The sequence below is a fragment of the Felis catus genome, chromosome A2 (genome assembly GCF_018350175.1).
Source record: "Felis catus isolate Fca126 chromosome A2, F.catus_Fca126_mat1.0, whole genome shotgun sequence".
Lineage (NCBI taxonomy): Eukaryota > Metazoa > Chordata > Mammalia > Carnivora > Felidae > Felis > Felis catus.
In genome coordinates, this window is record NC_058369.1 from 38,826,525 (window position 1) to 38,898,613 (window position 72,089).

General features: G+C 44.6%; 1 protein-coding gene and 1 long non-coding RNA gene across 2 annotated transcripts; one reads left to right on the forward strand and one right to left on the reverse strand.

Annotated features, from left to right (window-relative positions):
* Nucleotides 1-4,499: 4,499 nt before the first annotated feature.
* Nucleotides 4,500-6,914, forward strand: LOC123384125. The gene is made up of 3 exons (XR_006594803.1): nt 4,500-4,697; nt 5,505-5,576; nt 6,166-6,914. It is a non-coding gene; the product is annotated as an uncharacterized LOC123384125 (long non-coding RNA).
* Nucleotides 6,915-17,259: 10,345 nt separating this feature from the next.
* Nucleotides 17,260-57,320, reverse strand: EIF4E3 (eukaryotic translation initiation factor 4E family member 3). Its single transcript, XM_023249958.2, has 7 exons — nt 57,091-57,320; nt 42,425-42,497; nt 31,555-31,649; nt 29,857-29,917; nt 27,228-27,294; nt 23,661-23,816; nt 17,260-19,286 (listed from the first exon to the last, which is right to left on the reverse strand). Exons 1-7 carry the CDS (start codon nt 57,264-57,266, stop codon nt 19,240-19,242), a joined length of 675 nt encoding a protein of 224 aa, XP_023105726.2. The 5' UTR covers nt 57,267-57,320; the 3' UTR covers nt 17,260-19,239.
* Nucleotides 57,321-72,089: the final 14,769 nt, after the last annotated feature.

Here is a 72,089-nt window from a genome sequence, read left to right on the forward strand (position 1 = left end):
TGAAGCCATTTTTTTCTGTCTGTACGTCTGTTTTCCATTCCTTCGGGCGGGGGAGGGGGGGGAAGAAAAAAAAATCAATGAAAAAGTTCTTGTCGCAGGTAGGACAAGAATAAAGATGGCTTCATTTCCGGTGGTGCCAGCACCCTGGATACGCCGCCCGCTGCTATAAAAGCAAACACACCATCCTTCCACCCACCCGGGAGACACAAAGTAACTGCATTTCTCTTTGCCGAGTTCCTGTGGGTACTTCAAAGCCTGGAGACTTTGCAGATGTCTTGGTGGTGATTTCCCTTTAGCAAACACATGGGAAATACTTCAGTAAGAGACAGACTGGCTCCACAAAAGAAAATTGGGGGTCAGAAAGAGAGGGAAGACGGCTTGCAGGCTGAGCCTGATGAACACAGTTGCTGGATGTTCCTTACTCAGACGGATGGCACGCACTTGCACCTGGGCTCTATCCCTTCAGTTTCACCTTAACACTTACGGCGAGGAGGCATTTCTTAGGTACTAATCCATGAAACATCAAAACCGAACTTGACTAGAAGGAATTCTAGCAAATGCCTCACTAGTGCCAATACCCTCCCCGCACCCCCCACCCCGAGCGGAAGGTGGGAACAGGAGGCCCTCCTACTTTGGAGGGGCAGGGGCAACAGGCAGAGGATGGGTCTAATGGCTCCTTGTGTGATTTCCAAGTTTGTGTTTCGTTTGCATTTTTGAGTCTCCCAAAGCAAGTTTCCCTTACCATGCAGTCAGGGGCATTTTGACTTAGAGGAGCTCTAAAGCTCTAAGCCACAAAGTACATCTTTACATAGAGCAAAGTTCTTTGGGGGATTAAAATAGGCGTTTTGATTCGAGAAGCAGTTCATTCTTTAAAAGTAAGAATTAGGGGCGCCTGGGTGGCGCAGTCGGTTAAGCGTCCGACTTCAGCCAGGTCACCGATCTCGCGGTCCGTGAGTTCGAGCCCCGCGTCAGGCTCTGGGCTGATGGCTCAGAGCCTGGAGCCTGTTTCTGATTCTGTGTCTCCCTCTCTCTCTGCCCCTCCCCCGTTCATGCTCTGTCTCTCTCTGTCCCAAAAATAAATAAACGTTGAAAAAAAAAAATTAAAAAAAAAATAAAAAAAAATAAAAGTAAGAATTAGTTACAAACCTATTATGTTGTCTACGATCTAGATAAGGGGTGTGAAGAGTCTGCACAGCCAGGGGCACCTGGTTCAGTTGGTTAAGTGTCTGACTTTGGCTCAGGTCATGATCTCACGTTCGAGCCCCGTGTCAGGCTCTGTGCGGACAGCTCAGAGCCTGGAGCCTGCTTCAAATTCTGTATCTCCCACTCTCTCTCTGCCCCTCCCCTCCCCCCGCCCTTTCTCTCTCTCTCAAAAGGAAATAAACATTAAAGTGACTGCTCCCACACTATCCAGTAGGGCCTGGACGGTTTTCCAGTCGGGGGGATGGTCCTGGGCTGTGTGTGCCCAGTGCACTAGGTAGGATGCTCTGCAAGGCAGTGGCCCAGATTTGGAGGCGATGACTAAAGCCACACGGTCAAAGTGAAGCGCCCTCATCCGCTGGGTCACCAGACACACATGGCCAACCAGGCCCTCACCTGGGAGACACCCTGCCCGCCCACCATTCCTCCCTGGTTGATTTATACACCAAAGAGCCTTTGCATGCTTGCTATCAGCCAGGCGTGTCACATGAAGTGCCAATCATGGTGTCTGTCCTCACCAGCTCTAGTGGGAAGGACAGACAGGCTGTCACAACCCAGTGTGTTACTGCCACACTCGGGCAGGTTCAGGCCCCAAGAGAGAACAGAGGAGGGCACTCTCAGGTGGGGAGAGGCAAGGACAGGTGGACTGCAATGGCACCCTGGGGAGATCACTCACCTCCAGGGAGGAGCAGGGAGGAGGGATAATGGCAGGGAATGGAGGAAAGACTGGAGACTTAGCTCCGAGAAGTCTAGTCAAGGCATTGGGGCATCATCCACGGGGGGAACCACAGTATGACTATTGGCTTCTTAGCGTTTTCCAAGGCAACACGTATAGAACCTGACTACATACAAAGCTTAGGACACTACACAAAATGACAACAGTGCCAATATCACCTTCAGTCTCCGGCTGAAAAAACCACACAACGGCAGTGAGGTACTTCGCCTTAGGTCATCCAGCTACTGGGACGTGACGCCATAGTGGAGGTTCCTGAGTTTGTCAGTCCGCGCCAACGTCCCCCTTTTCTGGGGCCCATCTCCATGGTTTCACTCAAACTGCAGGGATGGGTAGATGACTTAGGCCTGGCCTGGCAGGGCACTCGCATCCCCGGGCCACCATTACTGGCTCAGGAATAAGAATGAGAGCCAGTTAGACCCAATGGTGTACAATGTTGGGACTTCCTGGGAATTCTGAGAGGTGGAGGAAGAGAGAGGCCCAGTCTTCCTCCGAAAACTGGGCGGATACAGGTTGAGAGCTGGGGAGTGAAGACAGCACAGAGAGAACCACGAGATTAGGTCTGCTGGATCACACTCCGCTTGAAGCCACCATACTCCACGACTCTTCAGTCAGGTGAGTCACCACATTCTCACTTGGTTTTTCTGTCACATGCAGTGAAATAGCCCTAAGGCAAGAGCACCTGTGGGGCCCGTCTTACTGGACCCCTAATGTTATACGCTGCTGACATTGCTTTGGTGATTTTTCTAATCTCCTAAAACACATAAACAAAATTATCTCACTGACACCCTGGATCATGGAATAAACTGAGCTATGAAAATAAAGGCGGAGTGCAGTCCGGGGAAGCATTATTCAAACAACCGTAAAATTATTGTCGCACACGAAAAGGAAACTGGACGTAGAGTTAGGGAAACTGAGATCTTGCACCACGGCTCACCAGCTCCGTGACCTTGGGCGAGGAACCTTTGCCCTCTGAGCATCAAAGCCCTGAAATAAGGGAGCATCACCAGATGGGGGCCCAACTCAGGTTGGTGACTGCTTCTTAGGCTGCTTTTGAACCCTCAACAGATGACTCACGCAGATTTAGGGTGTCCGTTCATATCCAAACATAGATGGAGGTTTATCTTAAAGTTCACACCTGTTTGCTTCTGGCGGGTGCAGCTGAGAAAGACTCAGCATTGGGCCGTGTGTTCGGGAAAGTGGATTATGTAACTGACCCACCCCAGAGAATCTCACTTGTCCTGGGTCTTGGAAATCTCAAACGTCAGCCCTGGGAGAGGGTTTCCAGTCTGGCTGGAGTCTTGCGCTCAAGACACGGGAATATCTCACGACCTGGCCAAGTGAAAGAGAGGACTCTCCCACTTTGCTCTGGGCCGTCATGGAGCCTCAGTCTAGCAAACCCTTAACAACGAGTCCCCAAGGTGCAGCTGGTCTCACTGTTTGATGACCCCAGCCAGTGACCTGGAAGGTGGCCCACAAGGTTCAGTAAACACCACACTGGCTGCTTATAAAGGTTGACACTGGCAGGTGGCACATAGGTAGTGCAGTGGGTAGTGACGTCCAAAGAAACTGATGGGCCGGGTGCTTTATTTACCTACTCTGCCAAAAATAAACCTTAGAATTTTTACAACTTTGAAAGACACAGACACTTTTCACTTTTCTTCATACAATGAAGACAGCATCTACGAGAATTGGAGGTAAGAAGCCTGTCACTATAACAGACTTCTATTAGCTCTCCCTCTTAAAACCTCTATTACGTCACAGACAAACACACTTTGTTCTCCAACAATTCAATCTACGAACTAATTACGTGTTTTTGTCTGCACCACGTGAGATGCCCATTCTGTGTTGTAAAAAGAAAACATACAACCGGATGTGTGAACCGGCCTTGGAGATTGGTTAGAACAACGTAAGGTAGCAGCAGAAGTCACTGACCCCTCTTGCAAGGCAGAAATTATCTCCTCTGCCAGCTAACACCAGGGAACGGGCTCCCTTTAAGTCCTAACAAAACTCCGACCTCTCCTGCCTTAGGTCTTACTTGAGTGACATCCTAGGACTACCCTCTCAGAGAGTTCCACGTGAACCAAGAGCCATAACAGACGTTTTTAGCGGAACAAAAAAGAGCAAGGCAACTCCCATTTTTACGCTCCTGGAATTTGACACATAACTCAAATGCTAGCAAAACGTCCAGTAGAAAAATATTAACAGTGCCCAACTCTTGTCACGGAGGCGACAATTCAGCTACATAAACACAAGAGGCCTAAACCATTCTTGAGAACGAGATATAACACCGACAAGAAAAATCATTAGATTTAAAACCACAAACCTTCACGGAAGTTTCTCCAGGACCAACAATCTCTGTGTCTCGGTGTGAAAATAATACAAATGTGTTGATCGAGGTGAGTGCTACGTAGTTACCTAGCGGGGCATGTCCGAACTCTAGAAAGTCAGTGGGAGCTCCGGTGAGCTCAGACCTCAGCTCCAGGTGCGGAGTTAAAGCATCCTGGCTATGTTTCCTTTAAAGAATCTCCCAACGTGGGAGGGGACAGGTGATGCTGATAAGTGACTTAAGTAGCGCCCCCTGAGTAAGGCCAGGCTTCTTCACAAGGCTGACTCTTCCACAGTCTCCCCTTTTTCTTATTTAGTGTCTCCTCACTGGCTGGACATCTCTCGTGCGGCATCCCTCTCAGCCCTGCCCTGGCCCTGAGCAACCCCACTTTCTCGTCTATCTTCAGGCCTCCACGAACACCGTGATTTCCCACTGGTATCATTTCAGTATAAAAGAAGTTTTCAGTGACAGTGGTGGGAGGGGGTGGGAGGGGGTGGGAGGGAGTGGGGGGGTAGGGGGAAGGGAGATGATTTGGAGGGGATGGGCTGGCTATCAATGTTTGCATTTGTTAAAATAAGTATCACTTCTATCCTGAAAAAAGGAGTTTCAGAGACACAAAACGCTTCTGCACTCTACTTTAGAATGTGTGTGTTTTTGTTTTTTTAAAGTAAGCGTCATGCCCCGCGAAGGGCTTGAACTCACAACCCTGAGATCAAGATCTGAACTGAGATCAAGAGTCAGACACTTGACTGAGCCACCCAGGCGTCCCTAGAAAACTATTTTTTTTTGTTTATTTTTTGAGAGAGAAAGAGAGAGAGAGACAGAGAGAGAGAGCAGGGAGGGGCAGAGAGAGAAGGAGACACAGAATCCGAAGCAGGCTCCAGGCTCTGAGCTGTCAGCACAGAGTCCGACGCGGGACTCAGACCCACAAACCGCGAGATCATGACCCATGCTGAAGTTGGACACTTAACCGACTGAGCCACCCAGGTGCCCCCTCTTTTTTTAATGTATTCATTTTTGAGAGAGAGAGAGAGAGAGAGAGAGAGAGAGAGAGAGAGAATGTGATTTTAAAACAACCTGCTGTGTATCTAAGAAAAAAAAAAAAACAAACACAACACAACTAGGCTTACCTTGACCAGAATACTATGATATTAGTATGACTACCCAGACCTACACATGGACAGAACCTAGCGGCTACAAAGTACCTTAACACACATTCTCTCATTTCATCTTCCTACCCAGTGGCGGGAGCATTCACTCTGCCACCCAGATGAAGAAACTGGAGTTCAGAAAAGTCAGGCAGCCGCGTGCAAGGTCAGGAAAGCAGCGGGCTGGCATGGAGGGTGGTGGGAGCTAGGCTTATCACGCAAATGGCAGTGCTCTCTCCAACCACCAAAACAGCTCCCCAGCCCCCCTAAAAGGCTTCTATGATGGGCTTGTGGCAACGAGGCTCCTTATTCAACAAGCAGCAGAGCCTCTGTGTGAAAGACCCACGTGAGGTGGGTGTGTTAGGCCTGGGAGCTCCTGAGTTAGTGCCACACTCACAAGTGAACACGTAGGCCAATGTGCCAAGTGCCACAGAGGGGCTGAGAGAACATGTGAGGGCCTCCAATGTTGCAAGAAGGAGGGCTCCTCTCTGGCTGGAAAGCTCAGGACTGGCTTCCTGGAGGAGGGGGCCTTGGCACAGGCTCAGAGACTGGGGAGGGGTGAGCAGGCAGGGACGGAGGCGGGAGGCTGAGGACACGAGGGGCGTGGCTGGCCGCAGCTTGGTGCACACACATGTCAGAGAGCAGTGGGGTCAGCACTGGAGACCGCGCAAGGCGGGGGTGGGGGTGTGTGGGGGCAGAACCATGGTATACTTTGCTCATGGCTGGAATCTAAACTACAGCTTTAAATTATTAAGGGTCCTGGAATGCCACAAACTTCTGAAAACTGCCTGTCAGGATCACACAGATACTTGGAGGAAAGATCTTCAAACCAAGTGTCAGAAATGAGAGATGAGCTTGTGTGACCCCACTTCACCGCGCACATGTTATCAACCCTTAGTCACCGGATGGTGGTGGTGCGGCTGCGTGGAAGGAGATCCTACAAATAAAATAGGAAATATGTGGATGTGTGTGTTTTGACTCCATATTAAAGGAAAAAAAAAAAAAACCCTTTGGGTTCTTCTTTCCAAAATTGTGATATAAAGGTATGAACCTTTCATTTTTTGAAGTCTTTTTGGGAAAGGCGTAAAGCACGCCCAGGACAGTCAGGGGACCATATTTTGTGCAACAGCAATTCTTCTAAATATAGAACGCACAGCGATCACAAGAGGGATGCGAGCGGTGTCCTTGGATGCTCCGCAGAACAGGCGGATGACAAAGCTGCTAAGAAGGTTTACATCGAAATCCTGCGCTCCCCGATTTAGCAGAAGGCTTATTTCGCTCTCTCGCATGAGTGGGTTGCAGGAGCAGACCCACGGCAGTTGCATTTTGAATCCATTCTTTGCCTCGTCCCAGGCCTGCCTTAAAGGTACACACTTCCCACAGCGCCTCTGTGGCTCAGGTGGTGAAGCGTCCGACTTCAGCGCAGGTCATGATCTCCCGCTTCGTGGGTTCGAGCCCTGCGTCCGACTCTGGGCTGACAGCTCGGAGCCTGGAGCCTGCTTCGGATTCTGTGTCTCCCTCTCTCTCTGCCCCTCCCCCGCTCACGCTCTGTCTCTCCCTCTCAAAGATAAATAAACATTAAAAAAAAAAAAAAAAAAAGGGTATCCAATTCCCCCAGAACCGGGAATTTGCTTTTTAACCAGGGACAAGTAAATTTCCTCACCCAAACTCCACCTATCCCTAACGGTTGCCAGATATCACAGGCTGATTCCTTTCTTTTTTTTTTTTTTCCTTCTTTTTTTTTTTAAACCTTACCTTCCCAACAAAAACATAAAAGGGAGATCTATAAACATTTCAGACTGCTAATATACAACCTCTTCTTATTCTCCTAAGCGGAAACTTTGCTCTTGGGAAAAAGGTGAGCATCTACTAAAAAGTAATTTTCTCTGTCAGGAAGGCTCGCCGGGCACTTGGTCGCAGCTGAAATGTGTTTTAATAAGGCCTTTCTCCTTTACAAGCCGGCTGCTTTCAGCCCCGTCCCACAGCCCGAGCGGGGAGGAAGATGGCTCTCAGACATCCTTTTGTTGCTGTAATCAGAGCCAGAAGGGCCGTATTGACTTTCAGGCCTTGGGGAGTTGTAGTTCTTTTGTATCCATCTCATCCAAGAAATCAAGTTTGATTAATTTGTCATCAAGGAAAACGTGTGATCCACTCAGAGCCAGGCCTTTGAAGTGGAAAGGCTGAACTCGGCCTGCAAAGACCCGGGCCGTTGGGCGCAAGGGCAGCAAGTGCCCAACCGAACAAGTTCCTCTGTGCAGGGCTGCCTGCTCTCATTTAAAACACTCTGAAACAACAACAATAAAACCCTTTGCTGCCCAAGTGTTCCGAGCCGGACTGCTCCCCGTCCAGAGTCTCCCCTTGTTGACTTCAATTCTGAAAATAGAGCGATCCAAAGCAAGGAAGGCCCCGGCGACATTTAGCCGCGGCACAAAGCTTGGGGGTGGGAGACTCTGACCTCCCGCCAATCTTAAAAGACCACTTCGAGTGGGAGACTCGAGAGGGCTGAACTCAGTGTCAGCACGTGCTTCTGGAATGAATAATCGGAAGGGGTCTCCAACTGGGTCACGGGACAGATGCTCGTTTACGATGCTCTGGTCTTGTTAACCTGCACTTAGTGGAGTTGCCGAACTGCTGAAAATGCAGAAGGCAGTGGCCCCAAGATATTATTTAATCCAAGACTTAGTGTCATATTTCTTGTTCAGATGCTATATATGCTTTACAAGGAATTACAGGGCTTTTAAACATTACAGAGCAAGCAATCTTTAGACATTCCACAGTGTTAGAATCCCCATATTGAACATGTTGCTGCATAGGTCTTTTTTATGGTGGTTACCCCTCAGGTATATACATAAAGACACAGTGACTTAACCAAGCGAAAGTCCAGGGTTTGCTTGGCTTTTAAAGGTGTTTGAAAAGCACCAACAAATTATAAACAGTCTTTGTGGTTACTAAAGTTGGTGTCAAAACAATTATTAGAGAATTTTACAACAATAACGAGATTGGTAAAAACATGCAGCTTCAGAAATCTAAGGATATTTTAACTTAAGCACAAAAACCAACTCTGCTTGGGACGATACTTAAGCATTCCTTCACCCAGCCTGCATTGAGTTCATAGTGTTGTGTCAGTATGTGAAGCTCAAACATGTTTGAGATCTACTTCCTGCCTTTCTGAAGGTCTAGTACTTCCGAAGTTGTAATGATATTTACCAATCCACTCAACTATAAGCTCCACGAAGAACGGATGATGTCTTGTCTTGTTTACTTTTGTATCCTCAGTGCCTAGCAGCACATCATAGCTGTTCAATAAATACTTACTGAGTGAACGAGTCCATATCCCATACAATCCTTATCTCATCTCTACTGACGCCTATCAACTTTCTTAAGGCCTCCAGCATTAAAAGCATATGTGTGTAATACAAGGAACTCCAGGGACCCTCCTCTGGACCTCCTCCAATGAGAAGTCTGAGTGCCGACAATCCACAGAGCATAACACAGAGCTTATGTCTCAACAACAAGTTGTCCAGACTGGAAAACATTTTCATTAGCCGAATTTCCTTCTTAAGTATTCCTGAGGAACAACGGCAATAATGTCCTGAGAAAATAATCAACTGGGAGATTCATTCAGGTTTTTAATTGGTTCACGGCAAACGACCCAGAAGTCAGATCCGCAGAGCTCCAGTGAAGAAGGCGAATTTGTTTGTCCCACCGTGGCGTAAGGAGGTAGATCAGGAAACAAGCAGTTATGAGACTAGTAAGTTTAGGCTGGTGTGGCCACCAATTTGGAGGGCCTCAAACAACTCAAGCTGGGCCAATGTATCAAGAGGAGAGTGCAGAAGTTTCATCGGATCAGTTCAGTCTCTTTACCTCCCTTTACCGTGTGGACGTATGAATGTAGTCCACTAGTCAAAGTACCATTTAATAGCTCTCTCCATGAGCAAAGTGCTGAGCTGGGCGCTTAAATATGTAATTGGCTTTGGAGAAGCTCTGTCTTCTTCCCTTCTGTAGATGAGGAAACTGGGGCTCAGAGAGGAAGAGTAACTCGCTTGAGGCACAAGCTAAATGGGATTTCAACCCAATTCAACAAATTCCAAGCTAAGCTCCTTTGCATTGTGCCAGTTTGCTTCCCTTCTGATTGTTGCCATCCAAGGCTAAAGTCTGGGAATCCCAGGGTGCCTCAACCCAGGGAGAATCCCACGGTCTCCCGTGAAAACCCCTCAACTCTTTACCAGGACACCTAACACTGGTCAAGAAACCAAGTCCCATCTTCTCTGCTCTTCTCCTTTCCAATCCCTGGTGGAAGCATTTGCAAACACAAATAGTTAAAGGTCACCAGTAAGAAGCAGAAGAGGGATTTTGCAGGATCCATCTGTGCTGGGATAATCCAGAATTGGCCGTGAATACACGGAAGGGCCTACACTACACCAGTAATTCTTTTTCACCTGCCATCCACACCAGTCAAATGTGTTATTCTTGTACATTCTTTGGAGGAGAGTGTTAGGCATGTGCATCTACAGAAGAACAAACTTCAAATATAAATTTGTTAATTCCCAGCTAAAACCTCGAGCAAGTAAGCAAGGAGATGCTGTATCCTAGTTGTACGCTGGTTTTGAGTCAAATCTGCTCATGTGGAACTGATGCAAAGAAGCGGATTAGAAAATGTGTATTTTTTCCACATAAGGTATGGAATGAAGGAAAGATCATCGATTTTAACAGCCAGGAGATTTGGGGAGCTGGCTGCAAGTCTGCCACCAACTGCTTGTGTGACCTTAAGCAGATTCTTTATACTTTCTGGGTCATTTCTTCATCTGTAAAATGAAAAGGTTGAACTAGGCCAGCGAGTTTTCAATCTTTTTCTTAAAGCTGTAGATCCTTTCCTTGACAAGCTCGTATAAGCAGTCTCAAAATCCGCGTACACTGGAATCCTCCATCAAGCCTAGCATCGGGAGAACTGCCTAGAGCCACACTACCTTAGATGCCCCCCGGCTCTCTGACGCAGTACTTGTGTGACCTTGGGCAAGTTGCCTCACCTCTCTGAACCTTAGTTTCCACATACAGAAAATGGGGACGACACTAATGAGAGTACCTCCGAGCGTCTTGGGGAGAAATAAATTAATGTACGTGCTAAGATGACACGGGACTCGATACACACTAGTTATTATCACTATTGGTTTATAGCTATGAGCAGAGCCACAGAGCACAGCAGAAGCATGCCAAACTCCATCCCGTCACTGACTTAGTGGGGGTAGCAAGTGCTCACAGGGTCATTCTGCACCTATCGTTTAAAGAGCTTATAAACAACGTTTCTGAACTCAGCTTTATAAGCAGAGGAGCTTCTACAGAAAAAGATAACAGTGATGTTTATCACACGAGTGATAAAACCAGAGAGAAATACAAAGAATGGCTTCCTCTCACTCTAAGTCAGCATGAGGGTAATTTTAGTCGGGAAAACAGGGCGGACCTGGGGGAAACTAATGAGGGGGTCCCTGGGGCGGCTGGCAAAGTTCAATTTCTCAACCCGGGCGCTCTGTGGAAGTGTTCTCCAAACAACAAGTGATTACACGTCTGTTTTGGGTGGTTTTCTGTATCTTTGTTTTATTTTACAATAAAAAGTTTCTAAAAAGTGATGTTTCGTAAAACAAAATCAATGAGTATGTAAATTATGCCTACTGGCTTCCAAAATGTTAACAATTTGCCTTGCAACGCAAGTCAGTATGGATGTGTTATTGTGTTACTACACTTTTAAAAATACTTTTTAAAATATACTTTACAATAGGAGCTCTGTTTGCAGTATCTAAAAGTATTTCTCTAGAACCAACCACGTGGAGAACCTTTTTTTGAAAGCCAACAGGCTTCTGTTAAAATTGTATTTATGATTCCATGACGTTTGCTTGTTTGTTTGTTTTTTAAAGATACATTCTGAAAATCAAAGTCTTGTTCTTCGTACCTTGCCTATCATCATGAAACACCAATTATTTTTGTCTTAAAAAGGGAACCCTGCTTTAATATTTACCCTTTATTTCCACCGTTGTCCAGTCAGGGTGGGTCACAAAATCCAAAACTTTCCTAAGACCTGAAACCGTTCTCTAGGTCCCGTACTTTCTAGAATTCTGTATGTGCAAACAACAAATGATTTAAGCTCCCCGAGTGAAAGAGGAAATTGGGGAGTAAGAGCTTGTCCACATCTTTGAGGCTGGGAGGAGCACACACATTTAACCATAACATCTGTGCAAATGGCACCAGAGTTCAACATGCTTATGATTAGAAGGGCTTATGATTTATGCTTGCTAGTTAAATATGCTTATGATTTAAAATTATTTTCTTTGGCAAGAAAGAAGCTAGTCAGCACCACAGCTTAGCCAGATGATGGGAAATAGATACATATTTCAATGATACACCTTTTAACTTGCTGAGCCCCGTAAATGCTACTGTTTTCTTTTCTTCCTAGAACAAAAGACCTATCTTCCTGTAGGATTCCAGAGATTTTTAAATATCCATTCATTAGGGGAAGCAGTTAAAAGTTCTGGAACAGTGGGTGCCACAACCAAAAGAACCACTGAGGTTGGCCTCTAAAAACCTGTACCTTAAATTGGAAGGCAGAGCCTATAACCAAGAACAAGTTGCCCTAAAAGTGCATTATAACCACTAAATGATAAAGTACAGATAGAATACATGGCAGCAGTAATTAGACTCAAATATGAGAAGGAGATCTTAGGAAATCTTCACTCCTTCAGATTTCACTAAAATCTGCTGTGTTCAAGTTAACCGGGCACCACATAACATAATCTCGAATTGCTGGCTTCTGCAGTAAGAGAAAGGAAAATCTGCAGATAAATGGGAGAAATAAGAGTTTGCTGGTCACTTTTTGTCTTTAAAGGGGTGTTTCAGACAGCCCGAAAGGAAGAGCAAGTTCGCTTTACTTGGCTACACAGGGAACGGTTGAATCTTATGGGCGAATTGGAGGACAAGAGACAAACAAGAGGAGACGACTTATTCCTCCGTGAGAGCAGTCGTAGCAAAAAAGTAAAGACAAAGAATGACAATAAGTGAGATGTGGATTCGAAGAGCCGAAGATGAACCCTATCACCAAATGTGTTCGATAGGGGAGTGTAGAAAAAACAGCCGCTTCCTGTCAGAGTACCGAAGACCACCTACTATGCGTCATATACCATGCTAGGCGCTTCACACACATTGTGCTAGCTGGACGGGAAGTTCCAACACGTCCTGGAATAAACAGCGTTATGACCATCACCAGACACATACTTGGAACCCAGTGAAGATGAAGCAATGCAAATAATAAAATGGCAAGAAATTTTAAACCGGGGGGAGGAGAAGGACATTGCTATCCTATAGAATCCAAATACGGAGTGACAGTTACTGGCAACAGATGAGAAAAAAAAAAAAAAAAATCCCAGTCGAAAGTTCTACAAACGAATGGCCACTCAAACCCCACAAAGTTACAATTTGCAAAAAGGAGCACAAATTCATAGCAGCATAGTCCCAAATTAGAAAACAGCAAGAGCTTTTACACGAAAAGCCTAGGCATTCGCCCTAACACATAAATCACTACATTTTCAAGGAAGAAAAAGTACAGTCTAGTCTTACCTTATTGCTGCAAAAGGCTGGAATAAAAATTACTGACTCCTAGAAGCAACTTTCACATGTATCTGAACATCAAACACAACACACAATATAAAATCAAAAATAACTAGAACAGAAAAGTTTTCAGCCTGACCTTAAAAATACTGAGCAAATCACTAGATGAAGCCAGATCAAAAGGAAGGGCATTACACCAGCTTGTAGCCATATGTGGAAAGGCCCCAACTGCACAGGGCGCAGATGGTATACAATGGGGAAGAGGGGGGCACCGGCAGATCCAAAACAGAAGGCAAATAAACCTGCTTCAGCTTACACACAGGTAAGACAGTGTGAAAGGATGAATAATTGTGAATGCAACCGATAAGATTTTAAATTGGGGGATACCTTGTGTTAGATGTCCCAAGTTAAACTGTGCTCACCAGTTTAAGCTCCGAAATCCTTGGTGTCCTGATGTAAGTGAAACTAAAATCTCGAAAGCATACATGCAAAGGGATGGGGACTTGGTATGAGATGCTGAGTAGTCAAAACGTAAAAAACAAAAAACAAAACAAAAAAACCCCAACCATACAGCAGTTGTGAGCCATATTACCTGATTACGGTCTGAGAAATTTGGGGGGAACTTAATGCAGGCTCACAAAATTAATAGCTCTATTTGAAAACAGAAACCCTCCACGTTTTATTAAAAGGTCTAAGTCCCCATTCACCATATAAGGTAGCAATGCTAACATTTAAATTTTCATATGTGAAAAGACGGAAGGTACCATGGATTTTCTACAGGAAGCTAAGAAACACTATTTACTTCATGCTTGCTTCTCTAATACAAAGTTGACAGTTTTAGAAAGCTCAAACACTTGTTCCAAGATGAAAGCTTAAGAAAAATTCTCTCACGGCAACATGAGAAGTTGAAATTTTCACAAAGGACTCGTGCACTTCATTAAATGAGTTGATGGCTTTTTTTAAGGGAGCAACTCAAACAAACATTTAACACTGATGTCTCCAACCTCATGATTTCTGAAGGACACAAAAAGCATAGAATATCCAAACGGCTCTTTTATTGGATATTCTGGTTGGTACGTTCAACACACACATATACAATGGGAGTCTCAATTTTAGCAACGATGAACAAAAAAATATTGACTTCACAATGACTTTTGCTTGTCATTCACATGGCTTAGGGAATACTTACTTGATTTTTTGGACACGTCTTTGTATGAAAGAACCCCTCCACTTCAGTAACAGCTACTAAGCTACGTCTAAGACTGACAATTTTAGTGGAAATTCATTCCCAGGCTACTCTGATAGTCATTTGAACAGTTTTGCGTTATTTTACATGCAATTTTATAGCTCTATAACGTTCATTTAATCTTGTTCAATGATGCTGAACCCCAGATGCCATAAGATATTATAGAAAAGTAGTTACTGCACATATGGAGTAACTACTTTTTCTGAACATTAATTTCTTTTCTCTTAACACGCTGAAGTGGTATTTAGAAAAGAGAAAAGCCACCACTCTGTATTAAAGGTTTTATATCATGGACTTCCCGAGATGGGCTACTTATTACTGCTGTGGTCCTAGCCATAAAGTTTTTATTTACGAGCAACATCTTCTCAAGTCTTCCTGATAATGGCTTTCTCCAACCTTCCTAGGGTTGTTGGTATTATGCATTCCAGTCAGGTCACCTGAGAGCGTGGGGGAGCGGGAGGCTTTCCTCATTTGTCACTGGGGGGTTGGATATGAAACAGGGGTTCTCAGAGTGAGGTCTGGGAGCCACCCACATTAGAATTACTGGGGCTTTTGCTGAAAAGGCAGATATCTAGGCCTCTCACACCTACTGAATCAGAACCTCTAGGGTTGGGGCCGAGAAATGTGTGTATCGAGTAAGCGCCCTGAGGTTCTTCTGCACACCAAGGGGCGAGAAGGGCTGGTAGATGATCTCGAAGGTCCCTTCCACTCTAAAATTCAAAAACTGTGAATTTTCTTTCAAAAATGGAGTCATGTCAGCAAGATGAGAGTATCTCTACAACACAAGATGGTGACTTTCGGCTTGAATGAGCTAACCTAAGTAAGAAGCGCTCACAGATTTGGATGCATATGTAAAAATAGAAAGCAGAAACAGAACAGCATCATCGGTTGTGTAAGGACCAATGTGAGCTCTCTTCTTTGTGAGAGTACAAGTGTGAGAACACACACACTCTCGACGCTACGCAGGAACATAGGCTCAAAGGGCTCTTCACTGCACCTCTGTTCCCGTCTCTTTCCTCTCCACCTTCCGACCCCTCTCAGCTGTAAAGGCAATGATCCAGGTTCTTACAATCCCGAGGCGCCAAACTCTAAAGTAATTTTTAATTGGTCTGCACGTATTCTTTTCAAAAATAAACTACCTACAGGCAGTCCTCTACTTTCATTTGTAATGAGTGAAATCTTACAGAAACATACATTACAGGGAAGGTGAACAGCAGACATACGTTTTTAAAGAGGAGTTCCATATTTAGAAAGCCCTAAAAAAATAAAAACAAAAATCAAACCCTGATTTTACTTCTCCCTTGCGGCACAATATTTGATGAAATATTTCTGGTATTTCCTATATGTTTATTTCGTTCTTTCTCTTCGTGACTACTTAGAGGCTCATGGAGAGCCTAAGATTTGAGCTTTTTAAAGCAGGTCCAGAGAGTTGGATCTTGTACACATTTTTATGAGGTACAGGAGAGCTAAAGTTCTATCGGTAATATCTAGTCAAATTTTTATAAACCCAGACGAACAAAATGCACTCAAATCTTAAAATAATTACACAAACCTAGCTGGATAAATTACACGGCTGAGCCAGAACTGTTGGCTGGAAGGCAGCGCCACCATGTGATCGCTCCAAATGTTGTCACTTTTGTTTAAGTACAAAAGATGGGACCCTCTATGAGCTGGGCTTCTCATGACAAGTACCCACCTCCTGTCACTGTAAGGCTATTTGCAAACATCAGCCTGCAGCATGACTTTAGTCACTGAGAGCCAGAGAGAGAAAATGAGAACTGTTTATAACGCGGACATCTGACCATGTCCAGGCATCTCAGTGGCCAGATTAGATGAGGTATGGCGTGCTTGATCGGGGTGAGCCGTTTTGGAGTTAGGTTGACAGGACTTTTGAGTTTTTTCAGGTCAAGGAAGCTTGGACTGCGTATGTAGCCTACAGACTTTAATGCCCAGCTCTGTCGCTTGTGACCCCACGTCCTTTCACAAGGGACAGGTTTGGTCAAGTCTCTGCTAGTAGCCTGTACACTGTGTCCACTACTCAGTGATACCCAAAGTTTCGTTCAGCTATAAAGTCTTGTAACTGTGTAGATGGTGCAGACATGAGCTAAAGTCGAGAAGAAAGTTGAGAAGGAGTCAAGTTAGACTATTTAAAGTTCACTAGAGGTGTGTTTGCTTTTGTGTCTTTCGCTCTGTCAATTTTACCACGAATTTAATAGCCACGTTATGTTAAATGTACGTGTTTGCGGTAAACCATCCCCTCATTTCAGAAATGTGGAGACGTCCAGCAGGGAATCTTTAAATGGGGTGAATCAACACTTCAGGAAGTGCTTACAGAAGAAAAGTGAAGATATAGACAAGTTCCTTTAAGTTGATATTATCCGTCCTTATTAAACGGGTATAACTTCCCCAGTGTAAGCAAGCACCTACAACCTAACAAACCTAGTATGGGATAATGGGAGAAGAAAACTGCATACTGGTTTCGATCAGAGACCCTGGCTCTGCATCCAGACCTAAGGAATGACAAAAGCGAGAAAGTCAGGGCTGTGACTTCCATCTGGCTCTCTGCAGAGAGCAGGCTGCACCTGCAAGGACCAGACGGAAACATCAGGATCCAACTGCAAGTTCCCACTTCCCCCAGCATGGGTACGCTGCCCTAAACAGAAGTCACATGCCCCACAAGATATTTCCTTGTATCTCAAAAGAGTATTAGCTTCTTTAATCCAAGAAGGTAATGAGAGGTTTTTAGGCTGATTAAATCAGCTTAGTTCATACAAAGTCTAATAGGAACTACATATTCAATTAAAACAATTTCTAAAGCAAAATCTGACAAAATCCACTCTTAAAGTAATTTAGATGATAGGTTCTTAACATCTGGCAAATTAAATCCTTCTCACAGTTGGTATTTTCCACAGGGTCAGAAACAGGTGCAGAAGTTCTCTGGGACAAAAATGTACTTTGTGTGTTAAGCCATGTGTCATGATCATAAACAACAGAAACTAGAAAACATTAATATGAGCCTAACATTCCTACTTATTTTATTTTTTTCTTCAAAGGCTACATACATGCAGAAGTTGAACATGTCACCACAACGCTTTAAATAAAGTTCAAAAAATAAAAATGCTTCAAAATCCATTTACTTATGGAAATATATATGACAATTATAATGAAGATAGGTCAATCATCCTTTTTTCTAATCTATCAGAAAAATACTTATATTATAAAAAAGAATTTAAATTCGTGTTCAGAATAATTTTTTTTTTAATCCTTGAATGAATAATTTAAAACCAAGTTGGATGTCAGTACAATGCTTAGAGAAGTGAGTTCCAGGCTCTAGAAAAATGGATCTGATATTCTTATGACTCATTCTGAAACCACTGAAGAAAGTCAGTTTAGAAACAAAGGGTTTTTTTAAAAACTATGGTCACTGTGATTATGGTTGATGTGGTTAGTAATGCAAGAAAAGGGCACAACTTTTGTAAACAGATATCACGGAAAGTTTCGTTTACATTTTTGAATGGAGAATTTTATTTACAAACACAGGTTGGAGGCTTGAAGTAGCCCCACCTCTCTCTGCTGGTCAATACTGCAAGAGGGATTAAAAACCCTGGGTACGAGTTCTGAGCCCTGGGCCCTTGTGTGAAATGTGTAAGCACGTGTCAGCTCCCCTGACTCCAGAAAAAGCCAGCAAGAGGAAGTGTCTTCCAACGCCCCTGCCTTTTTCAGGTAAGAGCAGTAGGAGGCTTGGCGGAGTCAAGAGAGGGAAATGGGTGCATTTGGAAAGAGGCTCAGTGCTCCAGAGCATGGCCATTTCCTTCTACTAAAACCATTATTTCTTTGGTAACATAGTACAATATATATCAACAATTCCAAAAATTAGTATCAACAGAATGCGCTCAGAGTTCCACTTTGTCAACGTTCACATTCATCCTGGAAATGAGATCGACCCAGCTGCTCCTAAATGAAAAAGGCAGGGGCGAGCTGCCCAGGCTGGAGGACGATTAATTATTGGAAACGACATACAATGTGAGCAGGAAAAAGGGATAATTTAACAAAGTGTGTTCAGATACATCTGGAAAGCCCTAAGTGGGTGGGTACACATACCCAAAATTCAGAAGCAGCTTTACCTCCAACAATTAAAAAAACATCACCTCCTCTTTAAATCAGAAATACAAGGTTTCCTACCAGGAGAAATTCCTTGCTACCATTCTGTGCCTATCCTTCGAAAAGGCCGAATTGAAATGGTGCTTAGAAATACGTCCACAGAGGGTCTGAAGACCTAGAGTTTGATTTATATCCTGATACTCAACTGTGATTACAAGTTTTCATGTTAGGCAACCCAACTATTATTTTCTTTTTATTGCTAAAAAAAAAAAAAAGTTTAAAAAGTAAAGAAAAATAAAAGATGTGTGTGCTGTCAGTGCAAAATCAGATTAAGTATGGTTTTTCTTTTTCCTGGGACAGAAAAAAAAAACAATGCCCAGTGCACAGTGTGTAGGAATGTGTCACAACAAATAATCAAGACAGGTTTCACCAAGCTAGTATTCCTCCAAGTACAGTGTGGTTTTCAAAAGCAGTATTGTCACGATTATGCATATTCTCATTAACTAGGTACAGCAGAGCTACTTAAAGGGAAACCGATTTCTTGTGCCTCAATAAAAGGGGAGTGTAGAAAACAATAATTAGACTGAATAAGGAAATTTAAAAGGACCCCAAAAAAAAAAAAAAAAAAGCCCAGAGTGAAAAGAACAGAGAATTTAAAAAGCCAAAAAAGAAAAATAAAAAAAAAACAAATAATGTGACGGTAGAAACCCACACAGTCTCCCCCAACCCCACCTGCCACTTTGAGCCCTAAGTGCCCAGTCTGCAAGGGCAGAAACCCACTCTAAATGGACCAGCATCGGGCTTCGGCAAGTCTTCTCTTCACTCTCCCTCCTGTTAAGACCGTTTCCAAAACCAATCAGCAAAGGACAAAGAATTCTTTAGAGTGCAATTAGTGTTTTCCACGTCCACCTTCAAAAGCATGATGCTCTTCATGGGCTAAAGGACAGAAAAAAACAAAAAAGAAAAAAAGGAAAGAAAACTTTAAGCAAAGGATGGGGCAACCCTTCTCTAAGGCATCTCATTCAGTTTCCCCAAATGTTGGCAAGAATGCAAATACCTTTTTGTGCCAGTAACTGTTAGCTAAGGCGTGCATTTCCTGAGAAACGTAATAATGAAAATTAAAACAAGGAATAAACAAGCAATGGGCATGCTGCCTGTTTCTTCTTGCTGTGCCGAGAGGATGAGTAATCCCCACGAGCTGATGAAGAGAAATATGCAAGTCTTCCCATGCTACAGGGGAAAATGTGCCCCACAGAATGCACGGGGTGGGAGACCCCATGTTACCCACGCCAGGGCCATTCATGGACCTATCTTTAGAAATAAAATAAAACAAAAATAAAGCAAAACAAAAGAACAACACAAGCGGGTAGCAATCGTATTACATCTCCCCACCTCTGAGCACCCCTGTGGGAAATGAAGTTTCAAAAAACTGATGGGTCTTTTATTTTTTCCAATCATATTTTCTTTTTTAATTAAAAAAAAAAATCTCCCCCCCAGTCCTATTGCCTGGCTTATGAAATTACTAATTACAATTAGGAACTCTAGAATAAAAAATGGTGCTATCAAAAGTATTTTTCAAAGACTTAACAATTTTGTAAAGTGGAAGTCGGAAATGAGACATTCATGAAATGCATAACATCTTGTCCAAGACAAAAAAAGCCAAGGGTGGAAATCCACTTCCTGAATCCGGCTAACCATCATCATAAAGCAAGGGTAGGTCCTCTTCTCTCAAGGGGACAAGCCACCGGGGCTTGGGTCTAATAAAGCCAAAGGCAAATCAGAATTCTCTGTGCTTTGTCTTCCGGTCCCCACCCCTCCCCCCACCTCCCATGGGCAGTGAATGGATGGGCTGGCCGGCTTCACCTGTTAAGCCCCTCCCAATTCTCTGTTTTTAGTATAGACTAAATTCTTCAGACCAGTGTCTAAAGGGATGAAGGGGTAGGCAAAGGGATCGTTTTCCCTTCAGGATCATCCTGGAGGTTCATCCCAACCTATTCTTTGGATAAAACCCTGTGGGGGAAGCACACTTAGAGCTCTCGGGATACTGTGAGTTGGCCAAATTCCTAAGGACAGCCTACAGAAATGATCTAACTGAACACTTCTCACATGTAAATCTTTACAAATATTTCACTTTTTATGATTTTGTTTTCTTTTTAAAACAGTTTTTCAGGCCGGTACTGAAGCAAACGGGGTCTGATCTGCACTAAAATATACAGTGATGCTGGGTCAAGTGGTGAAGCCAACAGACCTCTCAGGGTTGCTGGGCTCCAAGGGATAAATCAAGAGATACGGACTGTCCAGAGATTTTTATTGCTCTGAGTGTGAGGGACCATTCTGGGGTGGGCATAGCTGAGATACCAGAATAATGCAAGTGTGATGGGCCATGGAGATAGCAGAATGGAACATTCAGAACTGGGCGAGTTCTGAGAGACACAAGTTCTTTCAGCCTTAGGTTAGCCTTGGTGGCAAGAGAATAGAGAATTCTTGAAATCAGGAGTCAGAGGACTTGTTCTGGAAGGGGGCAGAGAATAAACATTTTATGCTCTGCGGGCCATCCGGTGTCTGTCCCAACAATTAACCGTGCCACTGCCAGCACTGGAAGAGCCACAGACCACGTGGGCACAAAGAGGCCCTGCTAGGTGCCAGTACACTTCGTCTATATACGGACACTGCAATTTGAATTTCATACAGTTTTCTTGTGTTACAGAATGTCGTTCTTCTTTTAATTTTTTCCAACCATGTAAAAATGTGAAAACCATTCTTAGCTGCAGCCCTTACAAAAAAGAAGGCAAGGAGGGGGCAGATTTGGCATAAGGTTCATGGTTTGCCAACCTCTGCTCTAAATAATTCTCACATCAAAAAGATGTCATTCAGCTGCCCTAAAGAAGGTGACAGAATTGCTGTGGGGGAGGGTAGAACTGGGGGGGGGGATTGGGCGGGGGAAGGGTCTCTGTACACTGTGAGTTTCTCAGTCAAATAATTACTCTGTATCCAAATCATGTATGACTTAACAACGGCCCAGTTCTCATCTCCCCTGCCGGAGGTCTTGACCAAATATGCTTGGGCTCTTTCCACATGGAAAACCTGCCATGTCACCTGGCTTTCGTACACTTGTGAATACTTACACCAGGATCCTATTAACAAGACAGAATAAAAGCAGAGAGTTGGCCATTTCTAACTTAGCTCACCCTACGACTGTTCTCCATCATGCTGTGAATAAGATTTCTGCACAAACCTCATTTTTCCAAATCAATTCTGCAGCACGTGGTATATAATAACCCTACTGAGTAAAGGACTGCCTGCTTTATATAAAATAAAGAGAATTGCTTGTTTTTTCCAATTCAAATTTTTATTTGAATAATCTTTGAGTCTTTAAATGTTAATTTATGCCATTAAAATATGGATTTCTACAGAGACCCTAGCCAGTTCTGCATTACTCACAAACTTCACAATGGCATCTATCTTTAGGGCATCTATTCAACTTGATTCAACTGGCCATGTTGCAACTTTCCCCCCAGATTTGGCTTCCCCTCCCCCCCCCAACCGCCCCTCAAGCCATCATAACAACTAAGCTGTGACTCATCCTTGTTCAGTCTTACCTGATTATTACCACTGCCCTAAAAACTAGCCTAACCACCCTGTGGCTTAATTTTCTAATGATATACTCCTATCATCTTGGACCTGCTGCTAACCATGTTCCTTGGAAATTTAATGAGAGAATTTTGAAGTAGAAGGAACCTTGGAGATCATTTAAGACGAACCTCCTCGATATTTTGGTGAGAAAGCGAACAGACGGGAAGATGTGACTTGCTCAAGGTCACACCGTTGAAGGGGGGACAAAAATTCAGAGTGCCTGACTTAATGATTCCAAACTGCTTCTCTCCTCTTCTGAGTCAAATGTGGAGTTGGTTCAAAGGTGGTAAAGAATGCTGTAGCCCCATTTATAAATGGCCATGAAACACACTTCTTCCAGACAGGCTTGTGAAGGAGAAAAACCAGAAAAGACCCCTGGTGACCTTTCAATTAATATCTGGATTGAAAATACAATTAATGTGCCCTAAGGAGGGAAAATTGCATCTGCAAATGTGCAATTTCCACACTGCACAGCCAAGAATCAACTTCGGCAGGGCCATCTTTCTATCTCTTTTATTTAAACTTTCATTTAAAATTCAGAAGCTGAGCACCTCCTGAATACCGACAGAAACAGGTCAGTCTTGTTGCTTAAAATCTAAATCATTTGGTCTGGGAACGTAGGATTCCTATGAGGGAGGTCTTTGTTTTAATAACCTCTATGATACTAAGACAATCTCCAAAGAGCATTTGATTTTTCCCCTCCTTTTTGGCAAGGGGCTGGGAAACAGCAATGGAGTGTATCTCAGCAAAACTGAGATGCACTCCCCACTCCCCACCCCACATCTCAAGACCCCTGGAATCAATACAATGTCATTGTTTAATTGGGAGCCTTTTATTTTTCCTTCTTACGAATAGTAAAATGACACCATAGTCAAGGGCATCTTAGAGTCCATGAAATATCAGAGTTTAAAAAATTGGGTCATCGGCTCTTGGGGTAGTTTGGGAAGTAGGAATTTATCCTATGTGTGTGTAGGGCTATCAGTACGTTTCTCTAACTCACTGTTAAAAGTGTAACCTGCAGTTTGATCTACCAAACATTGGTTTAATAAGCACAGGGGTGTTTTCATTATGAAAAAGATGACTTTTTCAAAAGAGCACACAAAAGCAATGAACATGAATCATGATGGAAACAATGGGTCCACACACCTATTCATACTGTTAACATTTCACCACTGTGCGTGAATTCTCTTTCGTTCTGTGTCACAGTCTTCCGTAATGAGGAAGTATTAGCATTTCAGTAGAACATTCAATCATCCCCGCGCTCAGAACAAGTTCCTCCACAAATACAGATGTTATACATTATAAATTCCTGTTTATGAAGGGATGATTGAATATCTACCTGCCAGCTCATATAATAACATTTTTGTTATTGTTGCTTCAAATAGAAGGTAATTTTTTTCCTGAGAATGACAAATTTAAGATCAGGCTTAAATTTCTGAAATAAATACAATATGTATCACCTTTTCTGATTCATGTGTTTAGATGATAATAAAATCTCATTTTAATTTCTGAGACTAAACTTTTTTTTTTAAACAAAACACGTGTATTTTATTGAATTATTTTCTGGATTATAGAATTTTGAGTGATTCTACCTCCATCTCATTTGCAACACAGTCTCTATCTTTAAAAGTATGACAGAATAAGCTAGAAAGTAATAACTGAAAATGAAGCACTTACGTTTATAAAATACTGCTTTAAAAGATATGTGGGGCAGAAGTTCATAGATCTTTTCTAAAACGGTTGCTTCGCCCACTAAAGACGCATTTACATTCCAGACTTGGACGACATCTTCCCGGTCCCGGACACTGACACTGACTCCTATTACTTCATCATCTGAGGGAAGGCAGGGAAAAAAGAAATGAGTGATAATGTCAAGTCTGTCTACATTGTTTTTTAAGCACTTATCATGTTAGCTGCAAATTATGGACTCGATAATAAAAAGGTGACACAAGAGAACTTGTAATAAATATTGTTTCTAAGGGGAAACGTTGGACAAAAAGCAAGTTAGTGGACAAAAGCTGAAACAGTCACATCACATTTATCCAGGAACTTAGATAAACATCATGTTCCAGCCAAACGAATTTTCCAGATAAGTAATTTATCCTTTTTAACATGTTACCAAAGCTTTTTGACTGATTTCTTAGTCTGTTTTGATGAGACTTTTTCTAAAATGGGTTGCATAACGCTCTATCCTATGAAAGCCAAGTGAACTCAAATGAACTTTTCCTCGATGCTTGACTGTCTTTGTTAAAAACAGCAAGTATTTCTCCTGACTGCCTGCCAAGCGTTCAGAGATCGTGGGGCGGTGAGCGCTATTTGCCCCAATACTAACTGGCCCCAAACTGTGTGTTCCGAGTGGCTCATTCTGTTTTTTTGTGGTTTGCTTGTCTGCTCCTTTCCTTTTCATTCTTTCTGCTCTCCAGCGCTTTTCCCTGGCCATCCCCCTTCGGGTTTTGAACTCTGGGCTACAGAACCAACGGCCATCTGTTAGCGTTGTATATAAAGTAAGAGTAAATATCTTCGGAGTTTGGCTGTGCTATTCTGGGGCTTCCGTAAGTGGACATTAAAGCACTCATCTACACTGATTAATGTAGGTCTTTAACTAAATTCTGGACTGGGGTCCACTTTGTGGATATTTGAAAATGGTGGCTGGGGAAGTAAGGCTTTGTCGTACCATAATATGCACCCCTGCAGCCACTTACTGTATGTTAATTTACAGGAAAATGACTTGAGTAAAGAGTTTTGACTCCTGGTTTGCATGCTCCTGGCATATTAATGAAACACGGTCAGCTCTCTCTACTTGCATGCTCAACATCTATAAGTAAAATGCGAAAGATGAGCATTATCAAAATTAGGAAATTTTGCCTTGAATAATATGCTTTGTCTAACTGGCCTAATTTGCTCTAAATCCATATATCTAAATATTTATACCGTCAATTTTTCCAGCTGTCTTCTGGGGGTTAAAACATTCTAGTATTTAATACAATTTAAGTGAGGGCATGTTCAATTTACTAAAGCAATTCGTCTTTAGTAAAATAATTCCTTTGTTTCCTCCTTCCTTTCCTTTCCTCCCTCCCTGCATTGATCCTGGCTAAATGTGTATAACTTGACGCTAAATGATGCCATTTATATAAATGTTTGAAAACAGGCAAAATCAGCCTATGGTATCAGAAGCCAGATCGGGTGGCCACCTTTGGGGGAAGGGAGGGCAAGGAAGGATTCTGGGGGGTAAGTGATGTTCTGCTTGCTCCCTGAGAATGCAGTTACAGGAACCTGTTTACTTCATGAATATTTTTCAAGCTGTACACATTACAATTTGTGTATTTTGCTGCATATATGTCACATTTAACCCAGAATTTCCAAAGAACAAATAGGACCTGATGGTGGCCATTCCTTGGCCAAGAGAAACTTATTATTGCATCAAAAATGTTGTTTTAGTTCAGGTTTCTCATTTTTTAAAAAAACTTACACCTCCAACGTATACTTGCTAAAACTCACTATTAAAACTTCTATGTGAACAGAAAATCACCAAGTAAAGAGAGAAACCCTACACGTAGTTGACTATTTCCAAGAAGGGCCACGGAGACACGAGGTCAGCTGTGTAGGAAACATCAACATTGTCTGGTCTTTGGGTAGGGCCTACTTCTACACTGTTGGCCGGAGGGTGCTGTGACTGATGGATGCTGACTCTGCTGAGGCGTCAGGATTTCGGTTTGGCTTGGCTGTCAGTAACTAGGTGGATCCTACTAGCATAGCACTTTCAGAAGCGGCGTGGTAAAAGGCTGCAACTCTTACGCAAAGGCAGATCCATCAGCGGACGTGTAATATTCATAAGTAGAATCGACCAGCAAAACCCTAATTATTTTAGGGTACTGGCACCATGACAGCTAGGAGGAGCCACTGTTTAAAGGTGGGGGAAGGGAGGCCCAGAGAAACTGGCCGACTTGCTTCAGGGGGCAGAGCCAGCTTAATAGAAGAGCTAATGCTTAACGGACAGTTAATAGTGGACTCGCTTCCTAAGTCAACCGCGGAACAACAGGCCTTCTTTACTCAATCCTGGCTGTTTATTATTACTTAGACTATTTTCCCTGGTTCTGGAAACAGGAATAATTTGCACAGGAAACTTCCTCTCCCAGGGATTTATGTGTTTATAATTATACCCAGGACGCATTTTTGGCTTCATATTGTGAAGCTGCTAATGACTCCCTGTTAAAACAGAAGGAACCTGTACTTTTAAGACAATTTCATCCTAACCCAGGTTTTGTCTTAAGGGAATGAAAACTGGTGTAATAAGGAAGCAAAACAAAAGGAGAATTATTGAGACTGCTAGTAGATGAATTTGAAACTAGCCATGACACTGGCGTGGCCTGGGGAGGGGGGACGGGCCTGAAGACAGTACCAACTAAGACATCTGAGGACTAATTAATCAGTACTAATTTACCTAAAAAAAGGTTTTTTTTTTTACCTGAAAGCTGAGCAGGTAAATTGTTATTCTAAATATTACCTCAGGAGCATTCTGCAGGAACTAGCCAGGAAGAAAACCAAACTTGAAACAAACAATTCAATTCTCCTCTTTCAGTGTTTTCATGATTTAAAAAAAAAAAAAAAAAAAAAAAAAAAAAAAAAAAGAGCAAAATAAAAATGGGCTTATGGAGGCTTGGAGAAATTCACTCAATATTTGAAAATGCCTCTAGACCTTATATTTCAGCTTCAATTGTAATAATGGTGGGCACATCCTTGCCTGGCCTTTGTTAAGTCTGTTCAGGTAGGGGACCACAAGAGGGACAGGAGGAAGGGAGAAAAAACTGAGGACAGAAAGGGCTGTGCCTGACTAACTGTAAACCCCGCTAGACCTCAAAGGCACTTCCCCCCCTGGAGGAACTGGAATAAGAATCCTCCCCCAAATTGTGTTAAGAGCCAAACGATACCAAATTTTCTTTTCTTTCTGCTATTTACTTTGGACAGATGTTTATGGATACTATTAAGATGAGCTATGTGGGAAAAAATATATGCATACACACATATGTATACATGTAACACACACGTCAATATGCACACATACACACACACACACACATCACGAAATGCCATGATCACATGAAAAAAACCTAAGTAACTTCACAGTTACACAGTAAACAACTTCGAAACATGTCAAAAGCCAAACACACAAAAACAAACCTCTCCGAGGGACAAGCACAAGCCAAGCACACATGAGCGGGGGAACGATGGTGCGGGCTTCTTTACCTGCAGCGGCACAGTCTGTGAACTGTTCCCCGATTGTCGCTAACAACAATTCTTTCCAAACTGTGGACTGGCATGGGAAAAGAATAAAAAACAACAAACAAAACCAAAAAAAAAAAAACCAAAAAAAAAAAAAAACCAAAAAAAAAGACCAATAACAACATAGATATTTTTAGACAAGTATCTCCAGGAGCTAAACAAGTCACATTTTCTTCAGCTTCATATGCACTTTTCATGCCCATATTTGGAGCCCACAGACATCCCCAGATCACAGGTGTCAACACTCCCATTATTGGCACATACTGTATTGTTTTACAGATAACCTTACACAGAGACATACGAGAGGTCCAGAGTTGTGTCCAAAGCCTTTGTGTCCAAAGCCACAAAGCCAATCTCTAGTAAAACCTGGTATGAAGTTCAAAAGAATGGGGGGTGGGGGAAGAATGTTTTCAAACGTATAATGTTCAATTCCTTTACCTTTCATTGATTCAAAATGGATCACCTGACTACAGCTGAATGCTATTAGTAAAATCCTTCTCTCCCAAACCCTTCCTTCCCTCTGTTTTTCTTGCAGCTTATAAGGTACTTAAAAAGCGACCCAAGTGATGAGCACTTAAGGAAATTTCCAGTTTAGGGAATACTAGAGACTTGCAGATTTCCATCCACTGGAGACCAACTGTTTATGCATATCCCTGGAAGGATCAGTACGTGGGCCCATCCACCTCCTACAAGTGACAGACCTGGAGCCCCTTCCACCCAAGATCTCCTAAGGCCATCCAGTCAGCACCCAGCGTGCACTCACAGGTAACTGGAGGCCTAGAAGTGCTTCCAGTTATTCCCCTTTGAAAAGTTCTTGGTCCTATTTATCGTCCTTGCCAGAGTTCACAGGCCCTGAGCTCTCTCAGAACTGGGTTTGAATCCTGACAGGTTGCAGAGTCTCTAACGGGGGAAGTGAGGAACCCCGGGGAGTCTCAGTTTCCTTAGGCGAAGGGGGGAATAACAACGGGCTGGCCTCCCAGGGCTGTTGTGACCATGAAATTAGTCAACAGATGCATTCAAAGGGCTTAGCACTGTGACTGCAGCAACAGAACCTAACAGTTAAGTTCCGTTCAGCAAATAGCTGCAGGCTTGCTCTATGCCAGGTGCTCGCTACATATTAACTATTAATAATAGTGTTTATTACTATGTTCTAAGAAGCTGAAAGCAGCCTCGCTGAATTTTTAACCAAGAGGATAGCAATTAAGCACTGTGACCTTTCACTGTCAAGGAGGATTTTATTTTCCCTTTCCTAGATGCTCCCTTCTCGAAATCATCTTCTCCATTCCCCACCTATCCCACGTGCAGTGTCTTACACTGTTGGTGATGAAGCTGAGGGTGTCGCAAGGAAGCCAGGGGCAAGGGGAAGTTCCCTGCCCTCGCTGGCGCGTCAGACAAGGCTGGCCCACCACACTCCCACTCCTCCACAATTCAAAGGGCGTGAGGTTCTTGGCATGAGGACACTTGGACAAATATGAACATGTTATTATCTGTGACTGCACATGGCCAGGGAGAGGAAGGGCCAAGGTGCACAACAGCTACCATTTAGCACACATTGACATCACGACTGTTTCTACCATAACTCAAAGCCTGGTGTGGGTAAATAAAGAACCTGAGAAGGAAAAGGCGTTCTCACCAAAATGAAAAACAACTTATATTCTCTCATTCTCTTCCATTCTCTGCGTTCCCTCCTTCGAAAGGGGGGCAAGAGGAGCTTCACAGGCCTGGCCTGGTTGTTCGCTCCGCTGACATTTTTTAGGAAAGCCAAACACCAGGCAAATCCTGGAGCTGCGCATCTTGGCGACAGCTTGCATCATTCACAAATAAATCCGGTCATATCTTTAGGTTTGTGCTTCTAGGGAAATGACTCAAACCTATGGGTCTCTGGAGACACTGCAGTTCTTTGAGCTTATCCACATAAAAGAAACCATGAAAAGGTGACTTGGGTAGCTTCTGCCCTTTCATCCATTTTCAAAGAAGTGTTTTGGTTTCCCAAAGCTTAAGAATAGGTTTGCGTGTTCATTTTCAGTCTGCATGATGAATGCGAGCCCATTCCTAGAAAATCTCGGTTTCTGAGGCTTGGCCGCTAGAAACAAGCATCCCACCAACCAGGCTTTCATCAGCCCCTCAGGGAGGCTAGGGACAGCCTCTCACAAAACCCCCAAGAATGGTAGGACGCTTGGCCTTCCAAGCATCTCCTGCCTCTGCACCAACATCAGGGGAGGAAGGACGAGTGAGCCCTTGGTGGGCGGGATCCTGCTTCTCACTATGTACACCAACTTCCACACGTTAGTTATGGCTGGTGAGGAAATGACCGCCACAGTCAGCCTTTCTGGGAGGTCTGTGGGTATGTGGCTCTTCAGACTTTACGATACAGTCACACTACCACATCATCCCTCTAGAGAAACACGATACTACATTTTCAAGGTGACACCGTGAGGCAGAAAATCGCCAAGGTCAGAACAGAATTTCTCACCCCCAGTCCTGTTCTGAGACTACCAGGTGGACTGTCTAAAAAGCCCAAGATGCTCACCATATGCAGTCAACAACAATCGCAACCATAGCCAGTTCTAGAAAAAGGTCAGAATTAACCTACCGTGCTGTCCTTGGGGACTTTCATCTTCCAGACGCCGCCCTTGGCATTACTCTCCTCTTCCCTGGATCAGAGACCAAGGTTTAAATTTATACTCAAGGATTAAGGAATTACATGCATTTAGTTCAACAACAGGTGACGTTAAAAACAACAAACAATAGAACATTCTTCAATAAACTCTCCCTCCATCCTTTCACCGGACAAGGAAGCAGATGAAAGAGAAAGGAACAGAGTGGAGACAGGGAGGGAAGAAAGTGGGATTCAGGGGCCACGAGGGCAGGGGTGGTGATGGGACACCTGTTTCTCACCCTGAAGGAGGCGGAGATGAGATGTTCCCTACACTATCTGGGGACAGACCAATTAATACAGGGCTTTCCATATGTAAACACCTTTATGTTTCAGAGCCACATTCATGATATTGTCTCCTCTGATTTTCGTATCAACCTTGTACTGTATGCCTAATAGGACACTTGGCCCCCATGGTGGGCATCTCCTATGTTTTCCTGTTTAGTATCTGCTTGCTCTTCTGGGAAAAGTACCCCAATTTCCCTTTAAGGAGCTACTTGTCCCCTACTTTGTATCAGACCCATTCCAACAGGGTTGATTCCACATCCTAGCCTCAAAAGAGGGCTTATGACCCAGGTCTGGTTAGGAGAATAACTGCCTCTTCCTAGTCCCAGTCACTGGTCAGTGATGTAAAAGAGGGCCCATGGTGAGCCAAGGAGAGCCAGCCTTGGCATGTTAATGGGTCTGGCGAAGGCTGACCGTGATTCAACACGTAAGGCGTAAGCCTGGAACTCAGGAAAGCCATTTTGCCACCACACATGGGAAAACCTGCCCGAAAAATTAAATCAACCCAGAGGAAAGCATAATAAATCTGATGGAGAACATCAGATTCCTAATAACATTTGAGCACTCAGATATGCCAGAAATCAGCCCTAACCAGTGGACAGCTCACTTACAGGGACAAAGACAAATTCTATCTATCTATCTATCTATCTATCTATCTATCTATCTATCTAGGCCCACGTTAGGCTTCTGTCATTGGCTACCAAATGAGCCAGGGCCTATTTCCATTTTATTAACGAGTAAATAACTCAGAACAGTGGAGGGACGTGATATAAGAACGGATTACTAATTGAGACTCCAGCCTAAGCAAACTGGCTTATTGTCTGCCAACCTCATCATGACACCAAGCTATTAAAGAAGGATACCTTCATCTAGACCCCGGGCCATGGCCTGGATCACGACGCTCTTTATGTGGTCCACGTGAGATAGGTCTCTGGGGAGCAACCATACAACAGACTTGGATACTCCATCTGTTCCTCTCATCTCCCGAAAGCCTCTAGGCTTTTTCACTCCACTGTCCAGGCCATTAATGAGCAAATGAAAGAACACACCCAAAAGAAGCAGCACTCCACACAAAGAGCTGCACCCTAACTTCTGCATGCTAACGATGACCTATTTTTGGTGAGACAACAATGGGGTGTGCAGTGGGGAACACGAATCATCCTGGAGCCCAAGGTGAAGGAGACCGTGAGCAGCAGCTTCCTTCATAATTAAGTAATAGCTAAAATTACTTTCCATCATTACCAGGAGAAAATTACTTTGGCATTCCAATTTGGCACGAGGTAAATATTTTATGAGGTTCACGACCACTTCCCTCCCACCTTAACCTCAAATTACAAGTTAGACACTTACCAAAGTGGTCGCCTCTCTCCTCTCATTAAATGATAACTACATCTCAAAGGCAGGCTAGTCACAGGAGGGATATTATTGTACACACTCCAGAATATCTTCAAAAGAAAAACACTTTGTTTAATATACCCAGTATTGATTTACAATGCCACTAGATTATAAAATTAATGCATTAAAGAAAAAAAAATCAGATTCTCATCAAGTCTTAACCATTCAAAATAGATTTTCTTTTCAGTATTCTTTCTAGTTCCCTACTAGAAAATGTAACATAGCATTAAAGAACGTTCCTTGCTGATGTCAGACCAAATTGTATGCTTCAGGAAGCTATGGTTATTAAACAAACATTCCTATGCAACATATCTCCACATATAACTGAGCAAGGACCTTGCTAATGACTTTTCTGGCAGGTCGATGGCATCTAACAAAGACCGTAGTGCTGAATCCATGTAATGAACCGTATTTCCTTATAACACAGACCCGCCTTCTTTCTAAGCCCCGAAGGAGACTGTTCCACTCTGGATTAGGCGATAGCTATAGAAGAGGAGGCAGAGAGGGATCACCTTAGGTACTGTCTCCTTTCCTTTCCCTCCTAGAATGAACAGGGAACAGCTCGGGTACTAAAGCAACAAGTTGCCCAAAACAGAACTCCATGTTCCTGTCCTCCCCAAATTCATATATGGAAACCCTAACCTCCAATGGGATGGGATCAGGAAGGGTGGTCTTTGGGAGGTAATTAGGTCAGAAGGATGGAGCTCCCACAACGAGATCAGTGTCCTGACAGGAAAAGCAAGCCCTCTGTCCGTGGTGTGAAGATAGAACAAGACGATGGCTGGCTGTAAACCAGAACTCAACCCCGCAGGCACCCTGAGCTTGGACTTCTAGCCTTCAGAACTGAGAGAAACCAGTGTCTACTCCTGTTTAAGCCAAACAGTCTGTAGTATTCTATTATAGTAGCTGGAACTAACTAAGACACAGGGCGGCTAGTAGACAAAACCAGATTATATAAAAATAACAGAATAATACTAACAGTAGTAAGAGTAGCAGCGAGAGCACCAGGCTTTGGCCCATGAACTTTTTTTTTTTTTAATTTTTTTTTTCAACGTTTTTTAATTTATTTTTGGGACAGAGAGAGACAGAGCATGAACGGGGGAGGGGCAGAGAGAGAGGGAGACACAGAATCGGAAACAGGCTCCAGGCTCCGAGCCATCAGCCCAGAGCCCGACGCGGGGCTCGAACTCACAGACCGCGAGATCGTGACCTGGCTGAAGTCGGACACTTAACCGACTGCGCCACCCAGGCGCCCCATTAACCATGAACTTTTATATACGCGTGGAATCTATCCTACTGAAAACCTCATTTAGGGGCCCAATTATCATTCTTGTTTTCCACATAAGGAAATGCAGGCATGGAGACTAATCTGTTCCAGAGTCGCTGTTTAGTACGGCCACTAGGATTGGGACGAGGATTAGGCTTAAAATAAGAAAACCCTTCTCAGACCGTTTGGAACAGGCCATAGTACCACTACATCATCTACTCCGTGTGTAGAATTACTACGCAAACAAGAGTTATCACTCTGTGTGGTGAGGTCAGTAAAGGGGGATTGGCTGGGTTTCCTAGTAGATGTGAGGAAAGCACAATTAGCAGAACAACTAGAAAAATAAATCCTGGGGCCTTTTCAATGGGGTAATATCAGTAAATGAAATTTTTATGTAGGCTGGATGGTACTCCTTATGAGGTGTTCAAGCCTGTCGGTGTAAAAGTTAAAGCCAAGTTAATGGCAAGAGCACCTGCAATGAAAGGTAAGACAAACTTTAAGTCAGAAAACCACCTGACAAAAAAAACAGAAGAGAAAACTACTTGGCAGTAGATTTATCAAGAATATCTTGATCCTTAGACAGAAGTGGTGCTACATGGGGAAGAGCTGAAAATAGGTCAGTGGTAACAACAGCAGGCCCCCAAACAGGTATCTGTCTTTATGGAGGTATTCGCCCTATAATGGTTTGCTACTGGTGGAGATGGTAACACTGCTCCAATATCTGTCTGGGGTGTGAGAGTGAATTTGAAACCCCACAGTTAGATTGCAAAACGTGTCTTTTTTTTCAAGAATATTTTAATATTTATTTTTGAGAGAGAGAGAGAGAGAGAGAGAGAGAGAGAGAGAACGAGCGAGAGCACGAGTGGGAAAGGGGCAGAGAGAGACACACACACAGAAACTGAAGCAGGCCCCGAGCTGTCAGCGCAGAGCCGGATGCGGGACTCAAAACTCAGGAACCCCGAGATGATGACCTGGCTTAACTGCCTGAGACACCCAGTGCCCCCCAAAATGTGTGCTCTTAAATACTATGCTATTTCCTTTGAAAACGTTACTATATGTTTTAGGCACATCCTTCTCCAATCCTGGAAGCCACAGACCAGTTCAAGGAGTCACAGAATGAGGGATGCCTGCTAGAGATATCTTCCTGCCAGGAAATGCCCTTAACCACATTGAGTATGCAGGTTAGCTCTAGTCTGGGACTTGTGCAATGATGTGGCAGTGACCTGTGTAGAGTTTATGGATCAAATTATGCTAGAATAAAAATCCCTCCTTTACTAAGAGGACTTTGGTGCTGTTAACCTTCACGCCTCCTAACGGGGCACCCAAAACAAAGCACCTGCCCTTGTCCCCCACCCCTTCCAAAGTTCTCGTATCCTGGCATTTCACTGAGTGTCTGAAGCACCTTGAAAAGAACAACACAATATTCTCCTCATCCAGAAAGAAAACACTCGAAGGATCGTGCTAAGGTTTGTAGCTGTCAAAGTTTCTCTTTTAAACCAGACAGCTGATTTTTTTTAGTCTTGGCACATCTGACAGGAGACTACAGCCCAAGAAGGTACAGCAATAGACTGAATTCTGACTTAAGGTACTTGTCAAGGCACATATTTACGAGTTTGTGTGTGAACACAAAACAGGAGCAAAACATCTGGTGATGCCATTGAAAAGAGCCCCGTTTAAAATGTGCGGCACTAAACTGGTCTGTTTCCTTGTTGCAAACCTTATCCAATGTGTGGAATATTTGTTACGTTATCCGTGGTAAACTGTGGTCCAGAAGTAGATGGTCTTCCTTCTGACATAAGAGCAGAAGGTCTCCATAGTAGCTTAGTGGCTATGTCACAGGCCTTTGTCATTCACCTCACCATGTGGGCATTTCATCATCTCACATCATCACAAGAAGGCTGACTACAGGACAATATTCTGAGAGACAGAGAAAGACCACATTCGTGTAACTTTTATTATAGTGTATAGTTATAATTGTTCTATTTTATCATCGCTGCTGTTAATCTCTTACTGTGCCTAATTATAAACTCATCTTTATCATAGGTATGTTTGCACAGGAAAAAAAAAAATCTTTGTATATGTAAGCTTCGGCACAAGGCAGTGTTTTAGGCATCCACAGGAGGCCTCGGAATGACTTCCTGTTGGACAAGAGGAGACGACTGTATGCATGATGGTGAAATAGCTTGAGGAAGGAATCCAGCACTGCCCAGCTCCTTACACCGCCCTACCCACAGAAGTAAAAGAGCTATTTCACTGGAAGCTTGAGAACTCATGATGATATTCTCTGTAACACATTTTTATTTTTGTTCAAGCACCTAAATTTTACTACAGATAGAAACCTGCAAATAGATTTCAAAAGCCAAATGGCTTTTAGGATTCTTATAACTCTCATCATTAATTCTAAGTGGCCTGCAAATAGTAGGTTGAAGCAGACGTAAGCACAGTGTTTCTGTACAGTGCTTAAGTGCTTCTTCCAAAAGCCTGAATGATCACTCAAGGATAAGGACAGGCAGAAGAGTCAGGTATCATTCGTTTGCTCAACATCTGCAGACACCAGTGAGGGGCAGGGCACTGTGATGAGTCCTTGGGGGAACAGAACTGCATATATGAGGGCCAGACTTGCCCTTGCAGTCTGCGCTTTGGTGGGTACGTTCTCAAGCATCATTCTGGCACCTTCCTTGAATGGAGGTAGGCTCATCAGTGGAGGTGAAAATCCAAGCAAGTCTACCTGGATTTAGGACCATGGTTCTCAGGATCACCTTCACAGTTCATGGGGCCCCTGAAACCCAACCTCGTTCTCCACATAATGAGCAGATAACAGCTATTTCATTGCATAATTTAATGATTCAAGGTGAAGTCAAAGTTTGTGATCTGCCTAAAGTAAGGAAGCAAGATGTGGTTAGACTCACTAGACAGTAGTGACCACTTGATGAATCCCTAATCCTCCAGTTCTGATTGGAGCCACCTGACCGTCGTCTGCCAAACAGATCATCATTCACTATCAGAAAAACTGACACATTTCCTCCTCGAGTTTCTACTGGAATGTTCTCAAGAATAGAAAAAGACAATATACTTGAAAATACTAGAGAAGAAAACAATGCCATGCTGTGACAGGCAACCGGGTGTAAGACAAAACAAAAACGCCCAGCAAATTATACCCCCTCCCCCCAAAAAAACAAAATTCAGAATTTCTCTTAAGGGCCATAGCATATGAAGCAGGAGAGCAGTTTTTTAAGTTCATTTAATTATTTTGAGAGGAGGCAGGGGCAGAAAGAGAGGGAGAGAGAGATTCCATGCTATTAGCAAAGGGTATGAAGTCAGGACCCTGATACCATGACCTGAGCCGAAATCAGGACCTGGATGCTTAACCAGCTGAGCCACCCAGGTACCCCAGAAGAGTATTTTTTTAAAAATAATATGCAAATATTTTCCTTTATTAGGAATGAATTTCTAGTTGTCTGGAGCTTGCTTCCCACCAACTGGATCCACGATATTTGTGAGGAAGGCAGAAAGAATCCAGAACAAAGAAGACAACTGAAGAACTTAGAGAACATTTTTAACTGACAGCAGACACAACAGGCTGAAAGCCAAGTGCTTCTGATTGGCAAGAGCTGGGCACTTGATAGAGAAAGGGGTTTTGCTCTGAATTCCAAAAAGGCCTGACTTACAGAGAGAACCAAAGTTCTCTCTGGTCTGGTCATCGCTTGATGATAAAATAAAGGATAGGGTGTTAGGGCAATCTCTCACCACACAGGAAGTCACTGAATAAAATGCAAAGTCTGGATTGGGGAGCTAAGTGGAATTCAAACTTTGAGAGGAGAGAGCCCCCAGAAAAGCCTGGGGAAAGACATCAGAGCTGCGTGCATCTGGCTTCCTGAATAAGGCCCTCAGGTATATGTGTCTTTGTCAATGTTGATACTTTTTTTTTTTTCAACGTTTATTTATTTTTGGGACAGAGAGAGACAGAGCATGAACGGGGGAGGGGCAGAGAGAGAGGGAGACACAGAATCGGAAGCAGGCTCCAGGCTCTGAGCCATCAGCCCAGAGCCCGACGCGGGGCTCGAACTCACGGACCGCGAGATCGTGTCCTGGCTGAAGTCGGACGCTTAACCAACTGCGCCACCCAGGCGCCCCAATGTTGATACTTTTAAGTGCACAGGGGCTTCACAGAATGGAAGTGAAAGCCCAGAGAAAGTGGTTGGACTTATACACTAGTATAACGAAGGGTGATACACTGTGAAAAGTGACTGGCCGAAGGAGAAGGGGTTCGGGGCTCCTGACAGGTGGTAAGTTGGGGAGGTGACTAGGACATATATGGTAGAGATGGCTGTTGAGTAAGGTTTGCTATGCAGACTCAAGTGACAAGAAAGGGGGATACCCTTACAAATGGAAGTTTACGCCACCTTAAAAAGGGAAATGTATGCCCTGATGTCAGGCAGACAGGAGGGTAGAGGGCTCCTCTTGTGTCTGCTCTTTCTCAACTGTCTCCAGCTCAAAATAATTCCTATGCTAAAGTGGCATTTTAGGGGGTGGCATATTCCGATCCCCTTCAGAGACCAGGTTTTACATTTGAAGTGACTAAATTACTCTTCCTTGCAAGATTTAATTTGCCCCTTCAGCCCCACCCATACGAGGGCCCCCAGCAGAGAGAGAGGATCATGGGTAACCTGACTGCAGTTCTATGTTGGCACAAATGGACAGTTACTATAAATGTTGATCTCATTATACACATGGTGAATAAATTAGATGATAAAGAAACCTGCCTTAACCTGAAATCAAGTCTGTGCTCCACAGACCCACGAAATAGTCCTGGCTGCAGTACCTTTTGTCTGTCTTCAATGCGGAGACACTGAGGGTCTCTTTCTTACCTCGGTCCCCTCCCTTCACCCAAATGGTTCATTCCAGGCCATTCCATTGCAGGATGCCACCCACTGCGGGCTGCCCTTGTGTTCAAAATTTGAATCAATCTTCACATCACTCTTCATTATCAGTACTGACCTATAAACCTCTCCTGTTGTTTGTTTGTTTAAGTTTATGAGAGAGAGAGAGACAGAGAGCAAGAGCACAAGTAGGGGAGAAGCAGAGAGAGGTGGAGAGAGAGAGAGAAGCAGGCCCCACACTGTTAGCGTAGAGCCAGACATGGTGTGTGTGGGGGGCGGGGGGAGGGTGCTCACATGACCTGAGCTGAGATCAAGACTTGGAAGCTTAACCGACTGAGCCACACAGGCGCCCCGCACCTCTCCTTTTGAAAGCGACAGCCCTCATTCCCAGTGATGTGGAAGGCAATCTGTCGCCCTAACCTACTGATCCGTAAGAGCACAGCCATCCCACACCTTCTGATGAGGGATGATGTCTTGATTACCACTGGCAGTACACAGGTACAGAAGGAACACTCTTGATTTTAACAGATTGTATGTATTTCTGATGAAGACTTTCTGTTTAGGATAAATGATGCTGGATATCCACCTACAAAAGAAATATGAAGTTTCTGTATTATGTAAATTTAAGGAAAAACTCAGCCAACTTATAGGAAATACCGGGGTGAACATGGCACCGGTGGAACGCAGTATGGCCAAATCTTGAAGGGGATAACCCGGACGGCCGACACGGGATAGAGTGTTGTAGAGCAATGAGTTTTCATGGGTGGAAATGCTGGTTTTGTGGTAGGAAAGCTAAAAGACAGTGGGGACGAGGGAGCCCTCTCTTGCAAATCACATTTGGCAGGTAGCTCTCCATTGTCTCACAGGTAAAATCAGGCGTGTTCAGAAGCTGTGTCCTATTCTGTACTGTGTCCATTCAGGACGTAAAAACACAGGAGAAATGTGGGAAGTTTGGAAATGTTTACAAAAGAGTGAAAGGAATCAATAAGCATCTGGAAAACACAACTAGATGAAAAATGGAATTTTCCAAGAAAGGCAGGAAAGTAGGAAATAAATTTAACTCCAAGCGAAGAGAATTATTGTTGGCTACAGTGAGAGTGTCCTCAGCAGGGGTCAGTGGACCGTCTGGAGGCACGCGCCTCCCCACCTTCTCAGTCAGGGCAGAGTGAAAGAAAAAGAATTGAACTAGAAGGGGGAGTTCTAGTCCCTGAGACGTGGCAAGATTGGCTGTTTCCACTAGATGTTTCGGAGCACTAACCTCTCAGTATCAGTGTCTCCAGCTAATAAATGGGAATAACCATTCCTCCCCGACTCCCATCAACATCGCTGATTTGCTGAAGGGCTTCAAAGTACAAAAAGACATATTATATCCTTATATGTAAAGCAGTCATTAATAACACATGGTTCTCATATTTCATTCCAACAGGGATGGGGAAAAATCAAGGACACAATTAGGAATGAGTTTTTTAGTGCTGAAAGAGGGAAGGTCCAAAAATCAACACATAATCACAGAATAACAACACAGGGGAACCAAGGCATGTCCTCAAATGAATTAAAATTGGCACCAAAGCTAGTTGTTAAATACTAAGGACTATTCGCAAATGTTTAGGACATTCACAGACTGGAATCCTCAGAGTTACTGACAGGTTAAATATGTTGTCGTGAGTAGAGGTGTCAGTAGGGGCATACTCTGGGGAATAATACCTTGAAATAAATAATCTACAAGTAGTGCTATGTGGTTTTCTGACAGAAAATGTGACTGAGGAAACTACAAAAAGATGTTCCAACAGAAGTAAGTGAATAATGGCAGGTGAGGTTTATTATTATTATTATTATTAGGTACTTACTATGTGCTTTTTACCTCCTTGTGCCATTTCATTCTCAGGGCCTCATGATACAATCAGTATCAAGATTCTCCCCATCTTAAAGATGAATAAGCAGGTACAGAGAAGTTAAGCAACCTGCCCGACCCCGTAAGCGGCAGACACGGGATACAAACCCAGGCAGTGTGACCGTTCTACACCGTCACCCACATCCTCGCCAGTCAACTGATGAGGCCAAGGGGTAGCATCCAACACCACTTTAGTAAAAGCTGCCAACGTCCAAGGGCTTTACTAAGTGCCAAGCACCACCAGGAACCGTACACAAGCTCATCAAAACCTTGCTCAACCTTAGGGAGGTAGGCACTGCAATTATCTCAGTCTTACAGATGAGGAAACAGGGGGGCAGAGGCATCAGAGATAGGAAAGAACTTCCTGACCACTAAGGACAGTGTTTCATTATCACACCTCTCCAGGCCTCCTCAAAAGAGCCCCTTGTGCCAATCACTCCCTTGTGAAAGGTCAATACCACAGCAAAGCCATATATTTGTTTATGTGCTGTATATAGATCTCTGATTTATGTATAAAAAGAGTGGGTTTTTTTTTTTTTTTTTTACCCCACCAAGGATCACTTTTTGCCTCCATTGAGAACGTGGCCTACAGCTTAAAGGATCCTTATACAAGTAGTCAGTTGTGATTCAGGAAAGTGGTTCATTTATTAACTTCTCATTCATTCATTCAATCCTTCAGGATTTACTGAGGGAAAGGAACCAGACACAATACAGTATGGTACTGTGTTATTCCATTTATACAACATTCAATAAAAGAACAAATCTATGGTGATAGAAATATGAACAGTGCTTGGTTCTAGAAGAAAAAGACTGAATGCAAGGGCCCAGAGGAACTTTCTAAAGATGCAAATCTTTTTTTTTTTTTTTAACGTTTATTTATTTTTGGGACAGAGAGAGACAGAGCATGAATGGGCGAGGGGCAGAGAGAGAGGGAGACACAGAATCGGAAACAGGCTCCAGGCTCTGAGCCATCAGCCCAGAGCCCGACGCGGGGCTCGAACTCACAGACCACGAGATCGTGACCTGGCTGAAGTCAGATGCTTAACCGACTGCGCCACCCAGGCGCCCCAAGATGCAAATCTTTTTATCTTGATCTGGGTCATGGTTACACGTCTGCATACCTTTGCCAAAACTTATCAAACTGCATACTTACAAAATCTACATTTACTGAATTTAAATGATCTCCTAACAGAGTGTTCAAGACAGTATTTCCCAGCATGTGCCAGCCTGGGTACTTTAAATTGGTCCCTGAAGGCTCTAACTTGCTGCAGGATACCAAAGCCCAACCCAATGTTCTGTTGTCATGCAGGGTCAGGGAAACAGATGGACCCCTTGATCTGACCTCACCAATGTTGCCTTGGAATCCCAGGTGGAGCTCTGATGACCCAACGTCATCATGGGGTGGAAAAAGTCAAAGGGATCTATGGACTTTCATGTGGAGACAGGCTTCAAAATCAAGTGCTCTGAGATCTGTACAACGACTGCTAGGGAAGAGGTGACGAAAGTCCGCAACATCACCACAGGGAAGAAGCGAGGGGAAGCCTTTCCCGGAATATGAGAGCACTTATCCCTCTGGACGGGGGCCCACGTGCTGCCTTGTGACACTGCTTGTACTTGGCACCGCATGGTTATTGACAGCAGCTCTGTTCTTTCGCCTTCCACATGCTTACGTCATTTTCTCAATTGGAACAGACATGGCCTGTGGTCTGGGCTGTGTTTTTACACCCGGCTCAGTGACCAGGCATGACACCTTAAAATCAGATTCCCAGGACCACAGAACCAGGCACATCAAATTTTCTGAACCAAATACTGGGAAAAGTGTCTGAAAAAAGATCTTTGTGCTACTTTTGAGTATGAGAAACTGCCTATGGGACACAATCTAGATGCCCGTCTCATGGAATTGCTAATACATTTTTAGAGGCACAACAGGAAAACTCCAAAGCTGGCCCTTCCAGAAAATTCAAGACAACTAGTCATTCCAAGAATAAAGCAGCCTTAAAATCCTTATTCTGTCTAAAACACTATATTAACCTCGGAAAGGGGGATAAACTTGATAGACTTTGCTTTTGAAGAAAATGGAAATATGCTCAACTAAATAAACCAGGGTTTTTGGAAATTTTCTTCATAAGAGTTGGCCAGAGAAAGAACTAACAGATCTAAGCTTATATGTGTTGAGAACCTACCATGTATCAGGTATTCTGCTAAGCAGGGTATAAACATTATCTTGCTCACTCTTTCCAACCACTCCGGAGGTAGGTGCTATCATCATACCAATGTTTGCAGAAATTAAAAGGGTTAACACTTGCCCAATTTAGGATGATGGAAGCAGGAAACTGGCTTGAGACCTTCTACTTTCATGCTTCACACCTGCCTGCTCTTCCTAGGTGGCCTATAACCTTAGATGACCCTGCAGGGATATGATTTTGCCTCTCAGAGAAGGGTAAGAGAACCCAGAGAGGGGGTGGCCAGGCTGGTATTTGAATGGGGGCACACATCCATGTAAGGACGCACCACAGCCTGCTGCCCCTGAGGGTCTGTGAAGGATTTAGGTAGGAACTAAGTTTCAGCAGGTCACCAAGAGAAGAGCAGGCCACTTGGACGTGCGCTGGGCCAGCCTCTGGGTTACACGTAGCTGAGCGCAGCTCTACCAACTTGGACCTGAGAGCTGACACCCGATGTCAGAACCCTGGGTGGGGACGGCCAGCACGGCAGCCGTTTCAGGTTGGAGGGTTAGAGGTCCAACATACAGCACGTTCACCTGGGACGTCCACTTCCTGGACGTCTTACCTGGACTGTCTGCACCGTGTAGATTTTCTTCAGGTTCGAGGCACACTCAGCTGCTGTGGCACCAGGGAGGGATCTGAGCGAACAAAAGCAAAAGAGCAAAGAAACAAGAGAAAACAAGTAGTCAATGTTCCTGAAAGAAGTCTGCAGGTCTTTGCACAAATTAGGTCTGAAACCACAGAATCAGGCATTTTCTGGGATGTTCTTTAGAATTCAAGATGTGAAATTCCTACTTTGTGAAGTCATGTGTTTGCTTCTCCTAAATGTAAGCATGTTTATTCTGTGGAAATTTAATTAAAAACGATTTTTTTTAAAGGAAATGGATTTAAAAAAATATTGGAAACTTCAAAAAAAAAACCACATTTTAAAAAAGCACTAAAATCGCCTTGTCACAACCAAACCTTTTGCTAGGACTGTGGAAAAGAAACGATGCCTACTGCGCAGGTAGGTGACAGGTAAATTGCAGGATCATTGCCGGGATACAGGTTTGAAAAACTTGTCAGTTCCCCGGTGGTAAATATTCACAAACTCTTTAAGAAACAGAGCAACCTTTTGGCAACTTTAAGAAAACACCATCACTAAAAGTCAACTGTAGTTTCACCTGAAATTTGCATACATGTCCAAAACACTTCCTTTTAGAAAAATTCTTTCAGTTACTTTCTCGGGCTGATTGAATTAGCTCTGGGGAACTCTGCGGTCAGAATACATTAATCTTTAGTTTGCCATATGTTCCACTAGATGGCAACATACTACAGGTTTATTCACCAGAAAAATCCGGCACCATTTCCTGGGACTGGGGGCAACATGACTCCGTCTCATCAATCCTTAGAAGCTAAGACTCTCAGTTCCTGCCACCTTTTCTTTCTCCCTACACTGAATTACCAGTTCTTGCTCAAGACCGTTGGGATTCAGGTATGTCAGGCCGAAGATGAAAACTCACCCCTCAAGTAAAGCTTGAAAGCCCCATGTCTGGTTGTGAGGTGAGAAATGGGGTTTGCTGAGAGGAGAACATGCTGGCTCACGGCTGACCCACTAGGATCAGGCATCTGTAAAAAATGATCTTTACTGGCCACTTGCAGAGACACAGCTCCCATGGAACCTGAAGGCATTGCGCTTTCTGGAGAGCTGTTAAACCATTGCACGCTTGAGATACACACAAAACTCACAGAGCACAGAGGCAGAGAGGACAGCAAAGAAAGGATCATGCCCAGGTGTAGGGTGGGCATGAGGTATGAGTGGCAGGGTTCTACAGAGTATGATTCTGGAACTATGGGCCAGTAAATGCTCTCTGGTATCTAACTGAAATAGAAAAAAATAATTTCTGAATACAATTCCCTTGTTTGAAGGTCACTAAGGAAGAACAATTATGGACCGGTTTACGGGCAAACAAAGGACCATGTTAAGTAGGTGAAATCTGATAAATAAATCTAACCCAAGTGTTTACGACTCTTTTCTAGTTGTTTATAAATATGCCGGACATTTTTTTAAAGCCATAACCAACATGATTGCATTTTCTTGCCAGACCTGAAGGCTAAAATAACTATGTTGAAGAGTGTGGTGAACAGTGAGGTATTCAATCAACACCTAACTCTGACAGTGACTGGGCCCCAGATCAATCGATCCATCAGCCCACAGAGACTGCCTTGACTTGGATAAATACTAATTTACTATTTAATGCAGGTTGTTCTGCTGCTCTTGGCTTAAATTATAAAAAGATTGAACAAAAAAACCGAGACAGACCTCGAACCTTTTCTGAATAGATTTTCACATGAGAAAATCTCTTACTTTTATATGAAAACCTACTGGCATTTATTCCAATGTCTATTTCTTTTCACTTGAAAAGTTTAGCTGACCTCTCCACCAAATACGCCCAGCAGGATATATCCCTGGATTACCCAAAGCACATAGGAGAGTATATACAGGGCTCCTTCCCTAACAGGGTGGGAGACAGGTTAGGATTCAAAGGAAGGAAATGTACTTTGTCTTTCCTTCTTTTTAAAAACGGTATGTTTCAAATTTTTACTATTTCTTAAATCACACTTCAATTTTTTAACTGTGCAGAAGGAGTATAACTGGAATGTTCACCTCAGACATTAGGTCAACTTAATACGATGTGAAGGTAATACTGTTTACCTGGAAAAAGTCACTGAGGAATATTTCCTTTATATGCCTCTTTTTAAATGTATATGTATACAGGATTTTATATGTATATGATATACAAAATCATTCAGGGTCCCTCAGTTTCACTGTCTAAGTCTTATAAAGAAATCTAGTTTCCAGGGTCCAGAAAGGGCTCTTGAGTACAACAACAAGGCAACTCCGTCTGGGTCAGATAATATTATCAGGAGCTAGTGTGTGAGGACACTCCTACTAGTGCGCTAACCGTTCCCCCCCGCACTGCACTCCTGTTGGCGTGCTATCCATTCACCATGCGCTACACTCCTGCATGTGCCCCAACCATTCCCCCTGCACTGCATACCTGTCAGTGTGCAAATGATTCCCCTGCACTGCACTCCTGCTAGTGTTCTAAACATTCCCCCAGCACTGACTCCTACCAGTGTGCTAACCATCCCCCCTGCACTGCACTCCTGCCAGCGTGCTAATAATTCTCCAGCACTGCATTCCTGCTAGTGTGCTAACCATTGCCCTTGCATGGCACTCGTGCCAGTGTGCCAACCCTACCCTCTGCACTGCACTCCTGATGGTGTGCTGCACTCCTTCCAGTGTGCTAACAATTCCCCTACTCTGCACTCCTGCTGCTGTGCCAACCCTTCCCCCTGCACTGCCCTCCAGCCACTGTGCCAACCTTTTGCCCTGCACTACACTCCTGCAGACGCACCAACCATTCCCCTGCATTGCACTCCTGCCAGGGTGCTAACAATTTCCCTGCAACGAACTCCTGCCAGTGCGCCAACCATTCCACCTGCACTACACACCCACCCCTGCGCCCACCCTCCCCCAGTGCTGCCCCCCTGCCCCGTACGCCCACCCTTCCCCCTTCAAAGCACTTCTGCCCTCACTGCACTCCCACCCATGCGCCCACACTTCCGCCTGCACTGCACTCTCGCCCGTGCGCCAACCCTTCCCCCTTCACTGCAGTCCCACCAGGGCACCCACCCTCACCCTGCACTGCAATACCTCCGGTGCGCCAATCCTTCCCCCTCCACTGCATTCCTGCCAATGTGGTAACAATTCCCCGTTTCCCCTGCACTGCACTCCTCCTAGTGTTCCAAACATTCCCCCTGCACTGCACTCCTGCAGGTGCCCCAACCATTCCACTTGCACTGCACTCCAGCCAGTGCACCAACCCTTCCCCCTGCACTGCACTCCCGCCCGTGCGCCCACCATTCCCCTGCACTGCACTCCTGCCGGTCCTAACCATTCCACCTCCATCACAGCACCGAATCCCTGCCACCCAGCTTTGTGGGAAGTCTTTCCAGTAGAGCAGAGAAAGTTCTCACACAAACCAACAGGATCACCCTCAGTGATAGGTGTCTTCTGATTAACATTTCGTGATGCTGATGTACTGGCATTTTAAGGAAAAATATCAGCTTCGGTTTCCTAATTTCTTAATGGAGAAGGTTGGATTCTGTGATCTTCAAGGTTTCCTCTTGCTGCCGGAGTGTCTTCTGAATATCCAGGTTTCAAAGTAACGAAACAGTGTTGTCGGAATTCCTGACAGTAGAAAGTGGTTGGCTTGGCCAGCGTAGGAAAGGTATTCTTCTGTGAGCCAAATCTGATTGTGACGGTCACTGAAAAACACCACTATGCCTAATCCTCACGCCTGACCTAGGACATCTTTAACAAGCAAAACCGCGTCATATCCACAGAATCAATTTTAAAAGGGTAATAAGCAAGGTGAGATTTTAAAATAATCTGCCTTGTAAACAGGTCAGCCTGTACTTGACTTGCCGGTTCAAAGTTGAACCAGAAGCTGCATCGTCTACTGTTACTGTTTCTTAAAGTAGCAATGCGGGTGGCTCAGGGCAGAGCTGCAGGCCTGGCAGCTGACCGCCCTGCACCCCTCCTCCCCGTGACTCTGAAAGAGACTTGTGCTGGCTGGAAGATAAATGTTTGCCCCGGAGGTAAATCAAAGACACACTATTACTTATCTCACATACACAGTATATTCTCGTATCTTTAACAAACCTTTGTATTTCATTCAAGTTACAAACCCAAACCTCTCAACAGAACCCTCAGCAAACCCTCACTCTGCAGACCAAAGAAGGTACTCATCTGGGCGTGATGTTGCATGCCTCCCCCCCCCCCCCAGGGGACAAGTGGCAATATTTGGAGAGATTTCCAACTGTCACAATTGAGGGGGATGTTACTGGCATCTAGTAGGTAGAAGTCAGGGCAATTGTGGAGCCTCCCAGAGGGCACAGGACATCCACCTCACCCCCAACGATGGATTATCTAGTCCAAAATGTCAACAGAGTCCATGCTGAGAACCCCTGTCAGAAACATGTAACAGAGTCTCAGAGGATTTATAATTTATTTAGTTAACAAAGATTCACTGCACATCTCTTTTAGCTGATGGGGACACAGTTGTGATCACTCTACACAAAGACCCGTCCTCATGAAGTTTACGTTCTCAAACTGGCACCTCTGCTTTCTGAACTCCCCAGATTCCTGAAGCCAAAGAAATTATGATCTCTTTTCTTTGCCAAGGAGGGATGAGGTGGGAGAGAAAGCCATGAGAGGAATATACTTGTTGACGATGACCCCTCCTAGAAGGACACACAGCCAGAGGGGTGGGAAATCACAGAACCAGGGACTCAGAGCCTATTTTCACATTCTCTGAATTCTATGTCCCCTTTTCGAGGTATACAGCTGCAGCTGAGAACACAGGAGCGGAACAATAAATGCCCTCTGGATGGATCACATTAAGGAGTTTGAAGTGTTCACCAAGAGTGTTCCCTCTGATTTAATGATATTAATGTAATAATGGCCTCCTTTTATTGAGCACGTGTCATATGAGAGGGTCTGGCTTCTATTGTCTCCAATCCTTTAGTAACGCGGTCAGGTTGGTGTCATCATCCCCACTTTATTAATTAGGAAACTGAGGCTCAGTCTTTTTAAGTAGCAAATCTGGATTCTTTCCCTGATCTGTCTAGCTCTCATGCCCATGATCTTCCTCTTAAACAAGGATGGCTCCCAGTAAAAACCAGTCACTGCCGTCATGGGTGGTCACACATGGCCTCTTAACGGCAAATCCCTCTCTCATCTCTTTTTAGACTACCTACTCCCTTCTTGGACCCACCACCTGCTCCGGACTGTCATCCCCCTGCCAACATCCATCTGGCCACACTGCAGGAGGGGGCAGATGTGGAGACGCAGGGCTGGGATGGATGCTACCAGAATCCCTGGCAATAATGATAGCCAAAAATGTGATATGAGGGACACAATTCAGTAAGAACACATGTACCGGTCATCATTTTCTGGGGCTGAACATGAGGAGAAGATACTTTACCAAATAAGAAACACAGGCAGGAAAGCAGAGGGACAAAGAGGATCATCTTTAGAATGAATGGACTTGAGTTCAAGTCCCAGCTCAGCCACCTTCCAGCTGGGTGATAAGCCTGACCCTCTCTGACCCTCACTTCCTGTTTCTGAGAAGATGGTTTCTACCACCCATTGCTTTGCCACTTAGATGACATGACCGAATTCTATTTAAAGCATTTACCCAGCATGTGGCATTTAGTATGCAATTGTGGCTAACATCGCCATCATCATCATCACCATCAGGGGCAGAAAAACAGGAACCGATGAGCATGCAATTAGAACTGAGAGATACTGAGTACGTTTTCTAATGTGTGGGGCAGCCAGTAAGAATCCCAAGTCTGTGAGAGTTACACACACAGCTGAGAAACTCCTGTATTCCTTCTTCAGAAAAGAAAGCCCATCGGGTACCAGTGTCTCCGGGATTAAGGCCAGAGCTACCCTGAGGGCTGTTTCCACTCTGAGTTGGCTAATTGAGAAGCTGTGATGGTTTAGGGCAGAAGTGAGAGGGGGTCCTTCGAGGTCTGCCAAGTAGGTGATTTGTGTAAAGACGTCAGGGGAACTATTAATGTTACTTACACCGCAAACTCGCAAATCCAGCTTTATATTACTCCTGTGTGTCTTCAACTGCATAACAGAATAACAGGAAATGCATCTTAAGACTCCTTATGTAAAATTTCTTTTCATTTGGGGAGTTAGGAGAAGGCAGGAAGCCCCATAAGTTTGGACCAACAGTTCTACCTAAATGGTTTACAGACACGTAAGCACCATTTACATGCAAAAAGCTAATGTGTTACTTACAAATCATCTTTATCGATTCATTAAAGCAGGTCCCTGAGAATTTCACAAGACAGAACCCTTCCAGTTCAATTTAAGTCTGAAAAGCTCCAAGGCGTTTTATCCTCTCTCTTATTCCAGAAATACTTACTGAGCCCCCAATACTTGAAAAGGCCATGTATCACGTGTTATGTGCATGCATTATCTCATTTCACCCTCATTAAAACATCATGAGGTAAACAGTGGTTGCAAACCCACTCTGCAGAAAAGCAAACTAAGTTTGAGGGTGGTGACTTGGCCAAAGCCACAGAGTTGGCTAGTGGCAGAGCTGGGACTTGAACCATGGATGGCTGGCAACCTCGCTCTTTCCCACGAGCCTGAAGTGATCACGTACTACCTGACCCATCCTCTGCTTGGTGGCATGAATACAACTCTGCACCAAGCAGTCTCAACCCTCCTGCAACTTGCAATCCTCAGTTTACTTCCCTGCAATACAAAAGCACCTTCTCCATTCAACCCCACCCTTAAAGATACGGTTGCTACAGGTAAGGCTCATGAATAACTCATGGAGACAGAAGCCCTTGCGAATACTCCAGGCAAAGCTCTTCGCCTGTTACCTGGCTAGCTCTTAGCAGGCCACAGCACCACTTACCAGTGACCTGGACACCTGGAGATGCTTCTCAGAAAGAAAAGATGCTGGAAAGGTTTCCCCAAATCCTGCCTGCATCCTTGCCAAAGCGTGGTCAGTTAACTGGCGGTGTTGCTTGGGAGCTTGTTAGAATGACAGCATCTCCAGGCCCGTTAGACACCTGCTGAGTCCTATGGGATTTGTATATATATTGAAGTTTGAGATGTGCTGGCCTGTGTCATCTAAATTAAGTCACCGTAAGAAATGCTAACAACTTGGGAAGTAAAAGCTAATGAACTACAGATAGCACCATCAAAAACACATAAAATCCCTCTTCCCACAGATGCATTTTTCGTCGTCACCCAAAGAGATGATCAAGATGAGGCTGTCGTTAAATGTGAAGGACAATCCGACACAAGCTCTTAAATCTGGATTTGAGGCAAGGCTCTCTTCTTTGCAAATTCTGAAGCAGGGAGTCCTTGGCTTCATTTTTTCCCCATGAAACAGGAGCTCGGTTTCTTCGTTTGTGAAATTAAGTGGGAGGACCAGATTGCCTCTCAAGTCCTACCTAGCTTCCTTATTTCGGGATATGAGATGTGGAAGAATTGTGTCCCGTTCATTGTTCATGTTCACAAGGAAGTGGTGTTCAACAGGGCTAGGGACACCAGTGCTTGGGGGTCACACACAGTCCTGAGTTCAAATCCTGTTTCCATTTTGTACTGGCTGGGTAACCTTAGTCAAGGTGCTTCTCTGGGCCTCAACTTTCTCATCTGTAAAATGTTGCTGACACATCCTACTGCAACATTGTGAGAACCTTGTGGGTAATTACGTACAGCACCTAGGGCAGCACCTAGCCCAACAGAGTACACAGGAATTAATACTGACAAGCTAGAGTGGAAAAAGATGTGAAATTTTGCAAACGGTACAATATATCCACATAACGTATGCACACACCCAATGTCCAAGCACATGATAAATGGTTGGTGAAAGAAATGAATACTGACAATATTCCACCTTGTATGAGTGACCACTTCATTTGAGCCAAGGGAACAACCTTAGAGAGGGAGAGTTGAAAGCCAGGGATAGGTCTCATAAAGCCAGTCTTGTTGAATTTACTGACATCCGGCTCAGCAGTCAAAGGGAAAGTCTTGACAGGCTCAGTTCTGTGATGAAGAGCACCCCTCCTAAATCGTTCACTCCATGAAAGCTGATTTCGACTTAATCACTTTTATTTTTTTTAATTTTTTTCAACGTTTTTTTAAATTTATTTTTGAGACAGAGAGAGACAGAGCATGAACAGGGGAGGGGCAGAGAGAGAGGGAGACACAGAATCCGAAACAGGCTCCAGGCTTCAAGCTGTCAGCACAGAGCCCGACGCGGGGCTCGAACTCACGGACCATGAGATCATGACCCGAGCCGAAGTTGGGCGCTTAACTGACCGAGCCACCCAGGCGCCCCTCGACTTAATCACTTTTAAACACACCTGTGGCTTGCGGCCACACCAGCTTCCTGTTTGACAGTCACATACAAAAATGGTCCAGGGCCTATCAGGAACATTTAATAACGCGTCTATTGAAACACGCTTCATAGTCTAAATGCTTTATTTTTGCACGTTTATTTTTATTTTTCCAGGCTTCCATCTATTTTCATTCCTGGCCTCTAAGCTTCTGGACACTAGCAACTGGAACTCTTTCCCTCTGGGCATATAACGAATCCCTGAGCACACAGAGGTTGGGTGGGAGAGAAGTGTGACAGTGTCAGAGGTGACAGGAGCACTAGGGCCAGGTTTTGGGCTGTCACCAAGCCAGACCACTGACGTCCTGCGAGCTGTCTCAGGTTTGGAAATAAGGAAATGGCATCTGTAATAATAAAAGAAGGAAAATACACTTTTTAAGCAGCTAGTGCCAGGGAAGGGCTTATAACTTTCCTGGGTGAGAATGTTTAGGGCCTTCAAGCCTACCTGTGGGAAGGAACCAATGACCCAAAGACTGAGGTCGTGAGCCCCTCCTTCAGAGCCTTTCCCCACCTGAGCTCCCTGGAGACCCTTTGCCCCTTCCAGAAAATAAAATCCTGGGACAATAAGAGAGACTGTGGATTCAGAAAGGCAAAAATGAAAACAGGAAAGGAAAAGTCGAGATGCCAGCCACTCTGTCCCTGTCAGCTATGGCCTTCCATGCAGTCTTCTACCCTTGCCTGGTCCCAAAAGGCCACTCTATGAACAAGGATGGTATTGAGATCCTCTCCAACAAGCATGGCCTCGTCCCCATATCAGATTTGTTATTATGGAGCCCACCATTGGAATGCATGTGAAAGCACCACACCGTGAAAGGGGGCTCCCTCTGGTACCTCCTAGAACTCTCTACTGATGCTAAGGAAGCATGTGGTACAAAAGACGTCCCTTCCGGGAGGCCCAGAACCATGCTGTCATTGTGCATGTGCTGTTAACGGTGAGGACGGGGATGGGCAAATGATATGCTCAGTTAGCCTCATCCATAATCAGAGCAGTAATTCTTCACGTGTGATGGGTAAGGCATTTGTCACAAATGTGCATTCCATCTCAGGGGTCTGAAAGAGCAGGTCCTGGGCGGGGTTGGGAGCCTGTATTTTAAGAGGCACAGCCAGGTGGTTCAGATGTAAGTGGAGAGGGATGACAGTGTGAAAAACACTGGTTGGGTGGAGGGAAACCCCGTTGGGGTGGGTTGGTGGGAGGCTCATGTGACTGGCCTACCTCTGTGACTAAAGACACAAGCACACAAATACTCCCTAAGCACCTACTATGTGCACTGTCATATCCACTCCTAGGGAGCCAGACATGAGGCAGTCCAAGTTTCATGGTCAAGAAGGAGGGACAGAGAAGCAACCAATAATTCTTAATATAAATAGTGGCCTGTAAAAAATGCTGCAGGTGCACAAAGGAGGTGGTGGGATGAATCCTGCCTAGGCCAAGGGCTAGTTAAGGACAATTACAGAGTTGGCATCTTTGCATGGCAGCCTTTCAGGTAGACAAAGGGGAGAGAGGCATCCCAACCTGAAGGAACATCATGAGACAAAGATCAGAGGCTGTCAAGTCCACGGTTACCAGAGAGACAACACGCTGGGTCCAGGGAGACGCGTAGAGAGTGGTGTTTCGGAGTTGGGGAGATACAGGGGATGATGCTAAAAACAAGGTGGGTTTCACGTGAAAAACAGCAATGTAGACGTTTATAACCTGCGACCTACAGGTTTTAGGTTTTGTTTTTGTTTTTAACCTGCGGAATGCTTTCTTCAAATTAGAGTGGCCACTTTCTAAAATAAACCACGACCAACAAAACCAATCAGAGCTGCTCTAGTCAAAGGAGGGTGGCGATCCAGAATCCCACCTGCTGGGAGCACACAAGCCCACAACAGAGGCACCCTGAGGTGGTGACGGAGTCACAATCCACTGCTGTGGCACAGGTGAAAAGGTAGGGGTTTGGAGTGGCAAGACCAGGTACAGTGTAGAAGGCTAAGCCTCGAAGCCCAGGTAGGGGGGTGCTGGGAGAAGGGAAGAGCTTGGGGGCAGGCAGACTAGCATGTACCTGGGGCTAGAGAGCACCAGGCCCTGCAGAGGCACGGACATGGAGGGGAGGGGCTGGATTAGACTTCCAACAGGGGACCAGCCATTGGAAGCACAGAACTGGATGGAGTAGTGTACTTGAGAGAGGAGTCAAGGAACAAACGGAAATTCCGACTCTGAAAAATGTGTCAGATGGTGGTATTGCTAAGCAGCATGTGGTAGACTGGGTGTCCAGAACTCAGGAGAGAGGTCAGGGCTAGGGAGGCAGATTTACAGATGGTCATCAGAATCGCATGAACCACCATGACAGAGAAGGGGAAGTCACCAGGGGTATAATCCCACGACCCCGAACTATTCAGGGTGGGGTGGCTGGTACCAGGTGCTGATCCAGGAGCTGAGGGCAGGATGATGCAGAAAGGACTCTGGGAAGCCGACATTCCAGGGAGAGGAGACCTGCAAATGCAGGCTCCTATGGAAAAAACAAAGGAGGGTCAGGGGCACGGGAAGTGTGTGTCATGATGTGTGCGCCATTTTGCATCAGTGGTTAAGGAAGGCCCTGCTGAGAAGATGACACGTGAGCAGAGACCAAAAGGAGAGGAAGGCCCAGTCCTAGCAGGTGAGTGAGGGAAGGGCATTCCAGGCAGGAGGGGCTGCTGGGGGCAAAGGCCCATGCTTGGGATGATAGAGAAAGACCTAGAAGGGTAGGAGAAAGAGTGAGAGGGAGACGAGGGTGGGGGAGGGAGGGGGAAGGTATAGTGGGTGGGGACAGGAAATGCTATAGCGTCTCAAAGGCTATTGTAAGTACTTTGGCTTTTGCTCTGAGTAAAAAGGAGAGCAGAGAAGGGAAAGGCCCTCACTTAGGTATTACAGGGACCACTTCAGCTGCTGGGATGGGAAGGGACTGTAGGGGGCCAGGGTAGAAGCAGGGAAAATAGTCAGCACGCTCCTGCAATGGCCCAGGTGAGAGAGGTGGTGTGGCTCAGGGTTTAGGATGCGGGTGGAGAGAATGCATTGGATTCTGGATACATTTGGATGGTAGAATCAACAGCATCTGCTGAGAGTGGATGTAGGGGAGGGAGAAGGAACAGGAGAAGAAAAGGAAGGGAGAGTCACAGAGGTCTCCAAGAGTCGGGGGCTAAGCACCTGGAAGGATGGACTCACCGTCAACTGCTCTTATCTGAGATGGGACACATGGAGGAAGACAAATTGGGGAGAGAAACTGGAGAGGTGGTTTGACTTGTGTCGAGTTCACATGTGTATCAGACGGAGACAGAGAGAAGGAGACGGACGCACACGTGTAAAACTGTGGGAACCACCAGCAAAGTGATGGAACTAAAAGCCTTGTGACTGAACAGCATCACTGGTGTGGTGTGGATGGGGACAAGAGGCCAGAGGACTGAGTCCCCTGGACAATACTCAGAGGAAAGGGGGTCACCACGAGATGAAAACAAAGCACTCAGAGAGAGACATGCAACCAAGAGTAGCCTCTAAGATCAAGACAGGATGCAGCTTTAAATACCCAGAAAAGGGGAGGAAAAGTCTCCATCCTATATCCCCAACCAAAATTATACCCCCATATGCTTGAATTCTTAGCCATACCATCTAATTTAAAACAACAACAACAACAACAACAACAACTAAGGACTTACTGGAAATTACTATTGAAAATGCAACTAACTCTACTAAGGGACTCTCCCATTCATTCATGGGGGGAAATGAGTTCAGGTTGCTGGCCTCCTAGTACTGAGTTCAGACAGGGTGCTCCATCCAGGGACTATTAGTGTGTGTGGTTGGGGGCGGGGCGGGGGGGGGGGTGAGGTGGTAATTTTGGAGCTTCAGGTAACAGTGTTGTCAGCATTTATTAAACACTTATTCTATGCCAGGCACGCATGTGAGTATTTTATGCTCATCCAATAATCCCTAGAACAGCCCCCATGAGATACAGTCTATGATTATTCCCATTTTACAAACAATGAAACTGAGCGTTTAGAGTGACTAGATCACTTGTCCACGGCCACACAGTAGGCTGAAAGGGACAAGTAGGTAGTAGGTGCCAAAGGAGAGTCTTATGTGGAAGGAGGCCTCTACGTGCTGTGGAACTCAATACTGATGCCCTCAGTGGCGGACATCAGCTATGCTGGGGTGAAGGTTGCTTTGGAAGGCTCTCCTGAGAACATCACTACTCTCTATAGAATCCTGTTTCCCTAGGGAGGAATGGTTACAAATGAACTTCTAGAACACAATGTGTTCACAACCCCACAGGGAAGGAGACCAACCTACAGAAACAGAAGGGACTCCCTCCCAGAGAAGGGAATACAGCTCAATAAAAGCCATGGGGTGAGTGGTCAGGCAAAATGAATTCAATGAAGAATGCTGGAAGTAATTATACTTTCTAAGTTAATGTAATTATTTCTATTACAAATTTGGACACTATGGACACTATTTCATTTGACTGCTGGCTTTCAGAGATCAGAAATGCAGAAATACAGACTAGGAGAGCTCGAGTTTGTGTCTTCAATGAAGTTACTACATTCTTATCCTAAAAGATCCCAGATATTCTTAGAAAGTTATTTACTGTTATGTAGTATTAAAATCTTGGACCATACTTAAAATGCTGTGCCTTTAAGTAGGCTAATTTGTGACCTGTTTAAAAAGAAACTCCCTCAAGCCTGTTTCCACCAGTCAAGAGTTTCCCCATTATAGACCAGAGATCCAGGTTTACCTTGAAAACATATCCCAGGTAACAACATTAGTTACAACGCACCTTTGAAAACAGACACATAATTTCATTCTGCTAAAGTTTGCCAAAATCACTCCTGTTATGACGGTAAAATGCTTTCTTAGCATCCCATAATGAAAGTGAAAATGTTTTAGATAAGGAGACTCTTGAATCTACCCCACCCCCAACTTCTTTGGGTCCCCGGAAAAGGCAGTGGCTCTGAGTTTCAATTCTTACAGAGGGGTGCTATTTCCAACAAGAAGAAAGGAACGAACTTATGTCCCTGAAAAGGGTGATTATCACTTTTTAAAAATCTTGCAGGCATGTTATGGAAGGCTTTTAAAGACGTGACTTGGGTCTATTAAGCAAATTTCACAGAAAACAGCCATATACCTTCCTCCCTAACGCTTAACCAGAGAAACAGTGTCATCAAAATTTCCATAAGCTCTTGGGACAACCTTGCGGTGTCATCGTTGGGCACCCACTGGGTGACAGATACCAAAAAGGGCTTCACATTAGTGAATTTATTCATTTGTCAAAAACTTCTCGTGCTCCTGCTGTATGCCAGGTACAGTTCTAGGTGCTGGGATACAGCAAAAGTCAAGGACAAAGTCCCTGCTCGTTGGCTTTTAACAGAGGAGAAAGTACCCAGGGACTGAGACAGACTGAAAATAAAGTGATTCATACAGAATACTATGTGGCAGCCTTAAGCATTACAGAGCAAAATAAGCGAGAGCAGGGGAACACAGAATGACTGCAAGGTTTGGGGTGTGCTAATTTGGATAGGGTGGTCAGGGAAGCATCTCTGAGGAGATGGCACCTAAGCCGTCCCCCTAGACAGCCATAATTGTCCCCGCTTTACTGACTAGGTGAGGTATTGCTCACCGTTGAATTCCCAGCGCCTAGAAGGCGCGTGGCTGCACCGTAAGTGGTCAGGAAGGACCTGCCCAGGGTTTGAGCAAGAACGCAAAGCGGTGTCGGCGGCAGTTTCGGTGGGGCGCGGGGTGCAGGCCCCCGCTGGGCCGCGATCCGCGCCACCCCGGCACACTTCCCAGGGGGCCGGCCGGTCCGCTTTCCCGAGCGCTGTCACCGCGGAGGTCGGGTCCCGAGCTCCCCTGGAGCGCCGCGGGGGCAACCAGGACAGCGCCGCTCTCCCCACTTTACGGCGGGGACCCGACGACCCCCGACCGGGCCATCTCCCAGGGCCCGGCCAGGGCGGCCGCCCGCCGGCACGCTTCCTTTGCGGGGAAGAAAGGGGGGAAAGTGCTGCCGAAACTTTTGGGGCTGCGCCTGTGCCCTTCCGGGCGGAGCCGAGGCCGCCCAACACTCGCTCGCCCCGGCCCAGCCCCGGGCTCCCGACCCGGCTCTGCGCGAGCCCTGGGGGCGCGGGCGGCCGCCGAGCGGGGCCGGGGGGCCGCGCCGAGACAAAGCGGCGGCGCGGGCCGGGCGGGCGCACGGCGGCGGCCGCGGGGCCGGAGCCGGACGCGGCGGGCCCCGCGCCCCCTCACCTGTCGAGCCAGAAGGTCCAGGGCGAGTGCAGCGGGACCTCTCCCGGCTCGGGCCGCAGCGCCGACAGCTGCTGCAGGCCGAGCGGCGGCGCGGCGGCGGCGGCGGCGGCGGCGGCGCGGGGCCCCGGCGGCTCCCGGGCCCGGGCGGGGGGCACGGCGGCCGGGGGCATCGCCATTTTCTCCGCCCCGCCTGCGAGGCCGGCGGACGCGCGGACCGCGGGGCGAGCGGCGGCTGAGTCACCCCGGCCCCCGCCCGCCCCGCCGCGGCCGCCCGGCCCCGCCCCGCGCGCCCCGCCCCGCCCCGGGCCCGCCGCCCGCCGGGGCCTGGGAGCCGCGCCGCCTGCCGCCGGGGGCACGGCAAGACCGGGCCGCCAGACCGAAGCCGGCCGGCCCGCTGCGGTCTGCGGGGCCCATTTGGCACCGGCCTGCATCCCGCGGCGGGGGCGGGGGCGGGGGCGGGGGGTGGGGGGGGGGTGGGGAGACCGACGGCAGACCGGCCTGCGGGAGGGCAGAGCTGCGGCCGGGTATGGATTAGCGGGCTCTGGGGGTCGGGGAACAGAGGACCGGTCAAGGAGAGGGCTCACTCTGCAGCCAGACAGGGGGCCGGAGAGATGGATGGGCGGGCTCCGGAAAGATGGAGGGATGGACGGACAGACGGACCAGTGGATGGAGTTTCAGACGCACATGTAGGGAGGCGAAGAGGGGTGCGTAGAAATACCAGCAGTCTGAAGGATGGGTGGGAAAGCTGGCAGATGGTTGGAGGAGGATGGAGCGATGGAAGGGCAGATGGAAGCACAGTTGGATGTGACAGATAGATGGCAAGGGGAACCGCTGGCCAAGTGGATAAAGAAAGTGGAATGCCCAAGAGTGCAGGCAGAGAGGCCGGACAGACACAAGGCAGGGACCTCTGACTTGGGCATGAGGTGGTGATAGGTCGGTTCTGCATTCTCCCTGGTGTGCATGTTTCCCAACTCAGCTAATTTTAAGGGAACAGAGCTCCCAGCTCAGCCTTTCTTGGGCCACCATATGTCTATAGTCAGGCACCAAGTCTGGCCCAAAGGCTGGCCAACTTCAAACAAAGGTTCTCAGAGTCCGTCTAAGTTCTCCAGATTGGCCCCAAAGCACCTTCAAAGAAGGAAACCAGGAACTCTCGAACACAGAACCCTCTGCTTTCTGAACCTCGGAAGACAGAGGATGTCACTGTGGCCATAAGATTCCTGGGTCCAAAGTAAGAGCAATGCTCCCAGCACAGCTCCTTGACAGGTTTCTGTCACTCTCTTTCAAAAGAAGAGGCACGGGGGCCTGTGAACTCACAGGCATAACTGGTATGGGCACGGATGCCCTCTCAAAGCTTGAATGTTGGTTAGGTCCCTCTCTGGCCTTTAACAGCCGTGGATGTGGATTTCCGTCTTCTCAGAGATTTTCTCCCTGGCCCAGCATATGTTCGTCTCTCGGCTTGAGCATTCAGTGGGATGAAAGAACTGTAAAACCAGATGGGTTCAGGGACTTCACAGGCATTGGAAATGCCTATTATGCATCCCAAGATAAGTGCTTTCCCTAAAAGGTATTTCAGTTCAGATAAAATGACAAGCTAAACAAGACCAACGCTTTGTGATCCCTACTTCAAACACAATTTGTATACAACATACGATGCTGAAAGCAGTGACATATTTATAAAATCCTTCCAACTCTGAGATCCTTGGGTTCCTTTTGGTTAGAGGCAGGGTTTTTTGTTTAATTTTTCCTTCCCCCCCCCCTTTTTTTTTCAAGAAAAGGTGTATGTGGTATTGTTTAGGCCGTTCTGAGCATTTTACACTTATTAATTCATTTAATCCTCGTAACAATCCAATGAGGAAAGTACTATTTTATGGATTTATCCATTTTATGGGTGAAGAATGCAGAAGTTAAATTAATCCCAAGGTCACACAGCTAGCAAGGGATAGAGCCAGGATTTGAACACAAGTATTCAGACTCCGGAATCTAGGCTTTAAACTGTCAGCCTCTACTGCCATTCTAATGGGAAAATGAACAGGTCCACATAGTAAAAATAAGGCAGTGAATAGTCAGGCCTCCCTCCCTCTGAAGGCCATCAATCTTCCCACCCAGAGGAAACCACTGCTAACAGTTTCCTTCCGGAAAAATGCAAGTAGGCACATAAAAGCGTGTATCTAGACACAGAAACTGTGTACCTATCTATATCTTTTACAAGAGAAATAGAAGCATTTCATAACATTGCTGTGCCTCCTTATCTACTTAACATGATACATTTGAAGATTTTTTTTCCCATATCAAAACACATACACCTACTTCAAGGGCTACAAAGTAAACCATTGTAAAGAAGTAATATGATTTAATTCACTAGCTCAAGATTGATGTTGTTTATAGTCAATTTCTTTTATAAATAATGCTACCATAAGCATTTTTATATTCAATGTCTTTCTTCAGCTGCATAAGTTTGTTTCAGAGTAAGTTTGGAGAAGTAGAATTTTGGCCTGCATTTACAAATCTGACACATACTGCTAAATTACTGTCCCAAGCAGTTACATGAATTTGTATGTAACTGATTTATAAATAATGGTTGCCTCTGAAGTTGTGTTTATTAAGTGATATTTATCTTCATAAAGTTCTAAGGTAGAAAGAGACTTTTCCCCTACTAATTATATTAGAACTTGTCAAACTGTCTGGTCTAGTTTCTTCCTTCTGTCCTGCAACAGAAGGTTAACATACTGTCAACAACAAAGGGTTATTTTTAAAGTTTTATCGGTAATTTCGAAGAGAGTAAGCACCACATGATAAATTACTTCCAGAATTCAGAACTAAGAACAGTCTGGCAATTTTTCTTTAGTGAGTAACAATTATACACCTCCCTCTCTTTTTGCTTTGGCTTCCAGGATGCTCACAATTACATCTGATGTTTAATCATAACACTGATAGTCACCAATGAAGAAGCATCTCTATTTTCATATTAACTTACTCCTATTTTTGTTTTTAATGACCTAATTGCACATATGCATCTTATACCCTGAACCCCTCAAATCTAATTTGGAAGTAGGTGATATACAAAAAAAAAAAAAAAAAAGTTAAAGGACCTTAAGATTAATAAAATAGGTCGGGCAACATGGCTAAGGCGAGAGGCAAGCAGAGAACAATGGGCATAATTTTCATTCGCTTCCTATTCGAAATGTGTAAGACACTTAACTGTTGTTGCTGCTTTTCAGAATCATCCTTAGAAGATAAAAAAAAATTAGGACAATTCCCCTCCTCTTCCCCACTTTGCAACGGGACATCAGGGATTAGAAATTCAACGCAGAAGGGAAACACGGAGATTAAGCAACCCCATCATTTTACAAATGAGGAAACTGAGGCCCAGAGAGGTGAGGTGACTTACCCGAAGCCACAGCTCTAGGAAATGACAGAGGCAGGGCTAGAACGTGCGTAGCTTGAGATCCAGGCCAACGTCCTCTCCCACTGCGTAACACACACCTCAGACGACTGGGGTAGCAGGAGGGAGGAAGAAAAGGTGACCCCACAGCCCCTAGCAACGAAAACAACAAAAAGGACTTGAGGCACTCATAAATAATTAAGCAATTAGCTGCAGCAGCTACTCCCCTCCCCTCCAGTATCCAGTCACCAAGGCAACTTGGGCAGGGTGCCTGCTGGTTGCCTAGTAACAATGTGGTCTGCTCCCTTGACATGCTCCCTAGGCATCAAAGGATTTGAGAGCTGGGAAGAGCCTTAGACAGGGGTCCCTATTCCAACACCTTCATTTTCCAAATGGGGAAACAGAGGCTCAGAGAAGCCGAGTAACCTGCCCAAGGTCACACAGCTCCTCAGAGGCACAGCTAGGCTCCATTTCCAGTTGCTTTCCATTGCACTATGGCTGCCTTGGGGATGCTGAAGATGAAGGAGAGGAGAGACATCTTTCCACAGTTCCTAGAAGAATGAGAAAGTAAGAGCAAGCCAGCAGGCAAGAAAGAGACAGAGACCTTGAGCTCTCATATGCAATTAGCAGGAGCTGGTAATCCCATCAGCCCAACTTTCATCATCGCCATGGCAACATGGGTGAGGCGGGTGCTGGTTGCCTAGGAACAAGTGGTGCTCTCTCTTCACTCACATCCAGCTCCCTGGGAGTCACAGGAATAGTAGAATATTGGAGCTGGAAGGGAAAAAGGGATCCTAACTCAGTGTCCTCCTTTGACTAACGAGGACACTGAGGTTCAGGGGCACTGTGCAAAGTCACACAGCCACACAGCTAGCTAGTGACAGGGACTCTTTGTTGGCCAGCCAGCTTTTCTTGAATTCCCTGCACTTGATGCCTCTGTCATAGCACAGTGGGATGGAAAACTTCTCTCAGTAAAGTCAAAACACAGGAGAGGAATGGCTAGCGGTCCCCTGGGAGGACTTCTACCACCAGTCTAAATGGTGACAATGCTGCACACAAGGCCTTGACACACAGCAGAGAAGAGGTATTGTGCACCATAGTTAAACACAGTGTCTCCAAAGTCAGAGAACCTGAGTCAACAGCTAGCTCTCCCCAAACCTGATAAGCTTCTTGTCCCCCGATGGCTCAGTCTCCACATCTGAGAAACGGGCATCTTGACGTTCCCTGTCTTGTAACTCATCATTAGGAGTAAATGAGACAAACCCAGGACAAATGCCTGGCATACAGTAAAGATGCAGTAAATGCTAGGTGTTCATTTATTTTACATTCAATAAATATTTATTGTATGTCTGCTATGCACATGGCACTGTTCTGGGCTCCTGAAATTCATTAGTGAGCAATACAGACAAAAGAAATCCCTGTCTCAGTGAGCTTACTTTCCAGTGGAATGAATATGTGTGTGTGTGTGTGTGTGTGTGTGTGTGTGTGTGTGTCTATGAATGACTATATATAAACACAAACACTTAAATATATATGTATCTACATATATATGCATTACATATATATTTAAATGTTTGTTGAAGGGGCGGAGGAACTCATTGCCAATGTGCTATGTTTATGTTACCAGGCTCCTTCTCTAAGACTGAGAAGTTTCCTGTTTACAGGGTGTGATGCTATAAATATGCAGGCCTGTCTTGGATGTGGGAACTCCCGGTTTCCTTTCTTTTAAAAGCTCAGAATAAAATGGAAGGCAGTGGCCACTAGATGGCAGACCTCAGTCTCTCTAGATTCGAGGGACAGTGAGGCCCAGGCCCTGCACAAGCTTTCAGTAAAGGCAAGTGTTGCAGTTGGTCAGTCCTAGGAGGGGCCTAGAGGAGTAGGAAAGACTTGAAACACCTCTGGGACACTGAAGATGTTGGAATTTAAGAGTGATTGCTTTAGGGAAACTGAATTCTACTTTAACCAAGATCCTGCCATGGGTGAGCTGTGTGACCTTGGTAAGTTATTAACCTTGCTAAACGCCAGATTCCTCATTTGGAACACGGAGATAATGAGAGCTCCCTCCATAGGCTGCTTTGAGGCATGTATGAGAAACACGTTTGTGCACCCTGCCACCCAGTGTTACTTATCTAGAATCTGAAAGACCCTGACGGTCTGATTCAGAGTTACAAGTGGAAGGGAAAGGGGTAAATGAAATGGCATTTGTTGAGCATTTGCAATGAGGAGACTGAAATCCTCCCAGCCACTGAGCCTGGAAAATGTGACATCCAGGTTCAGTTGACACATCCTCCATTTCTATATCCACCTATCAACTGGAGCCCCCGTTTTGTTCTTCCTGCAGCCCTTGCATTGGTCTTCCTTCTTTATTCCCACCAATAACACCCACTCCTAGTCTCACCTCCTGAGTTCCAGCCAATCACAACATCCTTCTGACCAGTCTCCCTGCTTCCAGCACTTGCTCTTCTAACCCAGTGATGGACGGTAGCCTCAGCAATAGCCTCCAGCTCAATCATGCCTAAAGTGTTTCACCAGCTCCCTGCTGGTGAAGATCTCTTTCTGGCTGCAAGCAAGGCTCAGTAGCTCCTGCACGTTTCCTGCCTTTCCAACCGCATGGCTGCACTCTTCCCCTTCCTTAAAGCTTCTCGGTAGCCTTGAGGCACCTGCACATGCTGTTTCCTCCGCTGAACCACCAGTCTCTGCTCTGCACGACTGGGTTCTTCTCCCACTGCCGCCTCCTGGACAAGACCTTCCCACCATCAGCTCCAAAGCAGATCCTCTTCTCCACCGATTATTTCCCTCATGCACAGGTCACAGCTGCACGGATCTACTGCCCATCTCCCACCCCAGAACATCCGGGCCAAGAGAACCAGGACCCTCTGTGCCCCTGGTACCCAGCCTAGGACTGACCACATGGATGGCATGCCGCCAAGATTTGTGAAGGAAAAGAACTGGGTATACAGCAGCTGTTGATTGAAAGGGACACAGTCCATGAAATCATTTCCTAATTTCTAGTCTTTCTCCTCTGCTAGTTTATCCTTTCTTAGGATGGTATATTACTCTTGCCCAAAAGCACCTTTTTTCTGCTACTTCTTTGCTCAACCTGCATGGCTGCCTGTCTCCCACAGGCTGAGGTCTGAAATCTCCAGTCTAGCATTTCCAATCCTCCCCACTCAACCCACTTTTCCAAATGCATTTGTGAGTATATTTCTAAATATATTTGACCATGTATATATAGACATCTAAATTTGCATATACTGAGAAATATATAAATATATATCAAGTAAATGTATTTTGAAATACATATATGTATATTTTGGGATGCACCGTCTTCCTCTTGCTTTCTTCTTCAACTTGCAACTTGTTCTTGCAAATCTTCAGCTTTGCCAAAACATGAGCGGTCCCCCCCCCCCCCCCCGCCCCAAGGCAAGCTTGCGAGCCCCTCCCCCACCACGGCCTCTCCAGTTCCTAGTGCAGCGTCTGGCACATAGGGAATTCAACTCTACTGAATCTAAGATCTGTCTACTCCCCTCTCAGTAAACCTACTGCGTGTACTCACAACTCCCCACTTTTTCCTGAGTCTTTAATTCTCTTCTCTGCCCACCCAAATTCTCTAGCTGTCCTTCAAGAGCCAGCCGTAAGTTCTGTAGCAGGAGATCAGTGACCAAGCACACTCCCGAAAGGGGCAAGATCAGAGCTCTGGAGCCATGGCTGAGCAGGTACCCGAACTGCTTACACTGGTAAAAGGAACACTGGGAAGTAACCATGCTTTTCCTGCATTAAGAGAAAAGTCCCAATGACTTCCTAAGCATTGGTTCTGTGGCCACTGTAAGAATTCAGATTAAGGGACCTTTGCTGTGGACATACAGTATTTCACTGATTGGAAGAACAATGAACGATTCATATTACTGTGAAAATTAATAAAGGAGACCTCATTGAAAATGGAGTCAGGAGGCTAGAAGGGGAAGCTCTCAGTACTACCACAGTGGTTAACTGCATACCCAACAGGAAGAGATCAATACTACTTTAACTGCTACCCCAGCAGCAGGAAGTCTTGCCTCCTCCCCCTGCAAAAGCCCAGCCAGTGAGATGCAGTTACATCTCAGCAAATGAAAAGTCTCTATACTCTGAACTGCCAGTTGACTCCAATGGTTTTTGTTTTGTTTTGTTTTGTTTTGTCTGTAATAGCCTTCCAACTCCCCCCTTTCCTCTATAAAAGAGTATTCCTCTCCTTGCATTTCTCTGGCCTTGCCAATGGTTTTGCCATAGCTTGCTTGTACTGGATTGCAGTTCTCTGCTATTCCCGAATAAACCCATTTTTCTTGGTGAAGTAACTGGCGGTTTTATTTTTAAGGTTAACAGAACCTGCCTTCTCCTGCTCTGGCATTCAGATTGTTACCAAGATTCGTCCCCATCACGTGCAACCCTGCAATAAATATACTCGGCAAATCATCGGCTTCCTATCAAAGAGTAGTTGTTTATGCTCCCCTCGCCTATCAATCAGCCAAAAATGTGAGGATGCTCAGATCAGAAAATGGACCTGAAAAGGAAAGCCAGCAGGACTCAATGTGGTCTTTGGAAATTTTTTAAAGGGAGGGAGAGATGGTCAGCAGGCAATGTGATCAGAGGAAATTCCCCAAATGTGTTTGGCCCATACTTAACAGCTGTGTGATTTGAGACACAACAGTTAACCTGACACTCTTTGTTTCTCAGCTGAAAAATGAGCATATAGTGACTTCACAGTGCTGGCTGGAGGTGAGGCCTTGCATAAGCCATAAAATGCCACACAATGACTGGTTCTTTTTTCCTTACCACAATTTCTGGCAGAGGTAACATGACATCCTCTATGCTATTTGAAAAGATTTGAACAGAGGTGTTCTATTCAAAGTTAGAGATTTAGAGAAGAGTGTGTAGAACCAACCATCCAGTTTGTGTGAGACTGTCTGGCTTTGAGCAGAAGTCCCAGGAAACCCCTCCTCAGTCCTGGGCAGTGTGGGATGGTTGGCCATGCCAGGAGGACGTCCACAGAGCACTACCTTTTCTGGTCAGTAGCCTGCGTCCACCCTGAAAGCCTTGAAGCCCCACCTCAAGTTAACGACTGCTTGTAGGGTAGGTTAAGTCAGTAGCAAGCTGGTTACTTCTTCACAGCAAAGAGCTGCTTTAGGGATAAGATTTGGTTTTGAGCTTTCAGTTATGGCTCAGAAATCATTTAGGGGAACACTCTACAAGCCTGTCCTCTTGAGAAGGGGCACTGTACTTTGCAAAGCTTTATTTTTAAGCTTCAATAATCACGTCATATTATGGCATAAGAAATCATCATATGGATGGGCGCCTGGGTGGCTCAGTCAGTTGAGCATCTGACTTTAGCTCAGGTCATGATCTCGCAGTTTGTGAGTTGGAGCCCCACGTTGGGCTCTGTGCTGCCAGCTCAGAGCCTGGAGTCTGCTTCAGATTCTGTGTCTCCCTCTCTCTGCCCCTTTCCCTGCTCATGCTCTGTCTCTCAAAAATAAATAAACATTTTTTAAAAATTAAAAAAAGCAATCATCATATGGAAACTAACAATTTACTCAGCAAAATATTAGGTGGTGATGAGTCATGTTGCAAAATGATCACCTATACCTTGTTTCCTGTATTGGCCTAGTAAGCTCCTTGTGGGTGGGAAGCTCATCTGTGTGTGCCTCCCAGAATATTTTAAAGATTGCTCATGTAGCGAACATTCAATAAATATGGGAATAACGGACCCCCCCATGATTAAAACATTCACTAAAGTATATATTAAAATGTTTTATAAGTCATTTACTTAGGAGTAGAGTCCTCTAAAATTGAAGAAGCTACTATCAATTGATGGGCAATTAGAAAAGGAAAATAAAGCAAGTTTGGAATAAAGCCACATTATTTGTCTTCAAAAAAAATTGTAATTACATAAAACTTTCAGAACTACAACTACTGAGCAAAGTGCTACATTAGGAATCATGAAAATGCTTGCAAATAGAATTTTAGGCCAAAGAAATACCTGTGGTTACTTAATCTCTTTCCTTTCACCAAATGCTTGGATTACATACTCTCAATAGTGAAAGATATTGTCATTTTTCTCCGTCTTCTTTCCTGTTGACTTGCATTTGTTAAACGTTATACCCATAATGTTAAGTTGTACGTTATGGTATATCTTTAAAAGGTCCTGAGTTTTGGGGCGCCTGGGTAGCTCAGTCACTTAAGCATCTGACTTCAGCTCAGGTCATGATCTCACAGCTCATGAGTTCGAGCCCCACATCAGGCTCTGTGCTGACAGCTCAGAGCCTGGAGCCTGCTTCAGAGTCTGTGTCTCCCTCTCTTTCTGCCCCACTCTCCACTTACACTCTGTCTCTCTCTCTCAAAAATAAATAAACATTAAAAAAAAATTTACAGTTCCTTAGTTTGGGGGCGCCTGGCTGCTCAGTCCAAACAGCATGTGACCCTTGATCTCGAGATCATGGGTTCGAGCCCCACATTGGGTGTAGAGAGTACTTAAATAAATATAAAAATAAATAAAAGTGCCTTAATGATAAGATGGTGTTTTTGGGGGGAAGTAAAAAAAATTTACATATCGCTCATACTGGATGTGATATAAAATGTCACTAATAGGTGTTATGATAAACCTGGGAGTCCACAAACCACTGTGCACATGTATTTTGTGTCACAAATATTTATTATCATTGAACACGATCTCGGAGATAGCTAAGCATCACTTTTTGCCCTGTCAAAACCTCCCAGATCCCTCAGAACTAAACTCTGAAGTATCTTAATGCGGAGTTAATTATCATTCGTAAAATGTGCAAAGGTCATGTTTTCTTGCCTTATGGATTAAAATATTTCATATTACATAAAACATCATCTTGTCCATAAAATACAGTGCCATCTTTCTCATGTTTTGCACCAGCATAGTTAATGATGCAAATAATTCCCTATCTTTCATTCGGAGGGAAAATCATTAATAAAACCATGCTCCTTGCAAGAATCGAAATTCAGCAGTGAGAGGGCACAGATCACCCATAAAGGCAAGACCTAAGTCAGCAGTGAGGAAACTAGCCTAATGATGAGAGTGTCCAGATGGAAATGAATAACCGAATCATTCTTTATCAAATCAAAAAGCATCTTAATGAGTTGTTGCATCATCTGCGTTGATGTGATTGAACTGGAAGATACCAGAAAATGAGGACCACCTACAAAAACAGCATTTCCTATGCTCATTAGCATTTGGCCTGTGAATCCTCTCCTTTTATTCTGAACATGGAGTTTACCCCCTAACTGGGTTTTAGGTTTCTTTCCCTCAAAAGCATCCCATGTTAGAAAGAGAAATACCCCCAAACTGGAAATAAATGATTGGAATTCAAAAAAACGGGAACCCCAGGGTTTGGTCAAATCTTTTATCAAAGAAAGAATTCAAACACTTCTTTTACCAGGCAAGCTGGTAAGTACAAGTTGTCATGGAAACGGGATGTATTCAAATTATACGAGAAATGACGTTCTTCATCTAACTAGGTGTTCATCTCCTCTAAATGGGGAGAAATTGTTGTAGCTGAAATCCATTATATTTCTTTCAAATCTGCATTAAAAACAATCATTTCCTTTATTTTATATAGGAACACACAGACACAAAGCCTCACTGTCATAAAAGGAAGCATTAAAATTACTTGCAAAGGAACTGGTGCGTAAATAAAAAGACATAAAATGAAAATGAATCCCATGATGTAAATCTACTGCCGAATAGTGAAGGGGTGGGAGAATGGGAATCAGATCATAGAACACACCCTTCACCTGCCATGGGACATGTTTTTCTTCAGTAGCATTAGTGACTATGTTTCATAGAATGATCTAGGCCAGAACGGTTCTGTGGGAGTCGGGGTGACTCACCACCGCTATTAGAGCAGGGCCCTTGTTTTCTACACGTGTCTACGGAAGACACAGCAGAAAGGCGACATCGTGCTGAGCAGGTATTTCCTACTACTTAATTGGGCACTTATTCAGAAACGCATGACATGGGATGCCTGGGGGGCTCCGGTGCTAGAGTGTCCGACTCTTGATTTTGGCTCAGGTCATGATCTCACAGTTCATGGGATCAGCGTGGGGCTCTGTGCTGACAGCACGAAGCCTGGTTGGGATTCTCTCTCTTTCTCTTCCCTCTCCTGCTCACCTGCACATGTGTGTTATCTCTCTCACAATGAATGAAAAAAAAAAAAAAAAGGATACATGCAGAAAACTCTGGTGATGTCACATAAAAAGTACCGGTCCAATGTGGAAGGAGTTGGGGGGCAACCTGGGGGAAGGAGATCATTGGAACAGTGACAGATGGTAGCTAGACTTTGGGTGGTGATCACTTTGTACTTCAGACAGAGGTCAAATTACAATGTTGTATGCCTGCAACTTACATGATTTATATGCCAATTTTATCTCAGTTAAAAAATGTTATAATTCTATTTTTAATAAAGCCCGTTTTGTTATAATAACTTTTGTCAACAAAAGCACCAGCCGGACAAGCTGGCATCCGAGAAATGCCAATGAGCAGAGGCAAAAAAAAAAAAAAAAAAAAAGCCCAAGAGAAGTCTGCTTTCTCTCTAGCCAAAGGACAAGAAAAGGAGCAGCCTACCAAGAAAGACAACTTTTAGACAATAAGTGCTGCACAGCAGCCAAACATCGCAGAACAATTATGACCTCACCCCCGACCCAAGCTGTCAAGGACAAGAGAGAGGCATAGGTATCAACCTTCACCAGGGAGAGAAGGTGAAATGAAGAAATGATGACAAGAACAAAGCAACCTCATGATCCAATGATATACTATCTACAGAAAACTCACTTCAAATACAAAATATGGGTAGGATGAAATGAAAAAGATGGAAAAAGGTATGTCATGTAAATATTAATCTAAAAGGATTAAGTGTGGCTATATTAATATCAGATAAAGCAGACTTCAAAGCAAAGTTTACTAGAGATAAAGAAAGATATTACATAATGATGAAGGAATCAACTCAGGAAGACATAATGAGCCCAAATACATGTACACCAAACAAAAGAACCTCAAAATACAACAAAGCAAGCCCTGAAAGAGTGTAAAGGAGATAGGCAATTACAGTTCAGGACTTGAATACCCCACACTCAGCAACTGATAGAAATACTAGACAGAAAATCAGCAAGAAAGGTTGCATGTGGTTCCAGAAGAAATAAACAACAAAATTTAGCCATCAGCACATAACTGACATATATTGCACTTTAGCAGAACATGCTTTTTTTTGTTGTTGTTAATGCTCCTGGAACACTCAGCAATATAGATTACATATTGATCATAAAAAGTTAAGATACTGAAAAAAGTGTTTTAATGTTTATTTATCTTTGAGAGAGAGAGACAGAGCACAAGTGGGAGGGGGCAGAGAAAGGGAGAGAGAGAGGGAGAGACATAGAATCCAAAGCAGGCTCTAGGCTCTGAGCTGTCAGCACAGAGCCAGATGTGGGGCTCAAACTCACGAACTGAAATCATGACCTGAGCTGCAGTCAGACGCCCAACAGACTGAGCCACCACCCAGGTGCACTGGAACTTAAGAAATTTAAAAGAAACCACTAATAGACAAGGGCAAATTTTCCAAACACATGAAAATTAAACAGTACACATTTAAATAACCCATCGGCTAAAGAGAAGTCTCAAAGAAAATTTGAATATAATAGAACTGAATAAAAATGAAAATACAACATGTATTTTCAGATGTAGCTAACACACTGCTGAGAGGGAATTTTATAGTGTGTAATGCTTACCTGAGAAGAGAAAAGCGTGGAATCAATAACACAAGTTCCTACATTAATAAACTAGAAAGAGAAGAGAAAATAAATCCAAGTCAAGAAGGAAGGGGAAACGTTAAAAATAAAAGCAGAAATCAATGAATTGAAAGCAGGGGGAAATAGTGAAAATTAAAAAAAAAAACAAAAAAAGAAGAAATAAAGATGTTTTCAGACATCCAAAAGCTAGAAAGTACACACAGTATAAAATCCTTCAAGAAGAAGAGAAATGGGGGCGCCTGGATGGCTTAGGGGGTTAAGCATCTGACTTCAACTCAGGTCGTGATCTCACGGTTTGTGGTTCGAGCCCCTAGTCCAGTTGGGCTCTGTGCTGACACCTCAGACCCTGGAGCCACATTTAAAATCTCCTTAAAAGACAATGGGGGCGGTGCCTGGCTGGCTCAGTTGGTGGAGCAGGCAACTTTTGATCTCAGGGTAGTGAGTTCTAGCCCCACGTTGGGTAGAACAGAAATTGCTTAAAAATAAAATCTTAAAAAAAAAAAATACAGCGGTATGTTTTCACGAAAATAATAACAAGGTAGTATGAGGTTTAAAACACACAAGAAGAAAAATATGTGACAACAAGAGCAGAAAGTTTGGGAAAATGAAAGTACAGTATTTGTAAGTTTGTACACTATAGGTGAAGAGGCAAGTATCACCTGTAGACTGTGTGATAAATCGAAGATTACACTATAAATCCTAAGCACTGAAATAACAAAGCAAAAAATTATGGCTAATAATCCAACAAAGATATATAAAAAATAAATTCTAAAAAAATTTTAATTAATCCAAAAGTAGGTATAAAAATAGGGAAAAGGGAGCACCGAGCAAGTAAGACAAGTGACAAACAAATAGCAAGATGACAGATTCAAATTGTACCACATTAATATTCACCTTAAATATAAACAGTCTAAGTGCCCTAATTAAAAGTTAAGGATTGGGGGCGCCTGGGTGGCTCAGTCGGTTGGGCGTCCGACTTCGGCTCAGGTCATGATCTCACAGCTCGTGAATTCGAGCCCCGCGTCGGGCTCTGTGCTGACAGCTGGAGCTGCAGCCCGGAGCCTGCTTCTGCTTCTGTGTCTGCCCCTCTCTCCCCCTAACCCACTGGCATTCTGTCTCTGTCTCTCTCAAAAATAAACAAACGTAAAAAAAAAAAAAAAAAGTTAGGGATCGTCAGACTGGGTAAAATGGCAAGAGCTAGAATAATGCTCCATACAAGAGATACACTTCAAATATAAAGACAGAGATAGGTGAAAACGAAAAGGACTGGAATTTTTTTTTTTTCGGTGGGTAGTATACAAAAACTTTCAATTTAACAAATTTTTACTGAGCAGGTACTATGTACGAAGAATATATGAGAAAAACCATTAAGAAAACAAAATAATTATAAGAATCCACTCAAAACCACATGCCTGAGGACATGCAAAAACCCAGGTTGCACACCCTAAATCCCAGGCTTAGACTGTAAGCACAATTGAAAATAACCTTGGTCCTTTGCTGGATTTTATGAACATATCCTACCATAAAATAATTTTTAAAATAAAAAAATAGGAGCAGAAAAGGTATACTGTGCTATTTCTAATCAAAAGAAAGCTGGAGGGGCTATATTAATATCGCGCTAAGTGACTTTTAAGAGCAAGGAAAATTATGGGGAATGAAGAAGGTCAATTAATAATATAAACGAGTCAATTCACCAAGAAGACATAACAATTCTAAACATTTTTGCTCCTGACAACACAGCTCTAAAATGCAAGAAGAAAAAACTGGTCCAGCACAAGGAGAAATACACGGATCCACACTTGTAGGCCAAGATTTTAAC

Coding starts and splice junctions, on each gene's coding strand:
- EIF4E3 (XM_023249958.2), bottom strand. CDS start 57,266: ATGGCGATGCCCCCGGCCGCCGTGCCCCCCGCCCGGGCCCGGGAGCCG. Junction 31,650..42,424: donor ACACGGTGCAGACAGTCCAG/GTAAGACGTCCA, acceptor TTTCTTTTGAAG/ATATTCTGGAGTGTGTACAA. Junction 19,287..23,660: donor TAAAGCAGTATTTTATAAAC/GTAAGTGCTTCA, acceptor TCTGTCCTTTAG/CCCATGAAGAGCATCATGCT.